General features: G+C 34.8%; 2 protein-coding genes and 1 pseudogene across 3 annotated transcripts in view; 1 reads left to right on the forward strand and 2 right to left on the reverse strand.

The window, feature by feature from the left end:
* LOC145266964 (MICOS complex subunit Mic10-like) overlaps nt 1–4,395 on the reverse strand; it is a 24,582-nt gene extending 20,187 nt beyond the window's left edge. The window contains exon 1 of the mRNA XM_080122804.1: nt 3,946–4,395. Coding sequence (XP_079978930.1) covers nt 3,946–4,024 — 79 coding nt within the window. The 5' untranslated portion in view covers nt 4,025–4,395. The remainder of the gene's footprint in view (nt 1–3,945) is intronic.
* Nucleotides 4,396–31,691: 27,296 nt separating this feature from the next.
* LOC145266973 (uncharacterized protein C3orf38 homolog) lies at nt 31,692–55,455 on the reverse strand. 2 transcript variants are annotated; one of them, XM_080122824.1, is made up of 3 exons: nt 55,181–55,455; nt 37,352–37,521; nt 31,692–32,263 (listed from the first exon to the last, which is right to left on the reverse strand). In XM_080122824.1, the coding sequence occupies exons 1-3, from the start codon at nt 55,317–55,319 to the stop codon at nt 31,769–31,771; spliced, it is 804 nt and encodes a 267-aa protein (XP_079978950.1). In that variant the 5' UTR covers nt 55,320–55,455; the 3' UTR covers nt 31,692–31,768. The 2 variants fall into 2 exon arrangements, with proteins under 2 accessions (XP_079978950.1, XP_079978942.1); XM_080122816.1 differs by having other exon boundaries at nt 31,692–32,266; nt 55,181–55,440.
* On the forward strand, nt 34,206–34,332 carry LOC145274199 (U2 spliceosomal RNA; annotated as a pseudogene).
* Nucleotides 55,456–72,089: the final 16,634 nt, after the last annotated feature.

Below are 72,089 nucleotides of genomic sequence, written 5' to 3' on the forward strand. Positions count from 1 at the left end.
AATCTAATGTTATTTTCATTACAAAATTGTTTTATTAAAATTATATTTTCTTACGCAAACTTTTAAATAAATGTTTTTACAATTACATATTGATACATTTTTATACAATGTTTTAGTTCTCAAATATTTTTCTGTACGGAAAAATTTTTTGTTAGTTACTTATTTGCCATGTTATTCAACCAAGAAGAAATTGGAGTTATAGCCCCCCCCCCCCCTAAAATGACCACTGTCCGCATGCTGCAGAAGTGACAAAAGTTTTGTTTGTATGTTGTTTGAAAAACAATTCATAATATATATTTTATTATAAAAGTTCTATTTTTATGTTGGATTAAAAAAAAAGATAGTTCATAAAGATATTGAAAAAAACCCCAAAAAACAATTCATCTATATATTAATAGGATAGCGTGTGATTGATCGTGTTGTGGCCATCTTGCCCATATCACAGACGAGAAAGGGACTCTTAAAGTTTGTCAAAATTTGAGGAGATTATTTTGAAACATGGCAGAAAAAAAAAAATACTTAGATAAATCCCTTTTTCATTTTGTCCTTTGTTAATCACTTTTTCGTTTAAAGGCACCCCCTCCTCGTCACTGAAATAGGCAAGATAATTACAATATAAAATCGATCTCATTAAAACCTAAATTTCCCCTGTAAAAAAAAAAAAAAAAAAATACTTGATCAAAATAAGGGATTTTTATATGAGAACTTTATTCTATGATGGGTACATACAATATATTTCTTTTTTTTTTTTTTCACTATTTTCATTTTTCACTGTCTTGATTAAACTAAACAATATTTTGTTTAGAACAGTTCGATTTTTATGTTTGATCCCTGCAACCTCTTTCTCACAGAAGAGATATTGCAAGCCTGTTTTTTTCTTTATTGTTATTTTCATGGCAAATGCTCGTCTGAGCTTAAATCTATGGTCCCCTCTCACCAAACTTTTACAAAAAACACACGTCTATCTGAAACCACTATAAATATTTTCTCCCCACTCTTTATTTGTACTTAAACCTAAACATAGATTCCATGAGTAAAGCTTTCTTAAATCTGCACGTGGGCATATCTGCAGAACTCTCTTCTGTTTGCCTGCTTTCCAGCTGACTACAATTTGGTCGTCTTCAAGTCCAATGTAAACGAATTCTTGATGAACTGCCCTCTTAAGTAATCCAATTTACAAAATTTTCACTACTAACGATTATTACGATATTACCTTTTGACTACTGTACACCCATTACCATTAACCCTTTTCCTCGAATAGGTTCTGGACCTTAATAAGTGGTGACTCCAATGCGCAAAAAAAAAAAAAAAAAGCAATACTTTTGATGTTTGAAAAACAGACCATAATATTTTTATCATAAAAGTTAAAAAAAACAGTTCATAAATATATTTTTATTATAAAAGGTTATTATAATGTTGAAAAAGTTTTAAAAAAAGGCTGTTTAAATAAAAGTTCTATTTTTATACAGTTTTGGTCATCCATAGCTAAAAAATTTTTCTGATGTCACTTCCGCCAAATAACTTTGTAAATAAAGATGTCGGAAACTTAACTAACGCCAATAATTTATATCAGTATGAAACCGGCAAAAAAAAAAAATCCACTGCTGCCAGCCCACGAATTCGGAATAGAGGCATGTGAGCGAGAAAAACAAGATTATAAACAGAGAGGCAGAAAGTCGATGAGAACCAAAACCACCCAATAAATATTACAAAAAAATTGGGTTTGTATTACTGTACACATAGATTCGAAAAAGTTGTCAAAAAACAAATATATAACAAATAAATGTTATCAAAGGCAAGATAAGTTTCTTTTCTGCCAAACTGGATATATTTTTTGTGTTTTTATTCAATGTAACATGTTTATTCAGCTGGAAAAACATACAGTGTTTACCGATGTATTGGAAAATTCAAGATGGCGTCTGATTCTCTCTTTAACACGGTAAGTTTGGGAAAAGGTGTTATAAATGAAAAACTATACAAAATACTATTAAAAACCCGCCGAATATATGTCAACCTATGTCACGGTAACATATATTGAGCGAGTTTTTAGCAGTATTTTATCCGGTTTTTTATTTATAACACCTTTTCCCAAACTTACCGTGTTAAAGAGAGAATCAGACGCCATCTTGAATTTTCCAATATATCGGTAAACACTGTATAGTTTCGAGCTGAATAAACACGTTACATTGAATAAAAACACGAAAAATATATCCAGTTTGGTAGAAAAGTAACTTATCTTGCCTTTGATAACATTTATTTGTTATATATTTGTTTTTTGACAACTTTTTCGAATCTATGTGTACAGTAATACAAACCCAAAAAAATTATAGGGTGGGTTTCTACCAGTATTTTGTTTCATTTTTTATTATTAAGTCATTATCAAGTCATCAAAGATGGAAATAATCAAACCCCAGCGATTTTTTTTCATCATGTAACGCTCAACACTAATCGTTTCTTGAACTGAATAAACGTTTTGAAAGTAGAAACACTAAAAAATATATCCAAATGAGTAGAAGAGTAAATTACCTTGCTTTTGGTAACGTTTATTTTTATACTTACATGAAAAGGGAACAGAACAGCCCTTATCATGTAACATTGTAACACAAGTAAACGTTATCAAAAAAAAAACGGTGTAATGCCTTTTAATGTCCCCTCCAGTCATGTAAGAGTTACACCCACTCACCTCGCTTAAAGTAAACATTTGCCCTTTTTTGTACGTCTGACCACTGTAAAACAAACTCCGGGTTTGTATTAAAACATAGATGCGAAAAAGTTGTCAAAAAAAAAATATATATATATATATATATATATATATATATATATATATATATATATAAAACAAATAAATGTTATCAAAGGCAAGATAAGTTACTTTTCTACCAAACTGGATATATTTTTCGTGTTTTTATTCAATGTAACATGTTTATTCAGCTCGAAAAGCATACAGTGTTTACCGTGGAAAATTCAAAATCTCTTTAACACGGTAAGTTCAGGAAAAGATGTTATAAATCATAAACTAGACAAAATACTGTTAGAAATTCGCTCAATATATGTTACCGTGACATAAGTTGACATATATTCGGTGGGTTTTAATAGTATTTTGTTTATTTCATTATTTATAACACCTTTTCCCAAACTTATCGTGTTAAAGAGAGAGTCGGGCGCCATTTTGAATTTTCCGATACATCGGTAAAAACTGCATGTTTTTCGAGCTCAATAAACGTGTTACATTGAATAAAAACACAAAAAATATATCAAGTTTGGTAGAAAAGTAACTTATCTTGCCTTTGATAACATTTATTTGTTATATATTTGGTTTTTGATAACTTTTTCGAATCTATGTGTACAGTAATACAAACCCCAAACTCCAAAATACAGGTAGAAACCCACTCAATAAAGATAATAGATTAGGGTAAAAAAAAAATAAATAAAAATAAAAATTACGACAATAAAAATAAAATAACATATCGATTCATATTCTATAGACGTACAAAAAATATATATATTTCAGAAAAACGCAAAATGATTCTCCATTTCCGAGCTATCCTAACGTTTTAGGACAGTTAACCAATTTTTTACTTTTTTTTTTTTTTTACCATTATTGGAGATAAATCTTGTATGTTTTTCTTTTTTTAATAAATTTTTAAGACGATTGCGTGTGGTTTTAAGACTTTGCCACTCAGACTTATGGAAGAAATAATAATACTTAAGCAAAAAATATAATTATATTCAAACTAATTGATAGGATAAGATTAGATTTCAAATCATATTTTAGTCAGCAAGCAAAAATGCAAAGTTTAACATTGAATATTCGTTTAAAGAATAAGTCTCTTTATTTGTCCTTGAAACAAATATATAAATGAAATAAATAAAACAAAATAAGCTTCTTTTTTTTTTCTTGGTTGATATATTTTTTAATTTAAAAATAATCGGGTTTAAACGTACCTGATTTGATTAAAAGATCTGAGACACACTGGTCAAATTTCCGACCAAGGACATCCTCTGATTTGATGCTTTCAGCCATGTTGAATCACAGCGAAAGACGAAAGAGTTCGGAATTATAGGGGAGATTATTCATGTGTTTTTTAGAGTTATCTCCCTTTTCTCCTCGAACACCGGAACCGGATTACAAGATTGGCTTTTTTTGTGGCCAGGTTGGCCTTTTTAAGGCCAAATTAAAAACTCTTTCTTTTTTATTTTAAAAACAATTTGGCCTTCAAAATATTTGGCTTCAATTTTTGCTTTTTTCTAATTATTTAAAAAAAATATTTATTTGATGAGCTACCCCCTTAAGTAATCCAATCTACCAAATTTCCACTACTAATGATTACGACATTTCACCACTGACTACTGTACACGCATTAATCTTTATCCTCGACTGGCCTCAGTGGTGACTCCTGTGTAAAAAAAAAAAAAAAAAAAAAAAAAAAAAAAGAGAGAGAGAGAATTATTAAAGACCACGTTATAATCATTTTTGCCTTAAAATATTATGTAGATCTTTTTTTTAATTTTGTCTTTTTCTTTACAATTTTACTAATTTGAAATTAAGTATTAACGAAAACGTTTCAAATGAAGTAGTTTATGCTTCAAAAATCTTATTGCCTTTTTGTAAGTTTTAGCTTTTTTTCAAAGATTTCTCATAAGTTTGTATTTGATAGTAACTATTGTAGAGGACTGCTGGATATATTATATATATCACCCAGTCGTACAAAATAGGTAAAATGAATTGTTTTGAAAAAGAAACGAACACCGCATTTATTGAAATAAACGAACTAGAATTTATTTCATGAAGAAACAAATGAAAGAAAAGGGTACAGCACGTGTTTAGTTTGGCGTGTGTCTCTCGCTGTTAACTGGTGAGAGGAAAAGTCTATTGTTGTAGAGAGAGAGAGTGAAAAAGTCAATCCAGTTTGGCGCGCGTCTCTCACTGTTAGCTGGTGAGAGGAAAAGTCTATTGTTGTAGAGAGAGAGAGAGAGGGAGAGAGAGAGAAAGTGTGTAAGGTGTACGTACTGTTAGTAGGCTCTTGCCCCACACATAGTAGCAGAGGATGTGACGCGCGCCCCGAAAGGGAGCGGTTGGTCCGTCGAACGCTCAGCTCGGGAGGCGAATCGAGAAGAAGGAAACAGCTCAGGTCTCTTGCTTTTGTAGTTGTTTTCTTTTGCGCATGTGTGGATTTCCTTTATCTGTGCATACGTGTGTGCGTATGTGTGCATACATGTGTGTACGTTAACGTGTGTGTATATGCATGCAAATGTGAGTGTATGTACGTGAACGTGAATATATGTACGTGTGCGTACGTACACGTATATGTTTTTGTGCGCATATGTGTATGACAAAAGTGGTTTGAAATGTGAGCACGTGTTTTGTGTGAAATTAGAACAGGCTTGCACACTATTAAAGAAAACGTTATAATTAAGTATTTTTAAGCCATTGAGAGTACTAGAGCTGTAAAGGTGATGTGTGCATAACACTTTTTCTTTGGACAAACTCTCAATTCAGCATTTTCTTTCAGATAATCAAATAAAGACAGACGTTCAGCTTTATATTATATGTGTGTGTGTGTGTGTGTGTGTGTGTGTGTGTGTGTGTGTGTGTGTGTGTGTGTGTGTTGTATAAAAAGCTGAACACAACATCTTTCTGTAGAGGTTGATGATTACACATTGACATACAAAATCAAAGGTTCGCATGTTGTCTGAATAAAAACAAATAATTATATTTTATACCAATCAGAAAACTTTCTGAATTTATTCGAAATGATCTTTCTGTGAGCCAGCTAAATCCTTTAAAATGGCAAATTTTTCTTTGGTAAATCAGTGGAATCCAGTTGACCTAAGTCTACAAATTGGTGTTGTTGGGTGTCCCTCTGTGGGTGCTTCCCTTTGCAACATCTCTCCACTTACACACACACACACACACACACACACACACACACACACACACATGCAAACATTAACAGACACACACAACTCATGGTCTCATTATCGTCTGCAAATCTGTATAAACTTTATTCATTGAAATATTTCCAATCTTTCTTGTTGAACTTTATCTCTGATATGAAATCAAAAGAACATTAAATCTTATAAACAGCTTTCAATTATTGAATTAATTTTGGGAATTATTTGGGAAATGAATAAATTTGTATAATTTATTTTATTTAATTATTATTATTTTTATTATTTAAAAAAAAAAAATCCAACCTTGATTGCCCTTTGGAGCCAGTGGCACAGTGGATAGAGATGCAGGAATATCCAAGATTCCAAGTGAGCATTGTCTGGAGGTATTGGTTTCAATCTCACCCAAAGTCGGCCAGAGGATTAGTTGATCAAACCATGGTGAGATAACAACAACTACTGAAAGCAGAACCGAATAAGCACGAGACGGAAAACTGTAAGTAAAATCTTTTTACAAAAAATAAATTGTATCAGTCCATCCTACCGGAAAAGTACATTTCGAAAGCTCTAAAAGAACAAAAATATAATTAAATTTTTAATCTTCTTATTGTATTGAGTATTAAAAAAAGATTGTCGCTGCTGTTCTCTATGCATTATTAAAAAGAGAAAAGATCTTTACTGTATTGTTTTTTCCCCCTCCCCCTGGAAAAACATACTTTTTTTTTGGACTGTTAACTGTTCTGTTTAACAGAGCTAAAAAATGAACTGAACTTGACACCGCAAAAATTGACTGGCGATTGTCAAAAAGTGGATATAATGAAAACAGATGCAAGAAATATCAAAGCAGGCATCACAAATATAAAAAAAAAATAACCAAGAAAAGACGTACAATACAAGACTGTACATGCAAAATTACCCACAAAAGTTTGAAAAATCAAAAGCACCGAGCCCTTGTTATCAATGTGGTGATAAAGACTGAGTCAAGGATTTAACAAGAAAATGTCTTATATGTGTGGAAGAAAAGGTCGCCTACTTGTGTAATTGGCGATCCCATCCTCCATATTTACAGCAAGTAATCGTAAGAATAGATAGTAAGAGTTCAGTGAGAAGAGATAATAAGTAACGTTACTTGCGATTATAGTCTTTAGAGAGAGGTTGATGGCGAGGTCAGGAGAGCTGGCTGGCCATGCCAACCCGGAGCGCAATCATCACATCACATTATCATCACATATTCACTTGTTGGGAGTGCCATCAAAAAGAGAATGAATAATATAAAACGGAAGTGAACATAGCTATATTGCCCCCTGATGGCAAGACATGGTGTTACCAGAGGTGAAGAGCGATAATCGTGTTTACCTTAAGGTCCTTCGTTTGTGTCTGTGTGTCCATATGTGGAGAACTAAGTACCCATATATGTAATAAAATGGGACATAAAAGCTTTCACTGCGGGAAAAATCAGGACAAAACTGAGTGTGCCAAACCATAACCTGAAACGCCTTAGAAGAAAACCTATGTAAATATGTAATGGTGAAAATTCTTGGCATGGATAATAAATTTCAGTTAAACAGCAGATTGGATCTTACAATACTAAACTTCAAAACCCATTATGCTAGAACCCATTATGCTAGAACCCATAGAATGGTAAAAGCTATCAACGGCACTAAAATTAAGTTTGAGGGTGAATTAATCACCAATGCCACCTTGCTGGGAAAAACTTAAACGCTCAAAATATATGCATTAAAAAATAGTGAAAACCTGTTCGGCTCTGATTGGATGGATGAGTATAACTTGTGTGACTTACATTTTGCAAAAAAAAAAATTTTTAAATAGAAGCCTTCCCAGCAGAAACTAAGAAACTAATAACTAGCTTTAAGGAAGAATTCCCAGATGTATTCACTCCTGGTCTTGAGAAATGTACAAAAATGGAAGCGGATTTTAAGCTGAAACCGGCCACACAACTGGTTTAAAAAAACACAATGTCCCTTTTACATCCCTGGACAAGATAAATTAGGAACTTGACAGATTGGAAAATACCAATATACTGTCTAAAATTGAATACAGTGAGTGGGCTGCACTGGCAGTCTATGTAATAAAAAGGTCCAAGGAAATCCGTGTTTGCGCGAACTTTTCGATTGGACTCAATGAGTTGCTAGAAAACTTTCACTATCCATTACTTAGCCCGGAGCAAGTGTTCACAAAAATAAATGGCATCATTGTGGCGAGCAAAAGCAGGGAGGAACACACAAACGATATCAAACAAGTATTCAGTCAAATACAAAATTATGGGTTTTAGTGAGGCAGATTGCTGAAACAATGTTTCACTTGGTGCTTGTACCACTAAGTGAAAGATTCGTATGGAATATTGAGATAACCTGCCCCACTATAAGGTCAAAGAAGGCAAGTGTGAATTCTCTTTACAAAAAATAAAGTACGTAGAACATATTGATAAAGGTGGCAGATGTCCAGATCTGGACAGAGTGACTGCTATTAGAGAGATTCCGGCACTGAAAAACATAACACAACTATAAAGCTTTTTAGGCTTCGCAAGCTATTACCAATGGTTTATCCCAACATGCAAAAACTGTGCACACCACTTAACCAATTACTAAAGAAAGATAAACCTTGGCAATGGACATAAGACCACCACAAATCATGCCAGAACCAAGATGCTCTGGCAGAAAAGGAAAATACTGGTCTTCCCCCAAAAGATTGATTTCACACTTGGAGAAATCAGCTTGAGAGGGAGGTGTTGTCTTTTATTAATAAACGTCTTGTCTTACATCATTGTTCTGTTTTTATTGTGGATAATTCAGGGCCATAACAGTTATAAAATCTGCAAACCTTTTTCACTGAAAATATTTTTCTGAATCCGGCTTATTCCAAAAATACTTCTCTCATTGCAAAACACCTTAAAGTAATACCCCAAAACTGGTGTGAGACACATCCCTAAAAACTTGTGACTGACTTTCTAAATTTTTACATCTGTCTTTTCTCCTAGAGAAACCACATATGCTTGTGTTACAATCTACTCGGTAGCCTTTTGTGGACTGAAAGGTTCTCAGAAATATTCAAATCGCTAACCAAATTCTTTTTGTTCCATTATTTTTCGTTCTGACTAAATTTATGCGAGTATGTCCTTGAAATTTAATTTTAACCCCGATGAGAAAGCCCTTTGACGATGACAAGACTTTTATTGATTTCTAGATGTCCAGCAAAGCATATAGACATTGATAACTGAACACACAAATACATTTCATAGATGTTTGGATGCAAGATTTCATCCCTATAAATTAATTGATAGTCGAACGCATAGAATAAACAACAAAACCTCTTTTAAAAACAACAGCAAAAGGTTTCTATATTTTTATGTAAATAAAGGATTCGGTTCAAAATTCTGTCCAGATTCTCAAGTTTGACAGAAACATTCTTGAGTCTGACAAAATATACCTGAAAAAGGTAGGAGGTTACATCAACAAAAATGTTGTGAAAATAACACTCAGGATGAGAATAGTATGTAGTGTCAATATTTACACATCGACCTACAAAATCAAAATGCATAAACATGTTTGTACGCATATCGTCTACGCATACACTATCCTAAATAAAATCAAATAATTATATTTTGGACCAATCAGAAAATTTTCTGAATTTATTTGAAATGGTATTTGTGAAATCGAAAGGTCTATAATAAAATGTGTATAGATATACAAGACAGGAAAGAAGAGGAGGGACCCACACAGGTTTTAGCAAAGCTTCAGTCCCAAGCAGGGTTTTGCAATTTTACTGTCCAGTGTTCTAATGAGAGCTGCCAACTAACTACAAACTAACCAGATGACATGGTGGCTGGCCAACTTGTACCTGTACTTGCAAATACAAAATACCAGTGCAAGTTGTTGGCCGAAGCTAACATTTTTGACAACAGTGGAATAGAAATTCCACAAAATTGTTAGTCTAGAGAAAACAGATATGTCGACTCATTTGCAAAGCAGCCTGAATGACTGTTCGCTGTTTGGCTCAATGAAATTCATGATGGAACTGTTAACCCCTTAAAATAAACCGTGTGAAGGGTGTGAAAGAACATCACAACCCAACGGGCTAAAAGGACAGAAAAACTGTCTGGTGAGGGAACTCAGAACTCAGATGCCATAATTGCTAAATTACTGGACACTTACAAAAAGTGTGTCGAAAACCAGAGAGGTTGGCAACGGAGTCAATGAGTGATTCAACACGACACCAGTCAAAAGATACTTAGCAGCAGAAGAGGAGGAAGACCAGCGTTTGGTGAACGAAGACAGAAATTAGCAGCAATACCACATCTTGCATGGAGCAGAGGTAGATTCAAAAGAAGCTCCCCTGAACGTCACCTTCCATAAAGTCCAAGTATCTTTGATACTGGAGTCCCATGTTGAATTTGGGTGCGCCTTGGATAAGGGGACTTGCTGTCAGTACACCATATCCAGGCCGTCATGGATACTGGTGCTCAAACATGTTCAAGTGGTCCCAAAGTACCGGAAATATTGGACTGCACTAGCGACATGCTAATACCAACTACCCAGGTAACCTGCTACGCATTACGGGAATAAAATTTTTACATGCATTAAAGTTGGCCTTAAAGAAACCAGATAAGTCAATTACATATCAGAGAACACATCACGATTTTACTTATCTGAGCCGGCACTGAAAGACTTAGAATTAAATCCTCGCGACTTATCATACCAGATATCAGAAGCTGACATATCAACCTCAAATAATGGGATAGTACCATGTGGATGTCCCCAAGGAGAAATGGTTCCGAACAAACCTACAAGAATCTTGTTTACCCCTATTGGAAATAATAAGGAATGTTTGGAACAGTGGTTACGGGAGCACTTCAAATCAAGTGCATTCAATGCCTGCTTGCATCAACCATTACAAGTGATGTCAGAGAGACCACTGGATATAACACTTATACTGGAAGTAAAACCATCAGCTGTACACACGTACATTTCTGTCCCCCATCATTGGAAAAGAAGGTGAAGGAAGATTTAGATAGGGATGTTGTGTTGGGCATCATCGAGCCAGTACTAAAGTGTAATGTGAACAGACATCTTGCTGCTAAACTCCCTGCAACTTAGGTCCCTGATAGTAGCCCCCTACATCAAAGTGGCAATGTGCCTTGCTTGGGGTGAAAATGTAAAAAAAAAAAGCATATTCCTATGGTCTGGTGTTCGAGGATGGTGGTTGAATCAAGAAAGGATGCGCCACCAAAAAGTACGATGGATCTATAAAAACTGAATGCCACAATGATGAGGGAAACCTATTACACTCTGTCCGCATTTAACCAAGTGTCTGTTGTGCCCGTGTGAACCAAGAAAACAGTTTTCGATGCATGGAATGGATATCACAATTTACTGCTCTCACCAACAACCTGAGACGCAATCACATTCATAACAGAGTGGGGTCACTATCAGTAGCTTAGAGCACCCCAAGGTTTCCACACCTCTGGTGACAGATAGACTCGCCGGTTGGACAACATTATGGTAGACATGCTCTGAAGCACGTTGCTTTGATGATACCCTTATCTGGGATAAAAATATGGAATTTGCTTTTTGGCACTGCGGCAGAAATGGAATTGTCTTTAATCTCAATAAGTTTCAATTTGCAGGCGACAAAGTTGAATTTGCCGGTTTTTTAATAATGGCTGATGGTATAAAGCCAAGTAAAAAATGACTGAAACCATTCTCAACTTCCTGACTCCAACGAACATCACTGGTGTCAGATCGTGATTTGGACTGGTTAACTAGGTACTGTAAACATTTTTACAGGCTTATATCATGTTCCCCTTTTGAGAAATTTTGCGCATGAAAGACCACAAATTTTATTGGGATACTACTCTAAACAAACTTTTCAAAGAGTCAAAAAAAATCATTGTTTGAAAAATCAAGGAGAGGGTCAAGATATTCGAGATGAACAGGGCAATTGCCTCTCAATTTAAGGGGATTTGAAATCATTAATTGTTTTGTTAATCCAATCATTAATAAACCATTATCAATGAATATTTCCCTGACTTTATCTCGTTTGTAGTCCAGTCAGCAAGGAGAACAAGTCATGAGAGCTCTATGTACCAACATATAAATTAAGCCGATCTTTCATGATTTTGGCACAAAAAAGTCCAGTTCACAAACAGGCCAGTAAAAGTTGGCTTCCTATAGATGATAGTTAGAAAGCTACCTCTTGAACGTTTAACAAGAACATCCAAGAAGGGAAGAAAATTATCTTTCTCACTTTCCATAGTAAACTGTAGCGTCCCATGAAAAGAATTTTTTTTTTTTTTTTTTTAATTACATTTTCACCCCAAACAAGGCACATTGCCACTTTGGTGTAGGGGGGCTACTATCAGGGGAAACATCTACTGGGGTACTATGTAGGGATTAGGGCAGCGAGATGTTGGTTCACGTTGCACTTGAACTTATGCATGTCAGTACAGTTGGGGAAGCAGTGACCTGGAATGGAATTCCAAAGTCTAGCTGTTCTGGGGAAGAAACTACTGGAGTAGAAAGATCTTTTACATCTAGGGATCTCTACAGTGTGGGGGTGGGATTTTGCAGCTTGTCGTGTCTGTCGAGGGTGTTCACGTCGTGGGGGCACAAGTGCTTGCAGTTCTTCAGAGCATTCACCATTATAATACTTGTAGAACAAGCAGAGGGATGCAACGTTTCGACGATGGGACAGAGGCTGAAGTTTAGATGCCAGTTTAGGGCCTATCAGATTTGCGACACTCTTTTGAACCCTGTCAAGGAGCGAGAGACTAGTAGCCGATGCACCGGCCCAAATATGACAGCAATACTCCATACATGGGCGAATAGTGGCCTTATAGAGGTACAGGATACTTTCGGGTGTTAGAAGTTTTCTAGCACGGTAGAGAGAGCCCACCTTCCTTGCAGCGGCCCTGGCAATGCCCTCGATGTAATTGTTCCAACTCATGTTTCCTGTGAACGTTAGGCCAAGGAGCTTGAGAGACGTACTCTCAGATAAAGAGTCGTTGGCCATTGCTATAGGTGGTAGAGAAGGTTTCTTGTAATTATTGAATGAAACCAGTTTTGTCTTGGTGGCATTGAACGTTACCATCCATTTTTCTCCCCATTCTACCACTGATTGGAGGTCATCCTCTAGTGTTTCTGCCATTACTTTAGATATATGTTCATTTGTTTTCCTATACATTTGTGGAATTGGTTAGTTTACAAAAAGAAAAAAAACTATTCCTTAAATTGCTTTTCATTGGTGGAGTAGGAGGAAGGTAAAGTTTGTATTTAACAGATATTTACAAGACCGCTGCAAAAATGGTAGGATCCTTCTATCGATCCAGTAGATATCTCACTGCTGATGCAATTCTCTATCAATATAAGAGCCAGGTACGTCCAAGGATGGAGTACTGTTGCCACATCAGGGCAGGAGCTGCTAGAAAGGACTTATCCTGCCTTGATAGAGTTCAAAATAGACTTTGTAGCCTCGTAGGGGATGTCCTTTTCTCTTCCCTGCAACCTCTTTCTCACAGAAGAGATGTTGCGAGTTTATCTCTGCTGTATCGTTATTTTCATGGCAAGTGATCGACTGAGCTCCAATCTATGGTTCCTCCCTCGCCAAACGTTCGCAAGAAACACCCGTCCAGCAGAAAACACTATCAATAATTCCCCCCGACTCTTTATTTGTGCCTAAACCTAAACATAGATTCCATGAACAAAGCTTCTTTCTTAGAAATGCACGCCTATAGAATTATCTTCCGTTTTCCTGCTTTCCGGCTGACTACAATATGGTTGTCTTCAAGTCTAACGTTAACAAGTTTTTGATGAGCCGCTCTATATAAGTTAACAAATTTACCAAATTTCCGTCATTAACAATTACTTTATTGTCCAATCGTCTACTGTACACTCTTTATCCTCGAGGCGCCTTGATAAGTCGTGATGCCTTTGTAAAAAAAAAAAAAAAAAAACTGCCATAGGTTGTCCTACAGTGAAATGCTTTATGACTGAAGTGAAATTTTTAGTTTTTCCTGACATTGATTCTTATTTACACGCTTCTCCATGATTAAAGAGATGGGAAAGAGGTCAGATTGTAATGTGGGGAAAACCCCATTCCTAAAAATGGGCCGCTATGGATTGAGACAAATAGAAATTGCCTCAGACTGACCAATAATGGAGAAAATGAATTGCAATATCGGAACAGAAACTACATGTTTTATGGGATCATTCTACCTCTCCAGTAGATATCTCACTGTCGATGCAATTCTCTACCTATATAAGAGCAAAGTAAGTCCTAGGATGGAGTACTGTTGCCACGTCTCGGCAAGAGCTGCTAGAAATATCCTATTCTGCCTTGACAGAGTTCAAAATAGACTTTGTAGCCTAGTGGGATGCTCTTTTCTCTTCCCTACAACCTTTTTCTACAAAAGAGACAGTGCGAGTCTGTTTCTGCTCTATCGTTATTTTCATGGCAAGCGCTCGTCTGAGCTCTAATCTATGGTTTCCCCCTTGCGAAACTTTCATGATAAACACTCGTTTAGCTGAAACTGTAGTGAACTACTACTATGATGCTGCTACGGTATGCTTCCTTTATTTCTCTCTTTCTCCCTACTCTTCTACTTTTCCCTTCCTTTCTTCTCTCAATGTCACCAGAGGTTTCAGCCAATCGGAATAAAGGACTGTCTTGGAGGGACATATAAAGAAGAAATCTGTCTCAGACATATGGAAACGATAGAAGCATCAACACGTGACGGACCAGTTTCCCTTGGTAAAGACTTTTATCAAAGAAAATGTACCATCCTCTTTGTACCCCTAAATCTTGGAAACTTTTATAAAACATCATCAATCCTAAAGTCTCGTCGCACTTAATTATAACCGATGTTTTCTTTTCCACAACCGTTCTTTTTCAGCACTCTTGTTCTCTCTCTAATGTCAGAGGTTCTCCAAAAAGGGAACCGACCGAAATGGTGACCCTTTTTCAAACGTTGTTAAAATTTATGGTAATTGCCATAATTTGGTGAACGCCCGACATGTGTATATACACGCAATCTTAAAAGAACAAAAAAAAAACAAAAAAAAACAAACGAAAACGATGAAAACGTGACAGAGCAAAAAAAAAAAGAAAAAGAAGAAAAAGCCTTTCTAAAACTACAGTAGAACCTTACAAAGAAGTATATATGAATCCGCTTTCCAAGAAATGCTGATATTATATATATTTTTGCTATTTTTGTGAAACGGTTTACGCTAAATAAGGCAAAAACAAACAAACAAGAAAAATAATCAGTAAAAGAAAAAAAAAACAAAACTTTTTTTCCGTGATTCTCACCAGATAAATGACTAAAATAAAATCTGGTCTAAAAACTATTCTGTAACAACAAAAAAGTGACTTTAAGAATCAATACAGATTTCATTCCGAAACACACACACACCCACACACAAAAAAAGGAACCTTCCAGACGCATGTGTGTGAAACCAATTTTGGAACACGTGTGTGCATCGACGAACTCAGTTTTTTTTTCTTTAAAAACATTGACTATATATTCACACACACACACACACACACACACACACACACACACACACATATATATATTTATATATAAAAACAAAAACAAAAAAAAATTTAATTGGTGCTATTTCTCCAAGCACCTGCTGAAATTAACCTCTGGTGAGTACTCATTTTTTTCTCTTCTTGCTTATCACCCCACAGCCATTTCCTTTAGTCGCAACTACAAATAAATAATAATAATAATAATAATAATAATAATAATAATAGTAACTAATAATAATCATAGGAATAATAATAATTAATAATAATAATTAATAGTAATAATTAGTAATAATAATGGACGCACAACAGGTTAGCGTAAAACCCCCACAATTTATGGAGACGAGTGTCGAGGGATGGCTTTCGATTATAGAAGCTCAATTCCATCTCAGACACATTACAAGCGATGATACTAAGTTCTATATGGTTATCAGCTCATTGCCGCCTGACGTGGTAACAAATATGCCTCCAGCAATTCTGCAGTCGCTAAAATATGCAAAGTTAAAGGAGTCTGTGTTATCTGCATATGAAAAGACCAGACATGAACTCCTGGGGAAGTTGATGAGGACCACTACGTTAGCTGGTTGTCCGTCATTATACCTCCAGGAGATGGTAACGGTCGCACGTAGAATAGGGGCAAGCGACGAGATAGTGCGCCATAAATTCATACACGCACTTCCGAAGCAAATCGCCCTATCCGACAACTTGATGCCGTTAATAAAAAATATGTCAGTATTTCAGGCGGTTAAGAGTCGAGCTCGGACAAACGACCATATTACCACCAGACAGTCGAGTGAAACAAATCCAGCTGGCCTATGCCCATATAGAAGGAAACAGGGTCCGAAGATATGTAGAGCCCATATATATTTCACGGAGGTGGCTCATACATGTAAGCCATGGTGTAAGTGGACAAAGAAAAAGAGTAGCTTACAGACTCTGCCATACTCGCGCCCTTCCTCTCCCACCCCTAGTGATTTGGAAAACTAGAAAGGTGGACTGCGTTTGCTCCAGTAGTCCTGCCATTATTAGAAGTTTCTGCTAAAATAGGAGCGTCTAAAGTCAATTTTATCATAGATACAGTAGCCAGTGTTTCCATTTTACCACATTCCGTAGTAAATGGAATTACTCTGGAGCCAACTCCTGTTCATATCTCTACCGCTAACAGTGAAAGCATAAAATGCTATGGTCAGACAAACCTCGAATTTAAGATACCCCATTTGAGATCTTTTAAATGGAGTTTCGTGATCGCAGATGTCACTAACCCTTTGTTAGGATTTGACTTCTTAAACAAATTTAACGTTATAGTGGATTGTAAAAATAGATCTATCCATGATAACGTAACGGAGTGTGAAATTACAGTCAATGCAGTAACGGGAACCGATGCTGTAGTAATTAACAAAATAGACCTAGCGGATTATGTTACAGAAGTAATAGGTAAATATAATAATGTGCTTTCACCACATAGTGACACAAACAAAGACTATGGTGGAGTGTATCACAGGATTGATACAGGCAGCCACGTACCAGAATTTGCTAAAGCCAGACAACTTTCCGGTCCTAAGATAGATGCAGCACAGGCAGAATTTAAAAAGTTACTAAATACTGGAGTTATCCAGCCTTCCAGTAGCGAGTGGGCAAACCCTTTGCACTTGGTGAAGGAGCCGGATGGGTCATATCGAGCGTGCGGTGATTTCCGTGTGTTAAATAGCATTACCGAAACAGACCGCTACCTGGTAGCAAATATAAATTCCTTCTGCACACAGTTAGCTAATAAACAATATTTTTCCAAAATAGATTTAACTGCAGCATATCATCAGATTAAGGTACACCCTGAAGATGTGCCTAAGACAGCAGTAGTGACACCTTTTGGTTTGTTTGAGTTTAATTACATGCCATTTGGTTTAAAGAATGCTTCGGCTACATTTCAGCATTTTATGGATAAAATATTTTAAAAATTAAATTGCATATTTATATATTTAGACGACATATTAGTTTTTAGTGAAAGTGAGCAACAGCACAAGGAAGATTTAGATAGAGTATTTAGGATCCTTAGTGATAACAATTTAAAGATTTCCTTAGATGAGTGTGTATTTGGAGTACCAGAGTAAGATTTCTTAGGTTTTCACATAAGTAAAAAAGGCTTGTTGCCTACTTTAAAGAAAAGAGTTTGAAAATTTTCCGATACCTAAGAACTCAAAAAGCTTACATAGATTTCTAGGGAAGACAGGTTTTTACCGCAAATTAGTCCCTAATTATGCATCCATAATTTTACCACTATCCGAAAGGATGAAGTTGGATCCTGAAGCAAAGACCGAGCTTAATGAGGAAGAAACTAACGCCTTCAAAACAATAATAAGCAAATTATCGGAAATTACGGCGTTAGCTCATCCACAGTCTTCAGCTACAGAATACCACTTAGTTACAGATGCTAGTCAATACGCTGCTGGTGCTGCATTACAGAAGTTGATAGATAAGAAACCAGTACCTATAGGTTTCTTTTCCAAGAAATTTTCTCAAACCAAAGCCAAGTATTCCACGTTTGACAGAGAGCTACTAGCAGCTTATTTTTCAGTGATACATTTCCGCCACCTCATAGAAGGTCGTCACGTGACATTATTCACTGATCATAAGCCATTATGCAGAGCCTTTTATAGTCAGACACCAGCAAAGTCAGATCAACAACAGCGACACTTATCAGTGCTTGCCGAATATATTGTTAACGTGGAGTACCTTAAAGGAGCTGAGAATATAGTTGCAGACTGTGTCTCGGCCTGCATTAGCTGTGCAGATAGATGCATGCGACTTTGCTGAAATAGCCCAGGCACAAAAAGGTGATGACGAAATAAAGTCATACACTAATTTGAAAGAATACTGTGGGTCAAGCGAAGTCAGCTCAGTCCTATGCGATACTTCAACTAAGTACCCCAGATCATTTATCTCAAAAGAACTACGTCAAGCTATTTTCAACAGTTTACATAGATTAGCACATCCTGGTACAGGAGCATCTATAAAACTGGTCAAGTCCAGATACTTTTGGCTTAGTTTAGATAAAACGATTAAACAATTCTGTGCAGAATGTGTAGTGTGTCAACAATCAAAAATTCACAGACACACAAAGTCTGCAGTCCAAGAATTTGAGTTACCATCTGCACGTTTCCAGATGGTACATATCGATATCATTAGACCCCTGCCTTTAACACGCAATGAGTCCAACCCTTACCTGAGCTCTTATAAATATTTGCTTACTTGCATCGATTGTGCAACTCACTGGATTGAAGTACAGCCTATGACTGAGATAACTGCACAGTCAGTAGCAGAAGCGTTTATCAATGCATGGATATCTCGATTTGGAGTCCCACTGCATTTTGTAACTGACAGAGGTAGTCAGTTTGAGAGCGAATTGTTCCAGGAATTAGCCAAGGTAGTAGATTTTTACCAATTGAGGACAACTTTGTATCACCCTCAAAGTAACGGGGTGATTGAAAGAGCACACTGTACCCTTAAAGCAGCAATAATGGCTCGAAAAGAATCATGGATGAAAGCGATACCAGTGATTCTGCTGGGTATATGTAGCACCCCTAATGAATCAGGCTTTTCCCCTTTTATGTCTGTTACTGGAGCTCCAATATTGATTCCTCAGCAGTTGATACACAAGCAGAGAGTAGGAGAAACTCCAGTTAATAACCAGTACATACGTAATTTGTGTGAATGGATGTCCCAAATTGATGTACTCAACAATGGAAAAGGATATATCCATGACAGTCCCAAAACATTTATACCGAAAAGTTTATCTTCCTGTGAAAAAGTATGGCTCAGAGTTGATCGAGTTAGGAAACCATTAGAAGCACCATATTCAGGTCCTTATAAAGTTTTCACTCGATCAGATAAGCATTATCAGATTGATATGAACAACGGTACTCATACACACGTATCAATAGATAGATTAAAGCCGTACATAGAACCAACTAGTACTAATAAAATTAGACCGAGTGAGAAGGCATAGACAAATGACGGTGCGACTAATGATAAACTTATTAAGACAGATGATACCAACAAAGTTGAAGATAAAATTGCTGACACATATAAATCTAGATCTGGTAGGAAAGTAACATGGAAAAAGAAAAATGAATATTTTTATTTTAAAACAAATTTAGGCAATACACATATTTAATAATTCTGTGGAGGGTACTTAACTCCATTATTTGGAGGGGGACTCATGTAGTGAACTACTACTATGATGCTGCTACGGTATGCTTCCTTTATTTCTCTCTTTCTCCCTACTCTTCTACTTTTCCCTTCCTTTCTTCTCTCAATTTCACCAGAGGTTTCAGCCAATCGGAATAAAGGACTGTCTTGGAGGGACATACAAAGAAGAAATCTGCCTCAGACATACGGAAACGATAGAAGCATCAACACGTGACGGACCAGTTTCCCTTGGTAAAGACTTTTATCAAAGAAAATGTACCATCCTCTTTGTACCCCTAAATCTTGGAAACTTTTATAAAGCATCATCAATCCTAAAGTCTCGTCGCACTTAATTATAACCCAATGTTTTCTTTTCTCCAACCGTTCTTTTTCAGCACTCTTGTTCTCTCTCTAATATTGGAGATACCCCAAAAAGGGAACCGACCGAAATGGTGACCCTTTTTCAAACGTTGTTAAAATTTATGGTAATTGCCATAAAACCACTATGCATTAATTTCCCTCATTCTTTATCTGTGCCTAAACCTAAATGCGGATTCCATGAACAAAGCTTCTTTCTCAGGACTGCCCACCTATGGAACTCTCTTCTGTTTGCTTGCTTTCCAGCTGACTACAATATGGCCATCTTCAAGTCTAACATAAAATTCTTGATGAGCCGTCCCCTAAAGTTATCCAATTTATCAAATTACCACTACTAACAATTACTACGATATTGTTCCATTGACTACCGTACATTCATTAAGCCTTATCCTCGAGTGGCCTCCTTTGTAAAAATAAAATAAAATAAAACAGACACTACATGCTGCTCAAACCCAAAAATCTCTTTAACTGTAATTAAATAAATCATAAGTTACCTCCCTTATTTTCACATTTTATCAGGAGTAGCTTCCCTTGAATCGTCCTTCATGCAACCTTTGACAGATTTATTTCTTTAAAACAAAATAGTACAAATTAATAAATAAAATAACATGGCATAGAATGATCTAGAAACTTCTGTGGTAGAAATTTCAGAAATTTTTCATTTTCTAAAAAAATAGTGTAATTAATCCTTGTTTGCATTATTCAGATAACTTTTCTAATTTAAAAATTTATTCTCACCTTTGTGTGGTGAAACATACTTAAAAAATGCATTCATTTCTGACTTTAAATAAAGAAATAAGTAAAAATCCAATTACGCTTGCAAAAATAAAAGTAATAAATTTCAGAGACACAAAGATTTCACAAAATATGTCCACACAAATTCTGCGGGGAAGAAAACTTAAAATGTGTTTTGTTCAGTGGACGTAGTCAGAAGCATACCACATGACAAAGACATGCACTTTTTAACCAATCAACGCTCAAAGAAAGACTTAATTTTTAAACCTTTTTCCCAGCTTGCCTGGGAGACTCGCAAAAAATATATAAATGCTGAGCAAATGGTTCTCATTCTCTTTACTCTTTACTCTTTTCTCTTTCTCTCATCAACGTCTTCGTTGCTACTTCCTTTCACCAGCATGATGAAACACACCTATTCGCATGTACGTACAGAGAGAATAATGCAGACATTCAGCCGCACATCTCATTACACACAAAAACAAAAATCTCTTTTTTCTTTTAATCCAACAAACATTCTAAAAATAACTTTTACATTCATAAAAACCAACTGCCAAGACACGATTTTCAGACGCTAAAAATGATTTCGTTGCTACTTGTGTAAATAAAGTTTATTTCGCATATTTGATTTTTTTTTTTTAATTTATTTATTTGCGATGGAAAAGGAATCTAATTGGACCTACACCTTTGTAATTAATTTTTCTTTCACCAACTGTTGCGAATTCGACCAAAATCTACAGGAGACAACTTTATTCCATTTATAGAAGTGACGAATAAAAATCGAAATTCTATGAACGTTACTTTACGTAATTTCTTTTCATGGTTAATTTTTAATTCTTAACAAACCTATTTTGCATAACCAGTTCAGAAATTTGCTCGAGAAGTGTTTTGATGCCTTTAAATTGCCGAATGACACTATGTTCCTAACACCTTTATAAAACTAGTTACAATTAGTAACATATAGTGGTTGCTGGTGGGTGTTGACAGTAAGGGTACCCCCCGGCGTCAGAAATCCCTCATTCCTACTGAATGAGCCATCGATTGATGTGTGGTGTATAGCTGTCAGCCAACACACTTCACTATGCCTATGGACATCCGGCGGCATAACTAGTGACTGATACCTTTCTACACAGGTATACACACTGAGTTCTGCTGATTAGGTAAAAGGCAAAAAATTGGTGATCGAAAAGGATAGTTTGTGTAATTCAACTTTTGATAGTGACCTCTTTCTGGCGTCAGACAGGGAATGGTGGAGTGGATCAGATGAGCAAGTGCAACAGTTCTGGAGGTTCTCATACCAAATGCTTTAAAAATAATGTTGTTAGGACACATATTCAGTGTTAGAGAGCATCAGCAGTAGAAGCACTCCAACATTGGAGTCCCTCACTTCTACTGGGTGTGTGCTTGGTTATTGGGTTGTGTATGGCCAGCCCATCTTTTGTTGTTGATGAACTTACAACACATCTATATACACCAGTCGCCTGGTCAGCAAAAATGGACAAAGTCATTGCATTCCTGCTAACTGTGAACTCTGCATGTGATATCCCACTACACAGTACCAAACTATACAAGTTGGCTCTGGCAGCAAAAATTGGTAAATTCATGTTATTCCTACTCACAGTGAATGCTCCTCCCCTAAAGTTACGCACTCCAATTTATCCTTACCAGGAATAAGCAACATTCAGGCCAACACACAGGATTTTTTTTATAGATAACAGATACATCTGAAAACCTCCATACTTTGAATCTGTGAACATAACTGTTCCCTTCTACCGGGAACTGGATCAGTTAAGCCATGCATCCTGGAGGGGCATAATCCAAGCCATCCACAACTTGTTGATGCTTTTGTAGCGAGGAGTTCATTTTTCAGAGTGAGGGTGCTGGCCCCATGCCCAACTTTCCCAGAAGGTACATACAATGCCTAGCCTTCCCGAATGGTCACCCATCTGATACTGGCCAGGCTTAATGTTGCTTAACTTCAGGGATCTGGTGAGAACTAGTGTGTCAAATGTGATTATGCCATACTCAGTTAGGCCATGCATGCACAAAGTGAAGAACTGGTACAGGTTTATAGAGTTCACTCTGTGTTTTGCAGTGAAAACATAGAAACGACCAAATGGGATACTGTTGCTACATATGAGAAGCTGCTTGGCACACTTTTTCCTGCCTTGATAGATTTCAAAATCAGCTTTGAAACTTAGTGGATGATGCCCTTTTCTCCTTCCTGCAATCTCTGTCCTACAGAAAAGACTTTGCAAACCTATCTTTCCTTTATCATTATTTTCATGGTAAGTGCTCATCTAAGGTTCAACCTATGGTCTCTTTCGGCCAAACTTTCATAAAAAGAACTCCTCTAGCTACAACCACTGACAACGATTTACCTCACTCTATCTGTGCTAAAATCTAAATGCAAATTCCATGAACAAATCTTCTTTCCTAGATCTGCTTGTGTATTGAAGTTTGTTCTGCTGGCCTGCTTCTCCGTTTATTAAAACATACTCATCTTCAAGTCCAATATAAACAACCCTGACGTTTCTGAACTTTTTTGATGAGTATTGGTTATTTATATTATTTGGATTCATCGGACTACTGTTCTCATCTTCAGTGTGATTTTTCACAATGTTTCAGTCGATGTAACCTCCAACCGTCTTCAGGTATATCTTGTCGAACTCGGCAATTTGGACAGAATTTCGAGTAGTAAACTTTATTTACTTCACAGGGGTAGCATGCTCTTGTTCCGTCAGCCATGATTGAATAGAGATCCTAAGTAATTTGCAGTTGTATTTTTCAGACACTCACGCTGAGGATTGAACCTTCAACCTTCAGGAGAATATCATTTTTTCAATTGATTTTTCCAAGTACTCTAACCGCTGCGCCTCCTTAAAAATCAAATTCTACCCAATTTTCATCACTAACCCTCACTATGCTGTTTTCCCAGTGCTCACCTTACAGTCATTAGCCCTTATTTTCAAGTGGCCTTTGACCTTGATAAGTGATGATTCCCTTGTACAAAAAACAACATAAAAAAACATTTTGTTTGCTTTTTCTGTTTCTGCTGTCTTTTAGAGTAATTGGGATTTTTCTAGGTGCATTAATGTGTGGTTGCATGATACATCCCCAATCCCGTCACTTCCCTATATAATATTATGTACAAGCGATTTGGGACAGTTGAGAGTTAAACAGAGTTGAGTTGAGAGTTTTAGAGAAGAGATCTTGAAGCCCCTCACTGCTGAAATATAAGCCGATGTTGAATATCGCCATCAAGTCTTCTCTTTCACAAGCTGAAAGTAACCCTGGTTGAATATTTTTATCACATATGGTATTCACACAAAAAAAGACTTGTGGCTTGCTTAAACCCTCTGCTGCTAAGCAATTCATTTCTTTGACACTATTGCTGACAAAGGTCTCCCTCTTATCTCGTATATGAAGACTGTTGGTGACGACATTAAAAAGAAAGAAAAGATGGACTCACTTGTTTGTGTCTGTTACTATTTCAATGATATCGAGATTTATGATGAAGAAAAAGGAATATTTCTTCAAACAGACTGTTGGTGTCATGATTCAAACACCAATACGTACATTCACACCTATTTGCACCATTGTATTATAACAGACTTTGTAATTAGATTGGTGACCTGTTAATATAACCTATTATTGTAGAAATATATCAACAGCTTGTTTCGTGTTTTTATTATTGCTGTATGAAGTAATACATCTTCAGTTGCAGGAGCTAATCCTAAGATCAATGAACGGTATGCAGGAATTAACCTAATGACAGCATAGGGGTGCGTGTCATTGTCTTGGACTCAAGAAGATCGATTGCGTCACCCGTGGACTCCCTGAGGAAGATAGTGAAGCAACCAACCAACCCTGTCCGTTTGCGGATGATCAAGGCCAAGCTGTCATGTTATGAGGGCTCTTCTGCATGACCAAAATAACTGTTGACATTCCGTGATCGGAAAGGTCTAAAACGATCTCATATATCGGGTTATCTTCAGTTACAAGCACTACGACTGTAATAATTATCTGAAACCTGACTTTTCCAATTTTGAATTCTTCTGCTATAGACTTGAGTAGTAATTTTAATTTGACTTGTTTGCTATATAGTGCTATGCTTGACAATTCTGGAGGTACACCCAGCCATTTTCTTGTACATCTACTGATTTTTGTTTCTAGTACCTCAACTGTTTTTATAATGATTTCATATACAAGAAGAGATCCTAACAATTGGGACAAGCATGTACTGAAAACACCTTGTATTTACCTTGCAATGGACAGCACCAAATCGTTTTTAGATGCTAACCAATTATTTTGATTGTCACTTCAACCCACTTGGAGTGTTTCAAGGTTTTTTTCTGCCATCTACTCTTTTCATTGCTTTTTCTTTTTCTAATATTGTAAGGATTTTCTGACTACCCATTGCAAAACATATGTATATTCTTTCCTGAGGAAGAGGTTTCTGCATTTCTAAGGTTCGAAGGTCATTCTCGACCAAATGACCAATTCATCCATTATACTAAGTAACTTGTGCAATTCAGCTTCTTTTAATGTGATAATCATAGTATTGTACATGAAAGTCTTCCGTGGTGGCATTTCACTCCCCCTCCTCCCAATGTAATAGAGTTTGCATCACTTTGTATTGCTTGAGAATTATCTTTATCATTGAAACAAAAAGTATAGCTGACTCTATAGATCTCATCGCAAATTCCACCTCGTCTCATCCGGTTTGTGGCATAGTGTAAACTGTATCTAAAACCCATTAAAATATGTTGCACGCATCTTGCATATTCCCTCTTGGATGTGGTGCATTTGAAGTGACAGCTGAATTATTTGATGAGGCACAGATCTATTAGGCAAATCGAACCATACTCAAATCAATCTTGTTGACATTCGTTCTTTGAGTAGCCTCCAATTCCATCGTCCAGCCAATCTTCTACTCCAGGAACACTACATAAGTGAGATTGGCCGATATTGGTTCTTAGTTTCTTATACACACCGTCTGCTTTAATCTGCTGATTACTGGCATGATGGTTTTTCCATGGCAACCTCAAGTTTATATACATAGCAATTTAAGTTTATATTAAGCACTTTAGAGAATCGTTTGTAAAGTAATAATGGTATTCTATTGTAGTTTATTTCTGGCTTTGTTGATAACAAGTCTTAACTCTTTGTGTGCTATGGTCATGTTGAAGTTCTTAGGAGAAATTTCTAGGCATATCAGCTTATTCTGTTGTGAGGAGATGTGCCGGTTGTTGTCAGGGTATGCATATCTTAAGTGAGCTTCTAAAATGTTCTGCTTCGTTTTAAGCACGCCTTGGTTGGTTGAAAAGATTCTTAGCATATTTATATGGTCTTTGAATAAACCGTTCACACTCTCTCCTCCATCTCAGCCATTTTTTTCTTGATGTGCTCTGCCATAAGAGTGCTGTGGTTATCTTTTAAGATTTTTTTAAGATAAAGCTTCCCATGAGGATTTGAAAGATGGAGTTGTCCTTTCAAATGTCTCTTCTAATTCCTTAGGTTTTTCCTCTCCTCTGTTGTCTGCTTTATTTATTTATTTTTTTGATCAGTGGTTTTTCTCACCATACAATGCAATACAAATTCGATATATAACTTGACCACATTCTTCCAACCATTGATCATATGGTTTTCTATTTAATTCTTTCTGTACTGAATTACTTACTGTATGGTCAAGCATTCACCATTCTTACAAACTGTTTGTCCTGAGGTTCGACTGTACATGTTTGTTTCATCATTAGTGTCAAGAAAAGCATTAAATATCGTTTTTGGTATCGGAAATCAGGCTGAAATTTTTCAATAACAATTCTGAGGAGTTTCAACTCATCCACCGATCCAATTGCTTGAGTTCCTTAGTAGTGAAAGTTGTGTCCTGGTTTTGATTTCCCCGCATCTTATCCGATATCCAAGCATTTATGTTTATGAATTATTTCATGAGTTGCACATTCCATTTTGCTTCAATGAACCTTCATTTGATTTTGGGAGTTAAATTTCAATCTACTAACAGAGAATGTGTTATATTGTTCTTTACTTGTTATTCATTGGTTTGTTTGAGTTGATTTTTGATAATTTATAGTTAATCCATCATCCTCCCTTCCTTTCAGTGGATCTTGAGGGTATTTTCCTGTATTTTTATTGGTAGTGCCTATTATAGGAACTCTCAATTGCTAGCCTGACACAAGTTCATTTGGTCTTTCCCAGCGTTCCCATCTTTCCAGGTGCCATTGGTCTATTTCCAGTCACCACTTAATATATTTCTAAGAGTCAACAGATTAACCAGGTCTCCATAGAATGAAATTTTCTACCGAAATTGTAATAGAAACTTACTATTACACAAGTGGACAACAGAAAATATTGTTTTCGAAAAAACAGCTTACATTGTAGACTTGTATATAATCATGGTTATCAACTGTTTTCACGTGTGAAGTATTTCATTTTGTATTCCAGATAATAGTTATTTTTTAATTTGACAAATTATTAAATGTTTTCCATTTATCAAAGATTTTCATGCGTTCATTGTCAGATTATCATCTATATTTTTCACTTGGGCCCCCCCTCTCAATACAATACAACACTAATTACTTCAGATGATATATACAAACAATGAAGGTCCGAGTGGCACCAAAAAAAATAATTGTCTTTTAATATTAAACTGTAAACTCTCTATGTGTCATATAGACGTTTAGCAAATCGAGATGAAAAGAAATTAGACATTTCAAAGGTTTGATATGCAAATATAGAAGTGAACTAGCCCTTAATCTTATGCTGAAAATAAACAACAATCCTCTAATAAATAAATACAGTAGAACCCCAGGATACAGTATAAAAAATTAATAACAAAATACAGTACAGTATATTGAGAGACGCTCAAGGGTACAAAAATAAGAATTGTCCCAGTCGTGAAGGATTTCTCCTCCACCGAAAGAGAACAAGAAATGGAAGTGCGGCATCCGAAGAACAGATGCTGCACTTTGATCCTGACCAAAAGGCCAAGAGTAGCGGTGAACCCGTAGAAAAAGAAAAGGAAAAAAAAGGCAGCTGTAAACGACGAAAGGAAGAGAAAGAAAGACAGAGAAAAAAAGATAAGATCATAGCTTATGGTGAGAGAACGTGATGACGTTAAATTGGCCATGACAGCCCGTGGGTGGCGAGGATACCAATGAAATTCCGATGTACAAAGCAAACAGTCGACAAACAGCGGGGCGATAAGTGACCCTATTGAAAAGACGCGTGGCCTTTGTGGAATCGGATTCAGCTGTTTTTATGTCCTCTCAAAAATAATTAAGTTGGGCATCTCTGTTTTTACGACCTGTCAAGTTCCATTAGAGAACACCCGAATGCCAACAGAGAAAGAAAGACAGCTCCTTTTTTGGGTATAGGCCGCCTGGCGAAGATTTGACGGACAGTGATCCCTTAATTCTGATTGGCCAACGACCCGAAACGGGAAGAGACCCAGTCCACGCCCCCACAATATAAGCAGTGAGCCTTGAGAGATTGACAGTCAGAGTCAGAGTCAGAGAGTTAGAGAGAGAGCTTTGCTTCCTTGGGTCCGACGAACGAAGATTCCCCCCATCGATTGACCCTGTCACGTAGATAATTGAGTTGTCTGTCGGAGAGAGAAGAGAAAAGCTCGCAGTTAACAAGTGGCCAGTCCCTAACTAAACAGCTAACTGCGATTGTACCCTGATTGAATACAAAGAAGTTTAAACAAAAAGAAACGCTTATTGACTTGGTCCCTTCAATTGTTTTGCATGACAAGTCTGTTTCAGGAAACCGGCCGAAACATCAGAACCGACAACCGGGGTCATTCCACCACTGGACGACGCACGGGTGACGTAAGTGTCACAATATAATACACATGTATATAATCAAATAACATTATAAATAACACCATAAAGCAGGGCAAATACTGTAACCGGGGTCCCGAAAAACATTGTATTCCACATCGTAACCTGAAAAAAAAAAAAAAAAAAAAAAAAACTATCCTAGGGCCACCGTATTCCAGGGTTCTACTGCACATTTTTATTTCATTATTAGTGTCAAGAAAAGCATTAAAATTACAATTAATAGTTCCAACATATATTTTTTTTTTTATCGTTTGCAAACAAAACCACAACTCCGATTTAAAGTAGTAAAGTCTTATTTTGTAATATTACAGTGATACTTCTTCACTGAATAACATACTTGCAATCAGAACTGTCTGAAGTAAAAGTTAAGTTTAACTGAACACAAACAGAGGCCATCTGTCCATTAGAAACACATAAAACTTTATCCATTTACTTTAAAATCATCAGCCAGTTTATATATGGACGTACAGCATAATCATGTTGACACAGGAGAGCAAATATTACACAATGAAATTTGATACGAGCGTTGATGGTTCTTGTGTTTTAAAATGTTGAGAATGGAGCTAAACCTTTTTGTTACCAACGTCAATTTGATGATTAGAAATTAATAAAAAAATTGTTAAAGGTATTCAAAAGAAATTACTGCACATTGAAATGAAATAATATCAAGGTGACTTTGCAGTCATGTTTCCTCTGGCCCAATTTTGTTTTGTTTTACCTAGGTTTGAAAATCTAGTTTGTTTATGTTCTCTACAGTCTTTTCTATTAAAACATGTGTTTTTATTTATCTAACATTACTTTTTATTATTGTTTATAGCATCTAGTCAAATTAAATTCCTAAAACATCAATCTATATAGCTATAAAAGTGAAAATGTCTGTCTGTCTGTGTATCTGTGTGTTTATATTTCCCTATGCAATAACTATCAATTTTAAGTTTACAGATTCGAAATTTGATATACAGGATACTGAGATTTGGGAAAATCGATGCGATCGGTTGTCAACCAGAAATTTGGCGATTAAGGGGTCAAAGTTCAACGATTTGACCTTTGAGAACTCTACGAAACTCTGACAATTTTCGGTCTAAACACTTGAAATTTTAGATTTAGGTTCATTGGACATGGATCTAACATAATAACTTAATTTGAGCCCAAAACAATAAATTTTAAGGGGTCATAATAGGGGTCAAAGTTAAAACAAATTGACCACTTTTTTTTTGGGGGGGGGGGCTCAACATACATCTCCAAATACCCAGGCAACGCCAGGCACCCATGCTAGTTCATATATATTTGTCTTAGAATTGCATTTTCTCTTTAAAACAAATCTACTTACGTCTACACAATAATAATCTACTGGCTCAGATAATTCGACAATATCCCAGGTGTGCTAACATTCAACAGTGTATTGCATCTTGAAGATCATATTGGACAGATTTAGTAGTGAAATAAAAGATCAGAAGGTTGAAATAAATGATTTAGACTCATTCAGAAAAAAGAGAATACTTTTTATTGTAGCAAAAACAATTTAATTATTTAACTATTAATAACAGAGCAAAGATTATCTTCCTAATCTCTAAATCACATCAAAAATACTATTATTTATTGTTGTATCAATAGAATGTGATTTTTCAGTTTGCTAAAATTAATCAAGAATTATTTTGCAAAAAAATAACTTGAAAACGTTGGTGTTGAAGGAATAATCCATTACAGAATTTAGATTCTAGAAATCATGTCAAATTTAAGGGTTAAGTTTAAGAATTTTGGAAAAAAAAGGAAATTCAAGAAATCTTGCTTCATTCATGTCTAATGATTATCAATGAAATTCAATAGACATCTGATAGATTTGAAGTTTCAATTTGGTGGTTGTGCTCATATTGTGTTCCCTTAAAAATGCCCCAAAGAAACTGAAATATATATGAATTATTGTCAAAATTCTCCCAAAATTGGGCGTATCTAATTTACCATGAAAGGATTCAACCCTCTTTTTTATCTCCTTTGTATGAAATTAAACTAAATGTAAGCCACATTTGGACCCCATGGAGGTAATAATTGTGTTGAAGATTTCATAATGATCAGTTTAATAGTTTAGGAGAACTTGTACATATCAGAAATGTGAGTGTCCAATATTAAAAAAAAAAAAAATTGTAAAAAAGTCATGCTACCACTAGTTCCAAATGATAAATGCCCCCCCCCAAAAAAAATTCACCTTATTCCTACCATAAGGAATCAAGTAAAAAAGGAGACCCCCAGCACCTCATTTTTTTTAGCTGTTTTTCTTATGTTTCTATTTAAAGGCATTAAGATGAAACATGTATGTTAGTCTGTAAGTTACCAAATGAGATGGTCATATATACATCTGAACCTTCATGATGTAATATGTTCCAAATTTCATATCTTAAAAATAATCTGAAAATACAGCTTTTAAAAGAAGAGATTCAATGCAATCATTTTCAATCACAAGCTATTATGTCTTTAAATAGGACTAGCTTAAAACAAAGTGCCCTGTGAACCGTGGATTTTCCGATACTTTGAATGGTCATAACTAATTCTAATGGACCAATTTTAAAAAAACTAAGAACCATATTTCTTTGTTTTTTATGCTCTTTTCAATAATGCTTAATTTGTGTTTCTTGGATGTAAAGAAAAAAATGGTCTGGTATTGCTAATTCAACACACTGCCTCCAATTATTGCTGTTCATCATCTGACAATATCTTTAATTTTTATCATTGAATGCACCCTGTTTCTGGATAAATGATGCCCCATTAGTAAAAAAATAAAAAATAAATAACAAAATAGATAAAAAAATGGTCTGGTATTGCTAATTCAACACACTGCCTCCAATTATTGCTGTTCATCATCTGACAATATCTTTAATTTTTATCATTGAATGCACCCTGTTTCTGGATAAATGATGCCCCATTAGTAAAAAAATAAAAAATAAATAACAAAATAGATAAATAAAAAATAGATATATAAAAAAAAATAAATTTTAAAAATCCCTCAGGTATGAAAGGTTTGTAGAAAATAAAACAAAGATTTAGTGAAGAAATTAACTTTTATACATTTACCATGCATTAAATGAAAAAAAGACCATGTTTATAATAAAAATTGAAAATCTTTGATAATTTTTATTTTAATCTTTATAGACATCTTTTCAGGGTTCAATCAGACATTATACTGCGAGAGTCCTTGCTTTTGATGAACCATTAACACTGAGCCAAATGTTTTTGATTTTCCAGTTATTACCATGCAATGGATCTTGAAGAAGCGTAAACGCTTGCTCGAAAGGTCCGAGGCAGATTTGTTGCTTGTGGACAGTACCATGTACAAGAACACAGATTAAACCATGACTTTCACTTTTTGTGTGCACACCATCAGGAATATTGGCATGAAAGTAGAAACCTTCTTGTGTAAACTGTAAAAGTCTTTCTGCTATTCTTTCGGCTCCCATGACAGTTGTATCCGTCATTGTATTTGCTTGAAGGACCGAGTCAGGCCAAAAATGTTGCGGGCCAAAGTCTAAAGCGTCCGAGGACTTTGTTTGCTCATTGTGGGCATTTAACATTTTATAGAACCAGGTTGCAAACGTTTGGCCGAAAGCTGGCAAATCTTCAATTTTGATAGATGTGTTCTGTTGAGATGGCAATATTAGCTTGCAGGAATTTTGCTGCTGAAACAGAACATTTCATAAAGCAATTAAAAGTTTATCAGGAAAACAAAAATAATAAAAGAAAAAATATAATAAAATGGCATTCAGTAGAGTAAATACTTCGACCAAAGCTCAAGAGTATAAAAAAAAAAAAATTTTGAACTTTTGAGATGAGGATTGCTATAATTTGTACTATTTGAATTACTGTTCTCATCTAAGATATTATTCTCACAATGTTTTGATTAATGCAACTTCCAACATTTTTTTTTAAGGTGAGTCTTGTCGATATTTAATACACGGGGGGTAAATTGCCTTTTTGTCAAATATGAAGGAATAGAAGTCTTAAGGACCTGTGGTTCAACGGATACAAGTGCTATGTTATAATCTCTTCTTAATAAGAGTCTTCTAGAGATTGAAGGTTCAATCCTCAGTATATGCAGTACTAAGAAAACAGTTAAAAGTAACTTAAGACTTCTACTCGGTCATGCTTGACAGAACAAAAGCAAGCTATTCCCATGGTTGGAACAGGGTTCCATTTGAAATTCCATACAGATTCCAGAGTTTGACATAAAGACTACTGAGTTTCATAAAACATACCTGAAAAAAGTCAGGTTACATCAAGTGAATGGTTGTGAGAAAAACAGCCAAAATAAGAACAATAATCAGAATAATCCAAAAATTAAAAATATCAAATGAAAAATAAGATTTACTGTTGCACGTTTTATGGTATATTATATGCTGGATATGTGCACAGTTATACTGCCCCCCCTCCACCTCCCAATTAAAATGTTGAAATATCCTGTTTTTTAGCGAAATACTTTATTAAAGAATCTGGCCTTGTATATTTAGTGGTTTCTTACTTGCACATTTGTTTTATAGCTTTATTTCTGGATATTTCATTTTAGGACTTGCATATGCATTTATTTTTTCTGTAGGATTTGCGTATGCATTTATTTTATGGGCAAATGTTCTGTTTGGTAAGGTTTGATTTCTGTGTGGAATTCAAATATTTCAATGGTTTTTATCCTTTAAAAGATTTTTTTAAGGTTTTATTCTCTTGAAATATTTTGGCCATATTTTAGATGAGGTTTTGCCTTTTAACAGGATGTGTTTCGTATTATTTGGATTCTTCACTGTTCTCATCTTGAGTGTTATTTTCACGTTTCTTGTATCTTATCGAACTCAGAAATGTTTCTCTCAAACTTGGGAATATGGAGGGAATTTCAAATAGAATCCTTTATTTACTTCACAGGGGTAGCATGCTCTCGTTCCATCAGCCATATATATGGATAGAGGTTCTAAGTAATTTGTAATTGTATTATTTGGTCACTCACACTGAGAAATTCAAAAACGTAGTTGCTAATGATACTTGTAATCACACTAGCATCTACCTGCTCCAAAATGTGTCCCAATGCTATCACCAATGTAACAAAATTTCTAAACAACTGCAATAACCTCGCCATTCACATATATTTTCTACATATCTGAGTTCTGATCCATCTCTAGTGCCTTACACTTGTTGCACACAAATTAGTTTCAGTACTTTACTATATTAATTTTACATCAGACTGGACAGAGAACCATTTTTTTGTATTTATGAAATGACTCATTTTTAGTCGCGTGCAAGTGACTCTATAAGTCACTCCGTCGGTCAGTCAGTCTGTCCGTAACACTTCTGTGCTTGACCTTTTTGGTTAAGATCAAAGGTCTGTTGTTAATAGATGCTGTTCTTAGCTTTTTCTGGCCTTTTGGCCAAAATCAAAGTGCAGTATCTGTTCTGGCAGATACTGCAAGCAAAGACCATATGTGGGGGCAGCCCCACATATAAGACCTTGGTCAATGTAGGGGCAACCCTATTCAGCTCCCCTACTTCCCGGGGAGTTGGTCCCCATTTCCCCTTCACTCCTCACATTAAAAATCGGCCTTGTGCCTAATTTGCTCGGTGGGGGAGCAAATAAATACCCTTTTCTTGGCCTTTTGGCCAAGATCAAAGTGTAGTATCTTTTCTTACTACATGCTGTACTTATTGTGATATAAAGTGGGAGATCACTTTTCTGTATTAATTTAATGTAAAATGATCACTCACTTTACAACCAGTCAGTCTCAAAGCCATTCAAGTCATTCTCCAGACCATTCAAGTTGTTTTTGAAGGATTTCAGTTATTTTTTAAGCATTCAAGTCATTCTTAAGGTCATTCAATTCATCCTCAAGTTCATTAAAGTCATTCTAAGTCATTTACTTCTTATTTATTTAAGTCATTTCAGCCCATTTTTCGGTCATTTTAGTTTATCTTTAAGAGTTTCATGTCAATCCTACATTCATGCATTCATTCATTACACGAGAGCATGCGACTAATGGCCATCGGCCTTGTTTTTTCCAGAACTATTAGGATATTTGAGATTTTTGTGTTCTCATTAATGATTTAGTGTGGAACTAATAGTTGTATTTTTTACTCACATTGATGCCTAACAAGCCACACCACCACTTAGACATAAGGGGTTACTATTTGGGACCATTTCTAGGAAAAATTAACAAGATGTTGCTTTATACTACATTTAAACTTCTGCATATCAGTACAGCCAGGGAAGCAGGTAGCAGGAAGGGAATTACAAAGTCTAGCAGTTCGAGGGAAGAAATTATTAGAATAGAAAGCTTTCTGACATTTAGAGACCTCAACAGTGAATAGGTGAGATCTTATTGCTAATCGGGTATGTCGAGGGGGTACAAGTGCAATAAGTTCATCAGAACACATTCCATTAAAATATTTGTAAAACAGGCAGAGATGCAACATTGCAGTGATGGGACAGGGGCTGGAGCTTAATTGATAAAGTGGGATATATTAGATTGACAACTCTTTTGTACAATGAACTCAATGCTAGGTTTATATTGAAATGTGTTTTTGCTAATATTTATTGAATAATGGTATTATATTTCAACATTTTCATGTTATTATTTTCAAAGTTGACTTTACTAGTTTTAAAAGGACAGGATAGGTAACCATTTTTTGTATTTATGAAATGATTGCTATTTTTTTCCAGAACTATTAGGATATTTTAGATTTTTTGTAGTCATTAACAATTTAAGGTTATTGTGGAACTAATTTTTTTTTGTACAATGAACTCAATGCTAGTTTATATTTATTGAATAATGGTTTATATTTCAACATTTTCGTGTTATTATTTTCAAAGTTGAATTTACTGTTTTAAAAAACGAATGCATTATGTGAAAATAAATAAGTTTTATTCATAAGAAAACAACAAAAAATGGACAAATTTATTTTGTGCCTCAACAATAAGTGAGATTTATGTTTTTTGCTGATTGTTTTCCAGATTTCATGATGAAATTTTTCATAGGGAAGTGTGGTACCAAGCTTTTAAACACTGCAGGGGTAAAACAAGATACAAAATTTTTGTTTCATAGTGCGCATTTTTATCATTTCTTTCCTAAAAACTCTTCAAATATATCATATAGATTATTATTTATGTAAATATAGATTATTATTTATGTAAGTATGCGAAAGTATATTCATCTCGGAACAAAATGGTGGTATTTTAAAATGCTTTGGTTTTTGAAATACGACCATTTTAGTAGAATTATCTTGAAATATCCAAAATGCTTTTATGGTCAGTGGGCATTACTATACTAAGAACTTAGGGTTAGAGTGGAACTAATTTTTTTATTTTGTTTTTTGTACAAAGAACTTAATGCTAGTTTTATATTGAAAAGTGTTTTTTGGTAATATTTATTTTTTTACAATAAAAATTTTTATAATAATTATAATTATTTATAATTTATATTAAATTTCAACATTTTCATATTATTTCAAAGTTCTTATTAAAAACGAATATACTAGACAGAAACAAGTTAAATATATTTAGCTCAGTCTTTGATAACTGTCCAAACATTTCATGTGGATCATTGTGAAAATTAATTGCTCACCTCTGGTCCAAAATATGTTAATACATAGTGGACGTCACATTATGAAAAGACAATACAAATACATCAATGAAAAAAGATGCATGCAAAACCAGAGGCTTTGATGGTATGGCTATGTTGAAAGCATAGATGAGAGCTCCTAGATTAGTAGATACATAACAATTGTGGTAGACAGGTAAGCTTATAGAATAAGGCCATTTCTAAAATATTGATGTTGAACTGATGATGAAAGTTCATTTCAACTCTGAAATCTAAAACATTTTTTTTTTCATTTTAAAAGGTTTCCATGCTTTTTTTTTTCAGAGTATGACGTAAAAAAGAAAATAGAATCTCATTTTTATTATTACGTCGAGAGTGTGTGTGTGATTGGAGGTGTTAAGGGTAAAAAAAATTTATTTTTATTTTAAATTTCTGTGCATTTTGAAATTATTTTGTAAGTAAGTTGTGTAATTTAGAAAAGAAAAGCAAAAAAACTTTAACTCCATAAAAACAATAACTTGCTCTAAGTTAGATTAGCCTGATATATCATACAATTATGATATATCAAATAAAGTAGACAATTTAAAACTTCAGGGTACATAACTCCTTCAATAAATTTTTTTTAAAATTAATTTATAAAAAAACTAAGAATAGAGCAAGTAATTGTCATATTCACTCAACAGTAGGTAAATATTATTGGAGAATTATTAGAATTTGATTTTGTAAATTTCTGGATTTTTTTTTCGATTTGATATGAAAAATCACAAGACATCTTTTTAAGTAACATTTTTTTTTTTTTTCAAATCTAACTTAAAAATTTAAATTTGTAAAAATTATTAAAACTGGATTTTGACTTTTTTCATTAAAACAATTATGTAAACAACTGAAATCAGATAAAAATCAAAATAAATTAGTTCAGCAGTTGTTACATAATTTTGATTTATTTGGAAATCGCTCCAGACAAGGCACAACATCACTTGATATAAGGAGTTAACATGAACAAAAAAATGATTATTGCAAAGATAGAAAATGCCTATTAATGCCTAACCTTGAAAAGACCAATGCTGTAAAATAAATAAATAAAATAATTCTGTGATCTAACAAGAAAATAAACAAACACAAACAAAAACACAAAAACTTGTCTTTACTTGTAAGAAGCATGAAATAATTCTTTTCCGCAATGATACTTACTTTATTCCAATGTTCTAGGATTTTCCTAACAATTTCTTTCTTCGTAGCCGAAGCAGAAATAATGATATTTACATTAAATGCATATTCTATTAACAGGGTTCGCGAGATCCTCTGCCGATGTAGGAGTTGTTCTGGAGACTCGGAAAAGGAGATGATGGCTTTGAAAGCTTCTGAATAAATAAAATAAAAATTATTTTAGAAATGAAAGTCAAACTTCATTTTTTAGAATCTTTTCAGAAAACCATGCAAAACATTGGATTCTTCAGATTATTCCGATGTTCTCATCTTGGGTTTTATTTTCACGTTTCCATTGATTTAACCTCCAACCTTTTTTTAATTGTCCAACTTGGAAATCTGGATGGAATTTTGAATGGAACCCTTTACTTTATTTAATTCATGAGGGTAGCATACTCTCATTCTGTCAGCCATGACTAGATAGAAATCCACAAGTAATTTGCAATTGTTTTTTTAAGGATTGAACCTTCAACCTCCAGAATAGTACTTTTTTTAGATAATAGCAAGGTTAATAAGCTATTATTGATCTATCTATCTAGTGATAAGTGGATAACACCAGTGACCTTGCTAGAAACATTGTTTTGGTCAAATAAGTGTAGCTCAAAGTTAATTATGTAAATAGTTAAGTGACATGTTTATAAATTTAGCGGTACTCAGCTATAAACATAAGAATTGAGAAATCCAAAACAATAATTGATAAATAACATTGATAACGCCACATTTAGATAGTTGACCGGAGGTCACGTTAAGGAGACGTGTCCTTTAATTGGTTATGTCGCCGAAACTGACAGGTCAAAATGATTAGAACAGAGAGTTTGGGGTTCGTCACTAAGCTGTGCGGATGTGCTCTAAAAAGGCCAGGAAGCAGGGCTAGACACACACAACAGGCAGACGTAGCAGATTACTGAAACACTGAGACATCTGAAATAAATTTATATTTATAAAATTTAAAGTCGTCCTGTGTTTCACAAAGAAGAAAAGTTAGGTATGTCTACATCGTCTTATTGTATCAGTATGGTGGACATTCATCACACACACAGCGCCCAGCAGCAGGAACACAAAGGATCTCCGGACAGAAAGGTATGAAGCATAATTCTTCCTCCATATATCATCCCCCGCTATACAACGCTTTAATCATTATACTATGGATCCTTGCAGACAATTCTAATATGAATCATGGGAGATTTAATTTTGTTTTTTTAGATGTACAATCTTACTACTAATCACTATACATCACCATTTATTTCTACAGATGATTATACATATATATATATATATATATATATAGTCTTGGAAGTTTTTTTAACCTTTATAACTATACAAAAAAAAATTAATTTTTATTTTTTATCATTCGTTAGAAAACTATTTAGTCAGTAAGTCATTGAACAATCTGCTATCACTGCCTCAACTTGCTCTCTCAAATTCACTATAGTATTAATTGTAATTTAAGGGATCATCAGTTATTTACCATGAAACACTTTCGGGGATTTAAAAAAAAAAACAGTATATTAAATTATGGCTCCCCAGCAGTATTGATCAAACACCACCTCCTTTAATCTTAAGAAGACATGTAACAAATATTAGATCTAGTTTCCTATTCTTAATTAATTTGACTAACCTATTCATGTTATAAAAATGAATTCCTTACCTGTGAGATTCATCTGTTTCCAAATTCAAAATAGATATATTTTTTAATTTACCAGTCTTGTATTTATAAGATTAGGATTAATCCATTTAACTACTTATCACCCCCACTATGATTAGTATTTTGTATATTTACATTCTTATTTATTGAAAATTAAAAATACATAAAGGTTAAAAATATTTATAAATATATACATTTTTTTTTTCATATAATAAATTTTATACATTACTATTATAGTTTTGATTTCCTTTATTAATATATTCTGGTTAATTTTATACGATTCAAAAGCATCAGGATAACGAACAAATGCTTTATTTAACTGTTTAAACATTTTAGTTTTATCCTCACCTTGTTTTATCATCCTTATTACTAAGATAGAAACTGGTGGTATAAAATCTATTAATTTTAAAGTCACGCAAGCTATTCTCAAAAACTCTGACATAATGGTTCCATAAAACATAAAAACAGGGCAGGTACTATCTTTATGCAGCATACAAACTATTTGAAAGGGGAAAGAGTTTCTATTATCAAATATTTTATAAAGAAAAATCACATCCTCAATTTTTATATCTAAATCCAGAAATGTAGCCTGTTGTCCTCTATGTTCATAATTCAATTCTAACTCCTTTGGATATTTAAAATGTATATTTGTTTTGAATTCATTGTTATCGTTTATACATATAAGGCCATCTATAAATCTCCTACACCCATGAAAATTATGTTTTGGATATATCATTTTTTATTTGTGATGACATATATATATATATATATATATATATATATATATATATATATACTCGAGTCTATGTAAATACAGATTTGCTCAAAATGGTGCAGGATCCAATCCCATTGGGATACCTATCGTTTGGGGTAATATTTTATTCCCTATTTGAAAATAGCATTCTTTAATAAGATAACTTAAAAGTATTTTTAAAATACCTTTAGAAACACTCGTTTTGCTATTTTTACTTTTACACCAGAAAGCTTTAGAGTTTGAAAAGTCTATATATTTACCTTTGCCACCTTCAAAAGCTAAATCTACAGTATCATTTAATTCTTTTATAAGTTTTTCATGTGGAATTTTAGTATATAACATATTAAAATCATAAGTCGCTAAAGATTTTGCTTTTATTTTGGAGTTTATTTTATCTCATTTTTCTTTTATTGGTTGTGAATTATTTACCACCCAAAATAGATTTATATTACTATAGAATTTTCTTTTCTGGTGGAAATTATTTGATTTATAGTTAATTTAAATATTTTAGATATAGCTTTACTTAAAGGTTTAGTAATGCATGTCTTTGAACCTACAATAAACCTAGTGCTAACTGGATATTTGTGTACTTTAGATATCCAATACATACATGGAAGCTTTTTGTTTTTTTCTTTTAATTTTAATCCTACTTTTCCACTAATAATACTATCATTCAGATTAATGCTATCTAAATTATTATTATTTACTTTATAGGTATCCGAAACATTACCTATAATTCCTACTTCTAACAATAAACGTTGTATATAATAATTTTTACATATAAAAGCTATATTATTCGTCGCTTTATCAATAGCAACTATTACAAACGTCTTGAAGTATTTTAAGTTCCTCCAGTATTTCTGAATTTTTAAGAGGATTATTTTTTTAGGGTGTTTAAATTTTTTTTTTATATGTTCAACCTTTTCATTTACGCATTCAAGTACATTATTTTTCGATGCATCAAACGTAGACTGTGCTTATTTACATTTATTTACCATAGGCATAATAAACCTTCTAGTGCTTTAGTTACTTCTTTAACTCATTTAGTGTACTTTAGGCATTTAGGCTCTCTATAATTGGGACCTTTAACTTTGACATCAACCCCCAGTCTTGGGAGAGTCGTGCTGCGGAATGTTTTGCCTGGCGCTGCGCCATCAGCCTGGGAGCCGACAGGGCAGAGGATCAACGCATGGCTCATGACCAGCAGATGCGCAAGAGGAGGAAGGAGAGAGCTGTCGATTCACAGCCTGCCGATACCACCTTCACGTGTCCAGAGTGTGGAAGAGTCTGCCAAGCACGGATTGGCCTCATCAGTCATCTCAGGACCCACTGACCCCCCAACGCTGAACTGATTGATACCTTGGTCATCGTCGACTTTGACGGACGAGCAAGAGAGAATTGAGACCTTTACTAACGAGTTTTCTTAATTTAGAATTATTTACTATCTTTAGATTTCCTGTAATTACATGTTTTAGCTCATTATTACAGAAAGGAGAGGAATTGCATTCACATTCTGGAATATTATAATATCATTTATATTTATATGTTCTACTGTTATTTTATAATTGAAAACCGTATTACGTATGGTTGACCCTTGTTTATAAACTATTGGTTTTTGATCTTTTGTTTGTAGCTCATTTGGTAGTAATTATGTTGTTTTTTTTTGTTTATTTAATATTTTAGGTAAATTTATATCATCAAAACCTTTATTTTCATACAAAACTACACAAATATTTCTAGGTTTCTTTTTTATACCTTCCACAGGTGGCTTATATAATTTAGTGTCAATTATATCCGGAATATAATCGTACCATTGAATGAAATAGTCTTTGCTCTATATCGTATCCGGTTGTAATAATATTTTCGATGCTATTTCATGCTAAACCTTTTTTGTTTGATTAAGGAGTTTTCTAATAGAATTGAAAGACTCAGAAATTTGATTAATCATAATATCTTTAGTTTTACTAAAAAAGTCCCCGCATGAAATAGCTGATTCTCTATTATTTCTATTAACATTCTATCTCTAATACTGTAGTGAGGCAAAGCTGGATATAATTAACCTACATTTTCAGAAACTTGTAGGTTATTTTTTTTTTTTAACTTCAATATCAAACCATATGGGTAGATTACTCGCATTTTTTTAAAATTATTTCGTCATCCTTATCTTATGCATATATATATATATATATATATATATTAGTGATGGGATGATTCCAATATTTTTCCTGATTCCGATACAATTACCCGATTCCGATTCCTTATAAATCTCTAAATATTTAACTGTAGAGGTGTTATTTTTCCTGATTTCTGTAAAAAAAAACACGTTAAATGTGTAGATATTTTCCTAAACGTAAAATTACACTTGTGGAGGATGATCTATAGATTTTAGCTTTAGTGGTATTTTAAAATCAATAAATATTTATTATTTTATCATTATTACTAGCAATGGAAGATTTTACTTTAAATAAAATCAAATAAAAAAGACAATTAAAAGGATCATTTGGCAACGGAAAATAGGCGTCAATTTTTTTGATTCCGATACCTCCAAATCGATTTTTCCAATTCCAATTAATCGTCCCAACACTAATACACATATATATATATATATATATATATATATATATATATATATATACAACTTTTGAACGCCGCTACAGACAGATTTATTTGTTATAATAAAATCCTATCTTACTTCCTATGAGCGACATCATCACAATTGCCAAGATCTATAGACAAAGTAGTTTATATTTTCTCCTCCACCTGAAATGTCCTCCCATTCTTCCAGTAAGGACTTAGTAAATATATTACCATTATAACTATATTGACCTCACACCCTTATTAACTGGATTAAACACTCAGGCACCTACAACTACCATTGCACTTCACTATTCGAAAATAATGATTTCTCCCCAATAACATTCCGCCTATTCTCATGGACTGCGACCATGAAATTCTATTCCAGATTGTACACAAACATACGAAAAACGGACACTACAGCCCTTAATCAATATGGCTGATCAATCGCCATGCATTGTTTTAAATCATATGTTACTATCATTGTTTTTCCTTTATTTTACAGACTGACTTTTACATTTACTTACAAGTTACACATGCCATTACGCATTATTAGGATTAACATTATGCACACATTGTTACATTAGAAAAAAAAGTCACAGCTTTCTTTACATCATATCTGGTTTCCGTGTCTTAAATTGACTGATGCTAAAATGAACTAATCTCTTTTTAAATCATTTATCCTTTACTATCGTGACTTGTCCTTTATTTTACAGACTGATTTTTACAAAAATTAACCATAACATTTACTTTTTTTTTGTTTACATGAAAGTCACCACTTATCAAGGCCCGGAAGCCACTTGGGGATAAGGCTTATTGCGTGTACAGTAATCAAATGGATAGTATCGTAGTAATTCTTTGTATTGGAGATTTGATAAAGTGTCTTACTTAGGGGGGGGATTCATCAGGAATTTGTTTATGTTGGACTTGAAGACATCCAGATTGTAGTCAGGTGGGAAACAGGCAGACGGAACAGAGTTCCACTGGCGTGCACTTCTAAGAAAGAAGCTTTGTTCATGGAATCTACATTTTTTTTTTTTGGCACAGTTAAAGAGTGGGGAAAATTTTTGACAGTGCTTTCAGCTAGATGGGTGTTTATTGTGAAAGATTGGCGAGGGGAAACCAGAGATTGGAGTTCAGACGAGCACTTGCCATGGAAGTAATGATAAAAAAAAGACAGGCTCACAATGTCTCTTCTGTGGGAGAGAAGTTGCAAGGAAGAGAAAAGGGCATCCCCCACTAAACCACAAAGTCTATTTTGTACTCTGTCAAGGCAGGATAGGTTGTTTTTAGCAGCTCCTGCCCAGATGTGGCAGCAGTACTCCATCCTTGAACATACGTGACTTTTATATAGATAGAGAATTGCATCAGCAATGAGATATCTTCTGGAGCGGTAGAAGGATCCTACCATTTTTCCAGCGACCATGGCAACTGACTTGATGTACGTGTTCCATTTAAGATCAGGAGTAAAGGTCAAGCCCAGAAGCTTATCAAAACACGGAGCCTCCCCTAGACGCGAGACATCCATTTCAACTGATGCCAGATGGGGATCAAAGCGTTGATTATGTAAAGCTAGAAGCTTGGTTTTAGATGCATTAAAAGTAACCAGCCACCTCTTACCACACTGTACTGTGTGCTCAAGATCTGAGGAGAGAGAATCAGAGAGAACTTTGTCATTTACGGCCTTAGATGTGTTGCCATAGATGGTCGTGTCATCAGCATAGATGTCAACGAATGATTTAAATATGTGTTTTGGGAGATAATTGATGTAGATCAGCAAGAGAGTTGGGCCTAGGATAGACCCTTGAGGGACTCCAGCATTAATACTATATTAATATCATAAAAGATTAAGATGCCATTGCACAGAATTTGGATTAACATTATTTACACATTGTTACATTAAAAAAAATGAACTCACAGTTTTCTTTAGATCATATCTGATCTTGGTGTCTGAAATTAACCGATGCTTCTGGTTTGACCTTTACTCCTGATCTGAAATGGAACACGTACATCAAGTCTGTTGCCAATGTCGCTGGAAAGATGGTGGGATCCTTCTACCGCTCCAGAAGATATCTCACTACTGATGCAATTCTCTATCTATATAAAAGCCAGGTACGTTCAAGGATGGAATACTGTTGCCATATCTGGGCAGGAGCTGCAAAAAACAGCCTATCCTGCCTTGACAGAGTACAAAATAGACTTTGTGGCTTAGTGGGGGATGCCCTTTTCTCTACCCTGCAACCTCTCTCCCACAGAAGAGACGTTGCGGGCCTATCCTTGTTTTATCGTTATTTCCATGGCAGGTGCTCATCTGAACTTAGAGGTAGGGAGTACTGGGTCGGGTCTTCAGATTTTGGTGGAGACCCCCTCAGATCAAAATATGCACTAAACCTAGGTAAGAATCGAAAAAATTTTGAAAAAAAAATCAAAATTCATCTGTTGGCGCCATTTTTTAGATTTTTAGGCTCCGGAGGCCCAAAAACGCCCATTTACCCATCTTTGCAAAAGAAGGGATAAGAAATAGCAGTTGAAACTTAGGTATTTTCACTTCTTTTGACTTGGTCAATGAATTAGGATAGGAATGACACAATGTATAGCTAAATTGAGTTTTATTTTAGCATATAAAAGTCATTTTTTAGTACAAAATCGGGATTTTAGCACAATTTTCACGGTGATTTACACCCTAGATGTCATTCATTTTGCGGAAAGAAATACCCTTAATCATCCAGTGTTCCAAATCTGGTAAATTTTACATAAGAATGTTTCTTACAAAGCTTCATACAAAAATTGTAAGTGTTATTTAACTAGTTTTCCAAGGGGCTTGGGGACTAGTACTAGTAGTGTTATCTGAGAAAGGAGTTGTTTTGTTTATTTGGTCAGTTCAAAATGAGACTCTGAAATGTAGAGTCTCCTTGCTATGTTATTTTTATCATAATCATAGCACACAGTTGAAATCTCCTTCTCCTTGGGTCCATTCATATTTTTATTTGGGTCCATTTTGAATATCCTGACACAGTTATATTTCTCTTTCAGGATTGTATTGAAGAGTCAGCCGGTAGAATGAGTAGTGTTGCAGCAGTGGAGCGGGAGGAGAAAGTTAAACATCTATCTCTTTACAGAGAAAGACGTTTTACTAAACTGGGATATTCGTGCTCCTCGATCCTCGATACATTGCCTTACATTCGTATGGTTCTTGACGAGACTCATCTCAGCAACCAACATGTCGAGATCGTGAGGATGTTACTGGATAGTGAATTGCTACTGAGTCAGTTGAACTGTCTTTCATTGTTCAGGTACAAAGTCTCATTACCTCTCCTAAATCTTGTTGAGGTAGGAACGCAGGATGATCTGTGCAAAATTCTTCCAAAGTTGTTTGAGGATCTTTCAGTTGGAAAACTGGACACCTTGGAAGCGTACACTGTTCAATACAGACATATAGATATTGAGGAACCGACATCTGAGTTGGAGATAAAACTTTTGAAAGATATGTGTGTACATGCATCCAAAACGATCAAACTTCAATGTGGTAGAGAGTACGGATTTGAGCAGTACAATGACATTCGTGCCACGCAAATACACAAGTTGACCGTGGAAGAGCGAAAAGACCTGGAGAGCAACAATGTTATGTGTGAACGAGAACTTGGAGTATTCGATCATCGTGCTATTGTTTCGAAATGTAGGAATAACAAGTTCAAAGCAAAATCCTTGAGAAACGATATGGTCTTGCACAGTGTGTCATTGGATGGTGCATCAAAAATTTCGACGGCAATTGCAAAACTTTTGAACAAAAGAGAAGACGAATGGAATGAAGAACAAAAGACTCTTCTCCGTCTAAAAGTTGAAGAGAAGATAAAGAAAGCGATGAACGCAAGCAATTACACTACTAAATTGCTCATAAATTGTAAAAGTTGGCGTGGTCCGTGTGTTAGTTCTGAAGAATTGATGTCGGTGCTAAAAGATCATTCAGAATTACAAGAGAAGATTGTCATGACTGAGTTAGCATATTACAGAGACACCCACAAATCAGATGTAACTGCAAATCCTGAACTATTCAAACTCAACAAAATCACTCATGAAGAGCGGCTTATGAATCTTTGCGCACTCCTGGATGGTTGCCCAGTATCCACAAGAATTCCTCTGCCCACTAATGATGATGCCCTAAAAGCCATCACTTGCATTCCACGAGTTGCAGAGGAAATGGTTGAGTTACCTTTAATCCTGAATGTGAATCAGATGTGTGTGGTGTTGTGGACAGTAAAGGGGGTGCCAACATGGTTTCTGGGGTACTGTACTAAAATCCTAGACAACCAGGAATACGAAATTGAACATTTGGAGCGTGTTTATGAAAGGAAGAACTTAAAATGGAGGTACCCAAACCCAGATGATAAGCAAACTATCGATGCAGATCAAATTGTCGAATGCGAAATCAACGGAGACTCGGATGTTCTTTCAGACCGAAACATGCAATTCACACTGCACAACCACAAAGAGATTGCAGCCAAGTTTGATGGAATATTGTAGTGCTTGTAGTGTATATCTGAGTCACTTTTGTTAAGTCTGTTAAGCACTTGGAAATCATAAAAGGACAGGATTATGTTGATTTCGGCCTATTTTCAGCAATTTTAGGTCCAATTTGGCCAAATTCACCCCTAAAATTGCCCTTAAAGACCCCAAGACCTGTCAATAATCATGGTTCTCTGCCTTATATGTGTGTCTGAAGTCATTCATATCCATTGGGAATGAACAAGGATCGATTAAGTGACTGAGAACAGGATTTTGGCAATTTCGTCCTATTTTTGGCAATTTTGGGTCAAAATTTGGTCTATTTCTCTTCAAAAAAGGCCCAAAAAGATCTGAGACCTGTATATAATCGTACTCCAATGTCTATTTTAGGTATCTACAGCAATATATACCTTTATAAAGGTGGACGAGGATAATTTATGTGACCCAAGATGGTTTTTGTGATTTTTGCCTGTTTTTCGGCCAATTTATGGCCAATTTTGGCCATTTTTTGACCGAAATTGACCAAGAATACCACAAAACCTGTTTAAATACACGACCCTGTGTCATTTGAAACTATTTATATCCATTAATGGGCATTGGAGATACACAAGAAGCAAAATTATGCCTTGAAATCACTCATATTGACATTTCGGACACATATTTCTTGAAAAACCAGCCCCAGATCTAAAAAATGCCGCCAACAGATGAAAAAAATTTTTTTTTCAAATTTTTTTTCGATTTTGACCTAGATACACCTTATATTTTGATTTGAGGGGGTCCCCACCAGATTTTGAAGATGTGACCTTTTTTCGACCCAGTACTCCCTACCTCTACTGAACTCCAATCTCTGGTCCCCCCTCGCCAATCTTTCACGAAAAACACCCATCTAGCTGAATCCACTGTGATAAATTTCCCCCACTCTATATCTGTGCCTAAATCAAAATGCGGATTCCATGAACAAAGCTTCTTTCTTAGAAGTGCACGCCTGTGGAACTCTGTTCCGTCTGCCTGCTTCCCACCGGACTACAACTTGGATGTCTTCAAGTCCAATGGTAACAAATTCCTAATGAACCGCCCCCTTAAATAAACATTTCATCAAATCTCCACACTAACGTAATGTACTTGCAATAACCCTTATCCCTGAGTGGCTTCCGGGCCTTGATAAGTGGTGATCACTGTGTAAAAAAAAAAAAAATCTTTTTTAATAATTTATCCTTTATTTTTACAGACTGATGTTTACAAAAATTGATTATAACATTAAGTAAAAACTTAAACATGCCATTACGCATTATCTGGATTAACATTTACACATTCACATTCCACTAAACTGAACACATACTTTGTTACCATCATCGAGAAAAATATTGTGACAATATTTTTCTCGCTGATGGTCACAAAGTATGTGTTCAATTCAGTAGAACATTATAATTGAAAACTAATCCCTGATGATAAAAGTCATAAAATTTTTTTTTCTTTTACAATTTTACTTTTTTCTTGTCTGAAAGTTAAGTTTGTTATGGACGAGATCAACATGAAAAAAAAAAAAAATGTAAATTGTGGAATTTACAGGGGGAGGGGCATTTTCATAAACGTTTGCCGAATCTCTCAATAAAAGAGAGTTGTAATAGTCCCCTAAATTAATGTGGCACCGAGTCTATATTGGGTAATTAGGCAAAATAAAAAAAAATTATTTTTCACTTTCGAAATCATAAAAACTATTTCTTTGTATATAAAACACATTTTCACACTCTAAGCCTGAATTACGTCCAGATAACTTATCAGTTTCATTCAGTTTGTACTTGACTACATTTAAACCCATTTTCCTCTTTTAAAATTATTTTGTCTGTCAACACACCGCTAAAGTACAAATTTCCCCTTCATTACATTGCCTACGGATATACTTATTTGTTATATGTTAGCTTTTGCTTTTTTTTTCTACTATAGTTGTTTTCTGTTTAGTTTTCGTTTAAGGACTCATTTTCCACTACTCAAACACTAACTTTTTTTTTTAGGTACTTTTTTACCCTAATCACCAACTGCACTATTTCCTTTAAACTGACAACATCTATAGGTTTTAGATTATGCTGAATAAGACAATCTATTTTAACTTTGGTGGAGACAAGTAGTTTTCGAGATATGATGACATGCATTACCCACTGTAATTCAATGTTCTATACACGCGTGATAAAAAAAAGTGTACTTCTCGCCACACAACATTGCCATCCACCCTCAATTTTTTTTTGTTTATAGTCTTTGTGGGTTGGTATGCTGACAACATATATCAAGGTTGAACTTGGAGCAAATACTTGGACAGCCCCCCCCCCCTTCATAAAATGAGGAGTCTATTCCGAAAGCTGGTCTTACGATGACAAGGTTGGTCGTATCTATTCCATACAATGCTAACATGAGGAGGTTAGAGGTGTCTATACTGAAAACCATTCTTAACATTAAAATGTTGGGGATTGGCCACTAACAACAACCGTGGTTTAATTTTTTATGAGGAGGGATCATGCTTCCACCGGGCAACACCAGTTAACAGGTCCTGCTAGTTAATTACAAAAGGCTATGAGAGGCAATACTCACAAAGATACTGGTTTTGCTTGGTAGAAGTTAACTCCCTTGGTGCAACTTGAGATTTCAAATTTAGCAATTTATGATTTGGTTGTTTTGTTTTATGGTATACCAACCATTTTCTGATTATTTATGCTGAATCAAGTAATTGTGGAAAAAAAAAGTTTTTATTCTTCAAATATTTATTCATGATGTTTGGTTTGGTTGTTTTGTTTTAAAACATATCAACTTTTATTGGGAAATTTATGATTCAAGTTCTTTATATCTTCAAATACTTATTCATGGTGTTTTGTAGAGAAACATGGTTTTTGTTCTCCGCTTTATAAACATAATATAGCTGAAAATGGAAAAAAATAAATAATAGTATCAATATTTAGTGGAGTTAAACCAGGGAGCCGATATCTCCACACAGCCTATTCTGGAAGCACCTGCAGCAATTTATGAAAAAAAAATAAGATAAAAAAATAAATTAAATTAAAAAACAAATAAATAAAATTCAAACAGACAAATTTATTAAAACAGAACATGAATTGATTCCTGTCTTAAATTCTACTGATATAAAAACAAAAATCAATAAAAATCTTGGACCTACTCATGACGAAAAGAAAGTATCACATTCCAAAAATTACACAAATTGATTCAATTCAATTGAATTTACTCAGCATTACGAAGAATTCTTAGTAAAATTATTTATAAAAAAATTAAATGACTTAAGTGCCATCAGCTATAATCGAACCTGAAACCAAAACTTATGAAGAATTCTTTGTAAAATTATTTATTACAAGAAATGGAAGTGCATAACAATTAAACGACCCGAATATAAGCGTGACACAAAATAACACACACACTATCGTATTAATATATAGATAACAGACTGTAATGATCAGCAAGGACCATGTGTTGAGGGCACCCCATTAATATATCCACATGGGAGCGACTGAGCGATAAAATAAAAACATAACAGAATTTAAAACCAAAAGGAATACTGCTTACACGTTATTTAACGATTTGTCATTCATTTTTGAATGTTACGGATTCCGTAAATGTGCTGCCCCCATGTTACATTCATGGATTAGCATCAGAATGAAGACAACACAGAACTAAGTGTAATCACAGCTTTATTGAGCGGCCATCTTACAATGAGAAGTCCTCCTCTTTTTATAGAAGAGATATAGAAAGGGGAGAGGGCTAGAGAGGGCAATGTTGGGGTTTTGGTTATACGTAACACCTCGTAAATAAAGAAGTGGGAAACTTAACTATAACTGTTAATTAAAATATTCGCAAGCTTGTGTGTACAAAAATGGCCATCACTGATAACATAAAATTACATGACTCAATATTTGGAAAAGTACTTGTTTTTCATCTAATTTTAAATTTCTGCCAATAATACACTGTGACAAGGCCGTTTGGTACGCGAGTGCACATTTAACAGCCTTTGTTTATGCTTGCGCATAGCATAAACAAAGGCTAGGTTGTGAAATGGAAAATAGTCCCAGAGTTCAGGGGTTAATACCATACAAACGGTAAATTTACGATGGAAACAGTTATCATATTCTTTTAAAGCACACCGAAATCTACAAAAAAATATTTGTTCTATCCGAACTTGAGACGGGCCTTAAAGTAAAATAATACCGATTTTTCTTTATTTTTTAATTTCACTTGTGTCTTTATTAAAAGATGAAAACAGAAAAAGAAATCGAACAAAAACCTTTTAGCCAATAAACACACAAAAATGCCCCCCCCCCAAATCTCAGGTGGCCAGAAAGTGGGTGCTATTTTTTTTGCGACGGAAACGGTTTGCAGATTCGTTTTTAGCACACCGAAATCTACAAGTTTTTCCTTATATCAGACAATTGCTATTCAATTTGGACAATCCCCTTTTTATGGGGAGCTGGTTTCCCCCCACAACATCTTGGAGGAAAAAAAAAAAAAAAAGCGCTCTCGCAGTAAATAAAATACTGCCCCGCAGTCAAAATTGACCTCATTAAGTCATTAATTTAAAATGGGCACCTGCGAATTCTAAATAATTAAATAAATTCAAACGTGTTTCCGTTAGTATTTCGTGGTGGCCCAGTGGTTAAAGTTGCACTTTTTTTTCACACTTTAATTTCCAACTTCGACTCAAGGGTTCGGGTTCGATCCTTCATACTTATCTACCAAAACTTCTTTTTTTTTAAAAATTTTAACCACTCCGCCCTCCCCGACACAAATACCCGGAGTTTTGATTTACCCAAAACCACACACACCTCCAAACACCCGGGTAACGCCGGGTACCCCCGCTAGTTATTAATAAAAGTTACTTTTCTACCTACATGGCTCATTATTTTTTATTTATGTTTTTTATAAATAATTACACAACACTTTAAATTAAGTTACCTTACGCTAGAACAGAACACTGACCACTCTAATTTGTTGTTTTAGGAGTATTCGAGGTCGCTGACATCAAATCTGATAATCAAACCCGCTGCAAATTTACCATTTGCATGGTATGAATCCCTAGACCTTGGGACTATTTTGTGTCATTTCACCGCCTTCGGTAGTGTTTTTCTTACATAATACGTTCGCGTGCGAACGGGCGTAGTGGGGTGTCGTATCACATCGCGTAGGAATTTTTCAAATAAGAAAGTTAAAAAAAAAAAAAAAATATGTGGTTTTTTAATTTATAGCACCACCACCGCCCCCTCTCCAATGTAAACAGAATTTTTGTGAAATGGTAAATGTCGGCACATTATTTACGGAAAAACACTGAATTAAACTGCAGAAGCACCTGTTAATGGAATACCCCCCCCCCTAAAAAGAACGAAAAAACATAAAAATGTTTGGTGGTTATGTTTTTGCAAACCGCTCGTGAAAACTTTAGATCAATTAAAAAGCATTAAAACTACGTAAGACAAAAAAATAAATAAATAAAACACATTTGTTTTTAAAAACTTTACTTTAAATGACCGCTTAAAGATTCCTACACAATATAAGACACCGCACGTGAACGTATCATGTAAGAAAAACACTACCAAAGGCAGTGAAATGGCACAAAATAGTCCCAAAGTCTAGGGGTTCATACCATGCAAATGGTAAATTTGCGGCAGGTTTGATTATCAGATTCATTGTCAGTGACCTCGAATACCCCTAAAAAAAACAAATTAGAGTGGTCAGTTTTCTGTTGTAGCGTAAGGTAACATTTACCTAAAATTGTTAGGTGAAAGTACAGTAGGTACCTCCACGGCGATGTGTAAAACGTCAGTAGTACACATTTTAATAGTGAGGTCATCATTTCGTGTGTTTGTGTTAATTTCTATGGAGAAGCGTTTGTATTATAATTATTAATGGAGTAACCTTTTTTTTGCTATGGATAAAAAATAATGTAAAACAAATACATTTTTATTAACGAACTACACAGACTAGAGTTAATAACATAAAATAAATTTTAACGTCTTCTGTTGACACATGTATTTAAAAATGTTCTTTACAAGCCTCCGTACATTTTTGAAAACCCTCTATCAATTTAAATAATAAAATCCAAACGAATTTTTTTAAGGTTGATTTTGGATTTACAATTTTTATTATCTCAATAGTCTTATATTCTTTTATATAAATATATTTTTTATTACTGGAAACCTGTTATTAAAAAAAATCCATTTAAACTTCATATCGCGTAATATTCGAATTTAATATAATTTAAAGCTTTTTAAAAATAATTATTTTTTAGATTTTTTGTTGTTGTTGTTTTTGTTGTAATTCGAATAATTATATTACCAAGAAAAAGAATTATCCAGAAAGTGTTGTGGTTTTCTTTTGTTTTGTTTTTTTTAAACATTGAATTGATGTCCAATTTTATTTACAACTTTGAGGTAAGTAAAATAAATAACAGGATTTTATATATATATATATAATATATATATATATATATATATATATATATATATATATAAATTACTATTTTTTAATTATTTGATCTTTTCAGCTTTAAAAAAATGTTTGCAAAAGCCTGAAGAATCCTAGAGCGGAATATTCACTGTAGCTTAATCGCCATATATATATATATATATATATATATATATATATATATATATATATATATATATATATATTTTCAAGTTTTACCATATCTTTTTGAGGGGCTACTGCTAGTGCACTTTAACTTACTGATCCGCGCTATTTTTTTAAATCGTATTTCCAAGTTTAATTAAAATTTTATGTTTTTTTTTTATTCAATTGTAAGGTTAAAGTACAGAATAGGTACAAAACACCCTCCCCTCCCCATGTTAAGAATGGCTTTTTAAATAATAAGGGGGTTTGTATTACTGTACACATAGATTCGAAAAAGTTGTCAAAAAACAAATATATAACAAATAAATGTTATCAAAGGCAAGATAAGTTACTTTTCTACCAAACTGGATACATTTTTCGTGTTTTTATTCAATGTAAAATATTTATTCAGCTCGAAAACCATACAGTGTTTACCGATGTATTGGAAAATTCAAGATGGCGTCTTATTCTCTCTTTAACACGGTAAGTGTGGGAAAAGATGTTATAAATAAAAAACCGGATAAAATACTGTTAAAAACTCGCTCAATATATGTTACCGTCACATAGGTTGACATATATTCGGCGGGTTTTTAATAGTATTTTGTATAGTTTTTTTATTGATAACACCTTTTTCCATACTTACGATGTTAAAGAGGGTGTGAGACGCCATCTTGAATTTTCCAATACATACATCGGTAAACACTGTATGTTTTTCGAGCTGAATAAACATGTTACATTAAAACACAAAAAATATATCCAGTTTGGCAGAAAAGTAACTTATCTTGCCTTTGATAACATTTATTTGTTATATATTTGTTTTTTGACAACTTTTTCGAATCTATGTGTACAGTACAAACCCGTAATTTTTAATATCGTATTCAATTCAGCTAAATCCATAACAATCGGCACTTGAATGAATGGTTTATTTTATTGACGCTACACCGTAATCATGTGATTAAAATTTTAGTAGACGAAAAATTGGGAGACAAAAGAGGAGTTCTGGGAATTTTTTTTTGGTATTATTATACAAACACCGTGACAGCGTTAGGGTTAGGTTTAGGGTTAGGGTTTAGGGTTAGGGTTAGGGTTAATTCGCTGTCACGGTGTTTGTATAAATTTACCTTTTTTTTTAATTACCATATTTTTCATGAACAAGCTTTAAAAATGTTTCAAAATTATCTAATATTTTTTCACTTTACATGGTCTCTTCAGCATGAGACCATTTCATTTCTCCTACTGATGTATTTTAGTGATTTATCGCCACAAGTGCTAATCTGGACTTGCATTAATTTTCCTGTTAATAATTACATATAACTATAATCTCCAGCAAATATATAACAAAATAATCCATGCTCCCTTCGGAGCCGATATGTATTTCGCCATGGGGGCCTCACTCGTGTACGTCCGCCCTACCGCTTTTTATTTTTTGCTCAACACACACCTCTAAACACCCGGGCACCCAGACTAGTTCTAAATAAGAAAGGATTAAATTCAACTAAATTATTTGTTTTTATTTGTACAGTAAACAAATACTTTACTTTTTTTTTGGCAGAAAAGTAACTTATCTTGCTTATCTCTTATATTTGTACAGTAAACAAATACTTTACGAAGGCGACGACTTGTACAGTTAAATTTAACTCAAACTTATGCAAATATACAATGAAAATGCGACAGATATTTCAACGATATCTATGCTACATTTGAACATAATGTTTTTATTTCGAAAAAATATATATCAAACCTTCGGCGGAAGATGCTTTGATTGTTTTCTTCGTAACAGAATCCACCAAATCAAATATTGTTTGCTCCGATAATTTCGTGATTATTTTATAAAATTCTTGGACTTGAACTTCAGTAAAAGATGGGTTAAGGCAAGACATGTTTAAAATCGAATTAACGACAACAATTTCCCTTGTTTTTCCTGGAACATCATAAAATAGTTCAGAAAAAAAATCAAATAATAAAACTGAAAATAAAATAAACTTCTTTTATTAAAGGGAGATAAATTAGATTAGCAAACTTACCGGTGTAAAATGTTATATGTACCGCCTTAAAAAAAGAAAAAAAGGAGACTTTTGAACGTTCTTGAATGATGCAATTTGATTCCAGTTAATTTATTCTTTTTTGTATCACCTATTACTAGTGCTATTTTATTTTCTTAAATTTAAAAAAAAAAAAAAAAAAAAAAAATCAAGATGCTGTTTTGGTACATTTGTAGATAAACACCCTCCACTGAATCATCCCTTCCTCTCCAAAAATAAGTATATATTTTTTTAGGTGTCTATTTAGAATTTAGAGTGGACGATCAGTTTCGTATATAAAATTAACGTAAAATGATTCTACATTTTTCATTTAACAACTTTTTTACGACTAATCCTTAGTCCTAGTCGTTAACAATTTGGATTAAGTTAGGATAAAGGTATGGATAAAGTTATAACACTGCAATGAATGTTCTGAGAAATCATTTATTTGAAAAAAATTTTTTTATTGGAATGTTATACAAAACTATTGGCAAGATAGACTGTTTTTGAAAAGTTACTTATAATTCATGTAACTGAAATATGTATTTCAGTTTTTTTTTGTTTTATTTTTTTTACATGGAGGTCACCACTTATCAAGGCCCAGAAGTCATTCGGGGATAAGGGTTATTGTATGTACAGTAATCAATGAAGAAAGGGAAAACTTAAACAAGTTGTGGTCAAAGAAAGGAAGATATGACGACGATGAAGTGAGTCAGATTTTTTTGTTTTTGGTTTTTGGGAAAAAATCGTCACTTTTAAAAGAACTTAAAATGCAATTTGGTCGACTTGTATGTATTAAAAAGTCGTAATTTTTAAATGAGGAATTTAAAATGAAATTCGGTTGTATTTGCAATTTAATTACAAAAAAATGGATTCTTGTCAGCATTTGAACATTCTTGCTTCTGTCCCGTTCAGTCCTGTCCTCCTGAACTCCACTGCTGCCATCTTGACTGCTGGCCTTATATTCCTTCATTCCAGTGTGTAGCCTTGTTGATATGCAAATTACATCAAACTACATTCCCCCCTGATCCTATACAATCATCTCATAAACTTAAACGCTGCTAGTCTCTTATGGCCTCATTATTTTATAAAAGAGGGAATTAGGGGTGGGAAAGGATGCCATAGAGGCCACAACAAAGAATACATGAAATGAACAGCATTGGAAGCGTGTAGATTCTGACTCCATATAATTAAAGACAGACGAATATTGAAGGTTGAGAACCGACTTTATTTACTACCAACAATTTGTATTAGGAGAGGCAAAGTGTTCGTAGGATGGAATGTGATTTAACAAAGGAGATGAATGTTCGCAAAATGTTTGTAGGTATGTATGAATTGACAAGGAAAGAATGTTCGTAAAATGTTTGTAGGTATGTGTGAATTGACAAGGAATGAATGTTCGTAAACTGTTTGTAGGTATGTATGAATTGACAAAGAATGAATGTTCGAAAAATGTAACTTATCTTTTGAATGATGGAGAGGGTTAGGGTAGGCCGGCCATCCTGCTGTCGGTGATGAGTGTCCTGGCTTGTAACTGGAAAGCAAGTGACTTTTTCATCAGCAGCTAGAAGCCTGGCGTCTTCGTCTTCCTTTTCCTCATCTCTTGTTTGGTTTGTTTTGAATTGAAGGCGTTTTGGCCCATAACATGAGAGCGTAGTCGGCTTCAATTCACTGGTGCCTTATTTCTTTTTCTTCTTCATCTCTTTAGGTCGGGTGGGAGAATCTGCCCATGTGTTCACTGATGCAACTGGGCGAATCTCCTCTTACCATCTGTCGGTTCCCTCAAATCCCTTGTTTTTATAGTGGCAAACTGGCTCCCAGCGACTGTGATATTTGAGGTGTTTATTTTAGGCGCGGAGCTCTGCCATTGGTCGATAATTATTTTGTGGTTATCTTATTTTTTTCTTCCCAAGCGGAAGCGATGCATGGAGCCATGTGCAAAAAACGATTTTTCATTTTGTCTCTCATGGTGGATGCGTTAATATCCAGTTCGCTGCTAATTCTCATCATGTTCCCACACTCTCTACTAGCCCTGGCTTTCCTGTCAGGGACATCTTGAGGGCAATCAGCTTTGATCAATGTGGGGGAAACCCTTCATATCAGACAATTGCTATTCATTTGAGAGTTCCCCTTTTTTGGGGGAACTAGTTTTCCCCCATATTATAAACTACCTCGTGGGGAAACAAATACTATGACAGAAAGGTGAAAGCTTAACTGGCCTCAGGCCAGGTTTAAAAGCCACTTTCATTTCTGTGCCGACTCCTATGATTCTTAACTTAATTACCAACTCAATGAATTCACTGTCCTCTTTGGTGTAATGGTTAGCAAGGATGACTAATTACCATACGTTTTCTTTCTCTCTATCTTTTTTTTTTACATTTTTTATTTTGTCTTTGTGCCATTATCCTCCGCCCGGGCAAAAGTTAATTAGCAGCTTTTTTTTTCACATTCTTTTCCTCCTTCACAGTACGTGTTCGAGCCTGTCTGCCTACTATCACTTTTTTTTTTTTTCAAACACACACCTACAAGCACCCCGGCAACGCCAGGCACCCGCACTACTTTATTATAAAACCCAATTAACAGAAAATGATTAGCCCATACTTAAGGAACAATGTGGCATAAGTATTATTCAAAATGCGTTTCTTAAGCCTTAACTACACTACAAAGTCTTATGAGAAAATCATTTATTGCTGCACACACAATATCTAATAATATTCTCTCGCAACATTTGTTCAATTTTGTCTTTGAATCTTTAATATTTTGATATAGAGTAAAGCAGACTTCACTTTCCAGGATTGAAAGAATAATCAAGAGTGTTAAGATCAGCTGATGAGGAAGGCCATTATTCTTTGCTAATCCAGAACTAACAGTTGTTTCCACACCACTGTTGAGTTACATGAGCAGTTTGGCTTGTCGCACAATTTTGTTTGAGAGTTCAAACTTCATCATCATACACAGAATTACACTATGGAGTCAGTGCACCTTCCACAATGTCCTCAATGTAACATTCTTTGTTAATTTTGATCCCATAAGCGGGAAAAACAAATGGAGATTTTCCTATATCAGAAATGACCGCCCAGATCATCACTGATGCTGGTGTTTGTGTTCTCAACATCTTTCCTGTATTACAAGGTATCGCCTCACAATTTCTCGCAAGGTCTCTATCATTTTGATGATTGTGGAACTGTTAAAGTGAGAATAACTTTATATCCATAAAAATGATCTTATTGAGCGTGCCCTCCCTGATACAGTTTAACAAGAATAGACTTTTAATGAGTCTCTTTGCAATTGTGGGTACGGAGAGAAGTTGTCACTCTTGAAGCTTATAGTGTGACATCTGTAGATTACTTCGACACAGTCTTCACGTAGTGCTTGGTAATGTTTGTGTTTTTTTTTATTTATTTATTTTTTTATTACATTTTCCCCCCAAACAAGGCACATTGCCACTTTGGTGTAGGGGGCTACTATCAGGGGAAACAACTACTGGGGTACTATGTAGGGATTTGGGCAGCAAGATGTTGGTTCACGTTGCACTTGAACTTCTGCATGTCAGTACAGTTGGGAAAGCAGTGACCTGGAATGGAATTCCAAAGTCTAGCAGTTCTGGGGAAGAAACTACCGGAGTAGAAAGATCTTTTACATTTAGTGATCTCTACAGTGTGGGGGTGGGATTTTGCAGCTTGTCGGGTCTGTCGAGGGTGCTCACGTCGTGGGGGCACAAGTGCTTGCAGTTCATCAGAGCATTCACCATTAAAATACTTGTAGAACAGGCAGAGGGATGCAACGTTTCGTCGATGGGACAGAGGCTGAAGCTTAGATGCCAGTTTAGGGCCTATCAGATTTGCGACTCTCTTTTGAACCTTGTCTAGGAGTGAGAAACTAGTAGCCGATGCACCAGCCCAAGTATGACAGCAATACTTAATACATGGGCGAATGGTTGCCTTATAGAGGTACAGGATACTTTCGGGTGTTAGTAGTTTTCTAGCACGGTAGAGAGAGCCCACCTTCCTTGCAGCGGCCCTGGCAATACCCTCGATGTAATTGTTCCAACTCATGTTTCCTGTGAACATTAGGCCAAGGAGCTTGAAAGGCGTACTCTCAGATAAAGAGTCGTTGGCCATTGCTATAGGTGGTAGAGAAGGTTTCTTGTAATTATTGAATGAAACCAGTTTAGTCTTGGCGGCATATAACGTGACCATCCATTTTTGTCTCCATTCCACTACTGATTGGAGGTCATCCTCTAGTGCTTCTGCCATTACTTTAGATATATGTTCATTTGTTTTCCTGTCGTGCCTGCTATAGAGTGTGGTGTCATCAGCATATATACCCATCTCAGAGTCAATTTTGTCGGGGAGGTCATTTATGAATATCAGGAACAGTAGAGGTCCAAGGATAGATCCCTGGAGCACTCCCGCATTTATATCATATTGTTTAGATGTACGACCATCGAGGACAACCTGGATTTTTCTCTTATCTAAGAAGGATTTAATTATGTTAAGTATTCTACCAGTGATACCGTATGATCTTATCTTCCTGAGGAGGCTCTCATGCCATACCCTGTCAAAAGCCTTAGATATATCTAGAGCTACCGCTCTGCCCTCTCCCGCTTTGTCCAGTGAATGGTATATGCGTTCAGAGATTACAGTGAGGATGTCTGCTGTGGAACGGACTTGTCTAAATCCATATTGTTGGTCGGTCAGAAGTTTAGCATCTGTAAGGTGCTGGACTAGAGCATGGTTAATTAATGTCTCAAATATTTTGGCAAAAAGTGGGAGGAGGCTAATAGGGCGATAATTTAATGGGTCAGTTCTTTCGCCAGAATTCTTGAATACTGGTGCCACAGAAGTAGTTTTACAACAGCCCGGAAAGCATCTTGTTATTTGTCTCATAGATCTTCTTGGATTTCGCCTGATTTTTGATGAGTTTAGGTGGTCTGGAGGTGCGACTAAGTTTTCAGGGAATCGTCCTTTTCATGAACATTCTTTTGAATTTGAGGTTTTTCCATAACGTTTCTGGTAGACACAGGCTCTTATGCTGATCTATGATAAATCTTCTTTTCAATTAAACAGATTGAACAGTTAAAAATTAGTATCACTTGTTTCTGAAAAACAAGAAATCATATATAACATTATAATATACTGACAATAAAATAGTAAATTTATTTTAGTATTATCATAAAAATAGTTCCGAAATTTTGTAACAGGATGCCCCATCCTGTAGTTCACCCGATGAAGAGACACATCTCTAAACCTTGTGACTGCTTAGTCAATTTTATTCATGAATCTGCATAAATGAACATTTACTTACTGAAAATAAATTTATATTCTTATGAAATTTTTTGTTATAAAATTTTATTTTTCTCAATTTTCCATTTATGTCTTAATTATTACTTGCTAATATTCATCAATGTTTCATTTATTTTAATTATCACTTTCATTACCAATGTTTCATTTATTTCTGTTTTCATATGCAGGTCTATATATATATATATATAAATATATATATATATATATATATATATATATATATATAAATATATATATATATATATATATATATATATATATACTAGCAAAAGTACCCGTCGTTGACTGGGTTAAAAAAAAGCCTACAGAAAATGGACTCTGATTTATGAAAGTATGATAGGTTATGAAAAGGAAGGGTTGTAAAGAGATAGCTTCGAATTTGGGGGTATCAAAACCAAAGAAAAATATGATGAAAGTAAAAATAAAATAGATAAACCCCATAATTTATTATACCATACCTGTTAACACTGAAACACTTATCACAATATTCTGTGGATCTATATTAAAAAAAACCTTGTTAAACTTTGTGACATATTTTCCTTCTATGGAGGTCAGGTGAGAACAAACACCTCATAATTTTATTATACCATATTTCTTCAAACTGAAACATAATTATCAGAGTATACTTACGCAGATAGATATGAAAAGTCTTTATTAAAGTTTGTGCCTATTTCCATTCTATGGAGGCCAGGCGCGAACGCAGACCCCACAATTTTATTATACCATCCCTATTTAAGTTAAAACATACTTATGAAAGTATTATTATGTACATCTATATCAAAAACACTTGTAAACGTTTTTTTTTTTTAATTTTTAAATTTTTTATTTCCATACTTTGTGGACCAGGTGCGAACACAGACCACACAATTTTAATGAACCACCGTTCTGCCAGATCAAACATACCCATTCCTGTGTCTCGATACATATTCTATCATTATATGTAATCGTTTTTTTAAAATAGTCAACCATATAGGAGCCTATTCGTGACCAAACACACACAAACACACACACACACACACACACACACACACACACACACACACACATTCAGCTTTATATTATAGATTTCCCTATAATATATACCAATTCTTATTTAAGAAACTCAATTTAATTACAGAGCAATATAGTGAATAAATGACAAAAGACTATATTCCAAAGTTCATGATGTTGATCATCTTATAATTTATTCCTTTAATTCAGTTGAGATTTACAATTCTTGTATCTGTTTCATGTTCAATTAATTTAGGAATATTCTGCCAAAAGGTTCTATTTAATAATTAGTAAATTTACTAATTCTAATTAATGTACGCATACTTATGAAAATAACATCAATAGTTATAAACTATTACACATGTTTGTATACACGAAACTAAACTAAACTAATAAAAAAAAGCAGTTTACCATTTACGGTTATATTAAATCATTTATTAATTTGAATTTGAAACGATACATAATCAAGTTCACTTAACTGTTATAATCAAGTTTATTCCTATTTCAATTATAATTCTTGGTATTATTTAATTCTAAACCTATAATTAGTTTGGTTGAGATTTAAAATTTCACTAAATACTCAATTGTTTACCTTAAGCGAATTAAATTAGAACAAATCCATCTTATATTAACTTTCCTTTTTTAACATTCATTCTTTTATCATACATAACTAGCGGGGGTACCCGGCGTTGCCTGAATGTTTGTTTCCGGGACGGGGGGGGGAGTTTTAAAAAATGTTATGGTAGGTAAGTAGGAAGGATCAAACCCGGAGTCATGAGTAAAAGTAGGAAAATAAAGTGTGAAAAAAAACAAAAAAAAACATCTGCAACGTTAACAGTTTGGCCACCAAGAAAAGTCCATTCCAGTTGTTTAGGAAAAAAAACAAAAAAAAAAACGACTACGGTAGGTCGGCGCGAACGTGAAAATATAATGTGAATTGTCCAGCACGCTAACCACTACGCCACAGAGCACTGCAGCTTAGTTTAGTGATTTTAAATAACTTCACATGAAAGAACTACGAAGCCAAACCGGTGTTCTCTTCTCAACTGTTCCTTGTGAACGATCCCCAAATGGTGTTAAGTGGTGGCAGGGGGAGGAGGAATTTATTAGAGAGAAAATATTTTACCACTTCCATTGATCTTAACCGATTTTGGCTGTGACTTCTCAGCAGAAAAAGTATAGAAATCTAAGATTATCGAGGAATTTGAGAAATAATAAGCCTATAACACACCTCAGATATTGTTCTGTCGTTTGTGCATATTATATTTGCATGAAATATCTTGATTTTTAATCCTATTAATGTCAAAATCAGACGGGAAAAAATGAGTTCATTTTATTCATATAGAGATTAACTAATACGTTCAATATAAAATGTTAATATTAAAACTATTTCAAATGATAGTGATAAATCGTTAAGTTATAATTCATTTCTGCACAGATACTATCAAGAATTGTAAATGTCAACTGAATTAAAGGAATAAATTATAAGATGGTCAACATCATGAACTTTGGAAAATAGTCTTTTGTCATTTATTCACTATATATATATATATAAGAACAAATAGTTAATAAAACATGTTAAAAAACACTTTGGAATAGAGTTAAAAACATATTTAATTTTAAAAAGGAAGCACTAAATAAATGGATAGTCCTTAATCCACGGAGTTTCGAAGGAATACTTTCCTTCTCATCAGAGGGCAGGATTTAGCAAAATGCAGGATCGGATTTTGCTTGCAAAAGTATTAAATGAAACTACAAGTAAGTTATAGATCTTACTTGATAACAAAAAGTGAAGCAGAGGGAATAGGGTAAAGAAAAAAGTGATTTCACATGAATGGATAGTTTGGTGAAGGGTAAAATATCCAATGACAGTAAAATCCAAAGATGCAGAATCCCAAAAAGTTAGTTAAAATTCCATTCGCACAACTAAAATCCAAGGGAACCATGTAATTGGAAGATGATCCAAAGTAATTCAAAAAGCAGAAATCTGTGGAATAATTCACAAATAGGTACAAGGAAAAGGGAAAGAATTCCAATATATTATTAAAAGAAAGATAAAATGTGTGTAAAAAAGAAATGGAACAAATATACAGCTCGACTGTCGAGGCAAGATTGAATTAAAGAAATTTTGATTTTGTTTTGTTTGAATTAAAATTCAAACAAAACAAAATCAAATAAAAAAGTAAATTAAAGGAATCGTTTTTGGCCTCAGAAAATAGGCACAATTTTTCCGATTCCAATGCCACCAAAAGTTTTGATTTTTCCAATTGCTGATTCCAATTCCGATTAATTGTCCCAGCAATATATATATATATATATATATATATATATATATATATGGATATACATATGAAAATAGAAATAAATGAAATATTGATGAATATTAGCAGAATCGGAATTGAGATTTTAGTACAGAATCGGTAATTGTATTGGTATCAGAAAAAATATTGAAATAGTTCCATCACTAATATATATATATATATATATAGGATGACCAAACAAAAACGGGCCCAACTGTAATTAGACCCCGTTTCTTAGTGTTTTCTCTGAATGAAATGAACCTTTCGCCATAACTAGTTTATTATATTCAAGATATCACATCAAAATACTAGGGTCTTTGCCCTTTTTTTCTCCGTTGACCGTAAAATGCTCAGAAAAAAATTGAATGTCCTCTGTTTTTTTTTGGGTCACCCTGTATATATATATATATATATATATATATATATATATATATATATATATATATATACACACACACATATATGTATAACTACTTCATTTAATCACATAAATTAATATATGAAAGTATAAATTTATGCGTAAACTTTAAGTATTTACTTCAACAGGCACAATTTTTCCGATTCCAATGCCACCAAAACTTTTGATTTTTCTAATTGCTGATTCCAATTCTGATTAATTGTCCCAGCAATATATATATATGTATATATATATATATATATATATATATGATGGACTCTCCGTCGATTTTCGACGTACAAGACTCCGACAATTGACCTGAAGGTCTAGAACTCAGCGTGTCGACATTCACTTAGACGTATGTGGCACTTTAGTCCTGCTAGAGACTTGCAATGGCGACCGCAGTGGTGACAGACATATAACTGCGAGAATTTAGCTCTACACTGCTCAGTATTATTTTTTTACTTGACTCTCGCTTCTTTTAGTTTTTCGATGCAAAATGCTGAGAACTCTTTGATTTTTCTGTCACACATTTCTATCCACTTCCTTCTGTCTTTTGCAGTTAGCTCAATGTTGTTATATTCAATATTTAGAACCTGCAAATTAGACTTTATTTTGTCTTTGTAACGCAACCATGGTCGTCCCACGTTTCGACGGCCTCTGTCTAATTGGCCATACAGGAGTTGCTTTGGTATCCTATCATCATCAATTCGCATCACATGACCTGCCCATCGAAGCTGCGACTAGATTAAGAAGCTTTCGATGTTACTGATTTTACAAAGTGTGAATAATTTCGCATTTGATATTTTGTCTTTCAAAGTAAAACCGCAAATGGCACGTAGACATCTCTTATGGAAGACGTCAAGTTGCGAAATTTGTTTTCGGTACGGGGTCCACGTCTCCAAGGCATACAAAAGTGTGGACAGTACCACAGCCTTATATACATGAATTTTTGTCTTCAGGCTTAAACCCCGAATATTCCATAATCTTGTGTGCAGCTTGCCAAAGGCGCTGCTTGCTCGGGAGATACGGTTGATAACTTCATGGTCAAGAGATGCACTTGAATCAACCACACTTCCCAAGTATGTAAACTTGTTAACATACTTCAGGTTTTTCCCATCTACCTGAATCGAAATTTGAGGAAAATTGTGCACGGTTTGTTTCTGTTTAACACCCTGTACTTGTTTTGGTGTAGGTGGTGGCTGGTAGATGACTTCCATTTTCTTTATACTGATTGTCAAGCCAAAGGCTTTACATGCAGTAGAAAACCGATTTACAAGATGTTGAGCCTTCTCCCGAGAAGTCGCGACAAGGGCAGCATCATCTGCAAACAACAAATCTCTTATAATGGTTCTTCGGAGAAGTGTTTTCGCTTTGAAGCGTTGTTGATTAAAAATCCCACCATCTGTACGGAATTGGAAATGAACGCCAGTGTCAACATCTGCAAATGCATATTTCAGCATAACAGAGAAGTAAAGGGCGAATAGTACTGGAGCCATTACACAACCTTGTTTTGTTCCATTTGTCACATTGAAAGGCTCAGAAGAGTCCCCATTGGACATCACTGAAGCCTTCATGCCATCATGGAAGGATGTTATAACTTTGAGCATATTGTCAGGTATACCAATTTTCTTAAGGATTTTCCATAGGGCAGTTCGGTTGACAGTGTCAAAGGCTTTAGTAAGATCAATGAACACTATGTATAGCTCTTGGTTCTTTTCTCGAACTTTCTCAGAAACCTGTCGCAGAGAAAAGATCATATCTATTGTACCCCGAAGAGAGCGGAAACCACACTGCGATTCGAGATATATCTCATCTACAAGATGTCTGATTAATCTGTTGATTATTAATCTGGCCATGATTTTTCCAGCAATTGAGAGCAGAGATATGCCACGATGATTGTCACAGGAATTCCTCAAGCCTTTATTTTTATAAAGATGGTAAATTGATGCATCTTTAAAGTTCTGTGGGACTTTTTCAGATGTCCAAATGGACACGAAAAGTGCATGTAGCTTTCTGGCCAGTTTATGGCCACCATATCTGTAGAATTCCGGTAGTATACCGTCATTTCCTGGTGCTTTACCCAATGATATCTGTTCAACTGCTGCAAGGACTATATCCTGGTCATCAAACTAATCCTGGTGCTTCCGTATGGGTAAGCCCAGCACTTCCAGGGCAGTGGAATGAGTGATATTTCGTAGCGCTTCCCAGGACGCTTCTATGTTGTCAGTTATTTCTACACCATCTAAATTTTCATCCAACTTGTCAGAAAGTATTGTTCGAGTTTCAGTATTCTTAAGCGACAATACATTAATACGTTTTGGAATAGATGACTTCTTTACCTGTCTGTGCCAAAGACTCAGAGACACCTTGCTATGTAGCAGGGCATGATCTGATAGGTAACAGCTTATATGGAAGGAGCGTGTTATTTTGAAGTCGCGAAAATCACGTTTCTTAGTGATGACATAGTCAATCATATGCCAGCTGTTTGAACGAGGGTGCATCCATGTTGTTTTGCGACAATTTTTCTGTTGAAAAACTGTGTTAGTGATGGTCATATTGAATTCTCTGCAGAGGGAGAGCAAATGAAGACCATTTTCATTCATTCTACCAACGCCATGATGCCCCAGAACCCCTTTCCATGATTGGAAGTCAGAACCGACCCGAGCATTAAAGTCGCCCATCAAAATGAGTTTGTCCTTATGACGAATACCACCAATTACTTCTCGTAGTTGTTGGTAGAATTCATCTCTCTCCTCATCCGGTCTGCTCATTGTTGGTGCATAGCAGCTTACAAGTGTAACCCGAGTTTCAAGTTCCAACTCAAGGGTCAAAGTCATAATGCGGTCCGATAGACCTTTGGGAAGGAATTTCAGTGATTTGGCTAGTTCTGATTTTACGACAAATCCCACACCAGAGAGTCGAGACTCATCAGGCCCTCTACCCTTGGAGAAAAAGACATAGCCACCCTTTTCCTCCTTGAATTGGGAGACACCAGCAAGGCGTGTTTCACTGAGTGCCGCAATATCGATCTTATATTTCTTAAGTTCATGAGATATCAACGCTGTTTTACGTTCTGGTGCATTAGGATTGTCCTGGAGGGTGCGAATATTCCACGATCCAATATTAAATTTCTTACTTAATTTATAATTATTTCGACTGCACACTGGATACCCAGACAGCTGCAGTTCACTGTCAAGGTGAATGTGTATGAGCAATGTTTAGGCCTCCTTTTATCGCCCCTTCTCCATACATGGGGAAAGCAGTGCTATCCCTAAATAGGGCTGCTTTGCCACCAATGGAGGACACGAGCTGTGCAATTGCACACATATTTGCACAGAACGGCCATCACCCATTGGCCGCCACAGTGAAGACATTCGGCTAAGGACTTCTAGTGATACCCTTCACCTATGCCCATCACCTTCAACCTTACGCCCATGGACTTTGTTGGTGCAGGACCATGTAAAATCTATACCCCATCAAAGTTGTCAGAGAACCCACACATAGGCCTTGATTATAGTGGTGAAAGCCCGTGTACAACTATCCACACTTTTTGGTGCTGCTGATAGCACTAAATCGGTGCAAAGATTTGCCACAGAGGAAGCGAACAACAGACCTCAGGTTTTATATCAGAGTTTCCCTCTCCTAGATACATGTCTTAACAAAGACTAAGGGTGCATTTCTCCTTGTGGTCAGGTATAATCCCACCAGTTTTCTGGATCACTCTTCGTCTGGACTCTACCCTTTGACCTGTCCGGCTTGGGTGGCCCTACCAAGAGTACATGACTCCCGCCGGCATAGCTCTAGGGGTCATAGAGACTTGCAAAATGCCCCACCACGGTAAGGTGGTGATCCACGGGGCATATATATATATATATATATGGACATACATATGAAATCCACGGGGCATATATATATATATATATATATATATATATATATATATATATATATATGGACATACATATGAAATTAGAAATAAATGAAATATTGATGAATATTAGCAGAATTGGAATTGAGAATTTAGTACAGAATCGGTAATTGTATTGGAATCAGAAAAAATATTGGAATAGTTCCATCACTAATATATATATATATATATATATATATATATATATATATATATATATATATATATATATATATATATATATATATATACAGGGTGACCAAAAAACGGGCCCAACTCTAATCAGACCCCGTTTCTTAGTGTTTTCTCCGAATGAAATGAAACTTTCGTCATAACTAATTTATTATTTTCAAAACATCACATCAAAATACTAGGGTCTTTGGCCTTTTTTTCTCCGTTGACTGTAAAATGCTCAGAAAAACAATTTAATGTCCTCTGTTTTTTTTTGGGGTCACCCTGTATATATATATATATATATATATATATATATATATATATATATATATATGTATGTATATATATAACTACTTCATTTAATCACATAGATTAATATATGAAAGTATTAATTTATGCGTAAACTTTAAGTATTTACTTCAACAGTGCTCAATACATATGTAAACCTAGGTAGTAAGTTATAAAATATATATGGCGATTAAGATACACAGAATATTCCACGTTTCATCCATGCTAGGATTCCTCAGTAGTTGTTATAAGAAAACTTGTATAAATAGGAAAGAGAAGGAAGAAAGAATGTTTCTTTGCAAAAAGCAATCGCTTTGCAGAACTTGATTATTGTTTAATGTTTCTTTGCAAAAGCTGTTGCTTTGTGGAACTTAACTATTGTTCGTCCTTTTAACGCTGTTTGTTTCCTGTGGAGTTTGGCTGGGTTGAGGTAAAAAAGAAGGAAGCCTTGTATTCTCGTCCTGCAGTTACTGTTGAACCTTCTCCTTCGTGTCCGGTATGAATGGCGGAGAAGACTGAAAAACACGTGTTGTCTTCAGGGGGTCAACAAGCAAAAGAGGAAGAGAATTCGAAATAACTGCTCTCGAGGGGTTGGGAGGAATCTAAAAGGGGAGGTCTGTGATTGGTTGTTTTTCATCCAATCACAGGGAACCCCGTTAGTGACTCCTTAATAATTCCAATAAGGGTGCTGGCCTTACACCTAACCTCTCCAGAAGGTACATACATCGTCTAGCCTTTCCAAATGGTCACATGTTGCACTGGTCAGGCTCAATATTGCTTAACTTCGGTGATCTGTGATTGTGATTGTGGTATGGGTTTATAATAGTCACTGTGTGTTTTGCAGTGAGCATAGAGACGACTGTGGTTTATTTAAGCAACGATCATGTTAGCAAAAGAAAGAAAGCAATTTGTTTGGAATGAATTGCTCTTGTCTCAAATGGGATACTGTTGCCACATATGAGGAGAAGCTGCTCGCCACACTTTTTCATGCCTTGATAGATTTCAAAATCAGCTTTGAAACTTAGTGGATGATGCCCTTTTCTCCTTCCTGCAATCTCTGTCCTACAGAAAAAACGTTGCGAACCTATCTTTCCTTTATCATTATTTTCATGGTAAGTGCTCATCTAAGGTTCAACCTATGGTCTCTTTCGGCCAAACTTTCATAAAAAGAACTCCTCTACCTACAACCACTGACAACGATTTACCTCACTCTATCTGTGCTAAAATCTAAATGCAAATTCTATGAACAAATCTTCTTTCCTAAAACTGCTTGCCTATGGAACTTTGTTCTGCTGACCTGCTTCTCAGCTTATTAAAACATAGTCATCTTCATGTCCGATATAAACACTTTACTTGTTGAGCTGCCTCCTTAAATAATTAAATTCTACTCAATTTTCACCACTAACCCTCACTATTTTTTCAGTTCTCACCTTAGTTTTATGCTCCATCCCCATCTCGTCACCTCCCTATATAAGCTTATACACAAGCGATTTGGAACAGTTGAGAAGACAGTTGAGATTGAATTAAACAGAGTTGAGTTGAGAGTTTTAGAGAAGAGATCTTGAAGCCCCTGACTGCTGAAATATATGCCGATGTTGAATATCGCCATCAAGTCTTCTCTCTCACAAGCTGAAAGTAACCCTGGTTGAATATTTTTATCACATATGGTATTCACACAAAAAAAGACTTGTGGCTTGCTTAAACCCTCTGCTGCTAAGCAATTCATTTCTTTGACACTATTGCTGACAAAAGGTCTCCCTCTTATCTCGTATATGAAGACTGTTGGTGACGACATTAAAAAGAAAGAAAGAAAAGATGGACTCACTAGTTTGTGTCTGTTACTATTTCAATGATATCGAGATTTATGATGAAGAAAAAGGAATATTTCTTTGAACAGATTATTCCAATGCTATCGACCTGTTAATATAACCTATTGTTGTAGAAATTTATCAACGGCTTCTTTGGTGTTTTTTTTTTATTGCTGTATGGAGTAATATGCCTTCCGTTGCAGGAGCTAACCCTAAGTCCAAATGACGATATGTGGGAATTAACTTAATCACAATGTTGACGCGTTGCTGTTGTCTTGGACCATGGCTACCGAGAGAGTACTAAATCAACAGGTAGATAAAGAAAGTTTCCGGTGTTCAACCACGTGGCCATAAAAAATATTTTTCGTTGCCTTAGATTGTGCATGTTTTGTAAGAAATTCTGCAGAAATAAGCAGGCTCTTTATTGGACGGTATGTCCACCCACGGTTTTGTTTGAACCAATCAGATTGCTTGTTATTACTAACTGCCAAAGATGCTCTTGGCACCAAAATTATCCTTTCAGATCGCCAGAATTCAAAAAGATGTAGGCTGAAGTGGACATCGAATTCTCACTTGAAGCTCGAAGCATCAAAATTACTTTAAGACGTTTTAATGCCCAAACATGGGGCTAAATGTTATTATCATTTACAAGCACCAATGCCCTCATGTTGGGCGAATTATTATATTTTGCACATTGTTGTGCTCTGTGAATATATTGACTTCCTTCATTACAAATTAATGTCTGTCAAAGACAAACTTAAGGTCTACTGTTCGACCTGTCTTGTCCACCATTGGACTGTATCAACAGAGGACTCCTCGAGGCACCATCCGACTTGCAGTATCCATCTTGGAAGATATCTCAACTCTTCAACCTGTGCAGTTTTTTGTCAGCAAAAGTTTTCTACCCAGCTTTTATCGAAGATGAACTATTATCCTGTCACAGTGCACTTACATCATGGTTTATATTTTGCGACACCAGCCATTTTTCATTTAGGAACATTCTTATACACACCACCTTGCAGCAAATAGCCTCTTTCTTGTGTCGAACTAAGGTGAAGTAAATCTAATTTCAACTCTTTTTCCATGAAAAATGAATAGCAGAGACTTTGATTCCGATTTACACATGGAATTCTTTTAGTTGTATTCGATTTGGCAGAGAATTAATTCTATTCATTTGTTTTCTATCTGAGATCGGCATGTGCTGTAACGATGTCTTCTCATAAATACAGCAGTCATTCGGTAATTATGGCAAGGGGAAGCGAGGAGACGATACTTGGACGCGGCCAGTGAAAGCTTACCAGCATCAGTAGTTCAAACAGTCCTTGTCAGGGCTAACCCTTTTCAGGGCTACCTTTTTTCCACATTAATATGCGATTCTCAAACAAGTCTTATGTGATCCACAAACTACTACCATGCAACTACTACTGCCTGTCTGCTTCCTGAGAATTCCATTCTT

The sequence above is a fragment of the Euprymna scolopes genome, chromosome 4 (genome assembly GCF_053919585.1).
Source record: "Euprymna scolopes isolate OS-2025 chromosome 4, ASM5391958v1, whole genome shotgun sequence".
In the NCBI taxonomy this organism is placed as follows: domain Eukaryota; kingdom Metazoa; phylum Mollusca; class Cephalopoda; order Sepiida; family Sepiolidae; genus Euprymna; species Euprymna scolopes.

Excerpts from the sequence above, each read along its gene's own strand:
- LOC145266973 (XM_080122816.1), bottom strand. The coding sequence starts at position 55,319 with ATGTCTTGCCTTAACCCATCTTTTACTGAAGTTCAAGTCCAAGAATTT. Across the intron at positions 37,522-55,180 it reads CAAAGCATCTTCCGCCGAAG|AAGCTTTCAAAGCCATCATC; the intron begins GTTTGATATATA and ends TTATTTATTCAG. Across the intron at positions 32,267-37,351 it reads TCCTAGAACATTGGAATAAA|CAGCAAAATTCCTGCAAGCT; the intron begins GTAAGTATCATT and ends GTTCTGTTTCAG.